Source organism: Xenopus laevis, chromosome 5L, assembly GCF_017654675.1.
Source record: "Xenopus laevis strain J_2021 chromosome 5L, Xenopus_laevis_v10.1, whole genome shotgun sequence".
NCBI lineage: Eukaryota > Metazoa > Chordata > Amphibia > Anura > Pipidae > Xenopus > Xenopus laevis.
In genome coordinates, this window is record NC_054379.1 from 32213936 (window position 1) to 32271938 (window position 58003).

At 40.6% G+C, this 58003-nt stretch overlaps 1 protein-coding gene across 5 annotated transcripts; it reads right to left on the minus strand.

Moving 5' to 3' along the window:
• Positions 1 to 7727: 7727 nt before the first annotated feature.
• On the minus strand, positions 7728 to 57670 carry commd1.L (copper metabolism domain containing 1 L homeolog). 5 transcript variants are annotated; one of them, XM_018262087.2, is made up of 4 exons: positions 57585 to 57670; positions 57043 to 57326; positions 44950 to 45231; positions 7728 to 8012 (listed from the first exon to the last, which is right to left on the minus strand). In XM_018262087.2, the coding sequence occupies exons 2-4, from the start codon at positions 57214 to 57216 to the stop codon at positions 7908 to 7910; spliced, it is 561 nt and encodes a 186-aa protein (XP_018117576.1). In that variant the 5' UTR covers positions 57217 to 57326; positions 57585 to 57670; the 3' UTR covers positions 7728 to 7907.
• Between the last annotated feature and the right edge of the window lie 333 nt (positions 57671 to 58003).

The following is a 58003-nucleotide window of genomic DNA, read 5'->3' on the forward strand; positions in this document are numbered from 1 at the left end:
ACAGCACTATTTGAAGAAGGTCCTCCATACCGCTGCTCAGTGAGAAAGATACGGCTTGATGACATTACTGGGGACCTGTAGAAACTTGAAGTGTGGAAATGGAGATGACTGGAACTGGAGAAGTGATAGAAGACCAGGCCATGGACCTCTTGGGGCTGTAGAGCCAGGAGAAAGTAAGAGAGAGTATATCCTATGATAATATTGGTGGAAGAACTAAGGATAGCCCTGCTAGTGGCATTCTCTGTATTATGGGACTAGTTGCACTTTGGGGTGAGATCAAGTGACCCCCTGTGGTTATATAATGATTACCAGAAGGTGTGACTTCTTTCTTGGGTGTTTTCTTGAGAAGATGTACGATGTAGACCAGGGTCAAGGCAGGTGGGTCCCAGGGATAGTAGCTGAGTAACAATTGACTGGAGAGTAGGTGTGATTTCAACCCCCCTACCACACACATTTGCCCACTCTGCATAGGACTTCAGTACTGGGAGCAAAGCCTGTGGTTTTAGTAAAAATAGTCTATTGGAATATACAAAAGAAATAGCATGGCATTAAGAAGGGCAAAATAATCTGATACATTTCTCAACATCCCCGAGAGGTGCTAAGGATAAAAAAAAAAAAAGATGTGAAAACGATGTGTTGTTAGTGCTTTATAACAAGTATGAGCTATATAGTCTTATTTATTTATTGCTTATGTTGAACACAGATGCGTATAGCACAATAATGAGGTTAAAGTAGCTGACATTTAAGCATTAGCATTCATTTCATATCCCTGTTTGAGAAGAGCCACTGAGCCACGGGTAGTGTTTATTATTCATGCTCATTTCTAACTTGTTACATTTGTTTGCTCTTTCTTATGATGCCTGAGAGGCTGCTCATATATTAAGTGCACAATAATAAGAGATTGTCTGCACTCTATTATCCAGCTATAAATGAGATTCACTCATGGTGTCAGGCAGGGAGGCATTATTCTGCTAATGGAGACAATTACCTTAGCAAAAGCCACAGTTGTCAGTGAAGTGTGTCACTCTCCTGCTGTTTGTATGTAACGGTCATTGATAGGTTGTGTCACACAAAGGGTTTTGTAAAGAGTACAGACACAGGATGCACATGAGTGAAGATATGCTTCTCTTTATACAGGTACAGGATCTGTTATCCAGAATGCTTGGGACCTGGGGTTTGCCGGATAACTGATCTTTCCATAATTTGGAGCTTTATACCTTCTCTACTAGAAAATAATGTAAAAATTAAAGTATTACTGTCATAGGACACACATCAGTTAATAGTGCAGCTCCAGCTGATTTCTGCACTAAAATCCGTTTCTCAAAAGAGCAAACAGATTTTTTATATTTAATTGTGAAATCTGACAAGGGGCTAGATATATTGTCAATTTCCCAGCTGCTCTCAGTCATGTGACTTGTGCTCTGATATACTTCAGACACTCTTTACTGCTGTACTGCAAGCTGTAGTGATATCACCCCCTCCCTACCCCCCAGCAGCCTAACAACAGAACAATGGGAAGGTAACCAGATAGCAGCTCCCTAAGACAAGATAACAACTGCCTGGTAGATCTAAAGCTGGACACAGACGCAAAGATCGGATCGTACGAATCAACGTAAGATCGGACTTTCCCATCTCCCGACCTGCCACTAACCATTCAGATCAAATAAAGGAGAAAAGAACAGATCAGCCGATGTTCTGCCCCTGACAGCAATCGTACGAAAGTTAAGTCCGACCAAAGCTAGTGACTCCCTCTGAAAATCGTACAATCGGTAATACATGCAGAGATGTTACCCGCAGCCGACAGAAATCTTTTAACCTGTCCGATCGACGGGATTCTCCACACACAGTCCGAAAATCGCACGAATCCTCGATTCATACAATCAGATCTTTGCGTCTATGGCCAGCTAAAGAACAACCCTCAATAGTAAAATCCAGGTCCCACTGCGACACATTCAGTTACATTAAGTAGGAGAAACAACAGCCTGCCAGAAAGCAGTTCCATCTTAAAGTGCTGGCTCTTTCTGAAAGCAGGGATTAATTATATCTTAGTTGGGATCAAATACAAGCTGTTTTATTATTATGGAGAATTTGAATTATTTGAATAAAATGGAGTATATGGGAGATAGGCTTTTCTTAATTCAGAGCTTTATGGATAATGGGTTTCCGGATAACAGATCCCATACCTGTACTGTGCTGTGTGACACCTACAAACCATGCTGGAACAAGCTCTAGAAATGGCCCTGTCTGCAGAATTGTAAGTGCCAGAAATTCTAGATACTGCCCTGAATCCTAACAAGATGTATTCAGATTTCACCAGATGCCAATGCACCCAATTTTCTTCTCTATTTATTTTATTAAAGGGATACTGTCATGGGAAAACATGTTTTTTTCAAAACGCATCAGTTAATAGTGCTGCTCCAGCAGAATTCTGCACTGAAATCCATTTCTCAAAAGAGCAAACAGATTTTTTTATATCCAATTTTGAAATCTGACATGGGGCTAGACATATTGGCAGTTTCCCAGCTGCCCCCAGTCATAGCCAGAGTAAAAACCGTTCCTATACAGGGTCAGAATATCAGAAGTCTTCTGGTAGCCCTAGCCTAGAAGAGTTCCTACCAGCCCTTTCTTATTTCCAACATAGGCCTGCGGCACAACCCACTGTGGCCCTATGAGGCCTGAGGCAGGGTAACTACACAGTGCTGAGGGGGTGGGGGATCTTGCAATTTGCACTGGGTTGGGCTTGTAAGTCTTTAGATAAGCCAAAAATAAGTCATGTTCTCATAATTTACTTTTAATAAGGGAATCTGAATGAAAGATATTCTTCTTTGATATCACTTTGTCCTTTAACTGCCTTGTATGTCCCTTGGGTTTGGAGAATTCATTAAAGGGAAGATTAGAGGCTGAAGAAATTAATTAAGACTGAAATGTAGATCTTTTTTGTGGCATATTTCAATCAGGGACCTGCACAGGCTATTGGCATAAATCAATGAGACCTTGAGAATGTTAAGTCTGGAAACAAAGACAAAGAAGAGGCCCCAGTCAGTATGAGAAATGGATTCAAAGACAGATATATCCCTAAAGGTCTATCTGCTGGGGGTGCAAGTGTTTTCCGGTCAAATTCCTGGGACTTGTGGGGCCATGGGCATAAGTAATTAAAGACTGTAGTTTAGAAGGATATACAGGTAGAGATTGTGGAATACAGGGGTAGTCCGGTAGGTATAGTAAGGACAACAAGGTCTATTGCAGGTGAGTAACTTCAGAGGAAGCAGATCATATGGTTGGAGGGGTGCCCAGTAAGTCCCTATTTAATGGGCAATTTCAATATATCTCGAAGTATAGGTCAACTTGCCAATGTTTTGGGGCTCTAAATGAAATAAGCTGTGGGGCCCAGTGACATCTAGTTACTCCACTGGTCTATTGGATTAGTAAATAAGAATATAATAATAATTTCCAAGATGTCATATTGAAACCCTTGAAAACAGACATAGCAATGTGAATAGTCTTTTTAGTCAAATATAAGGCCCTTAAAACTTGTGTTAAGAAAGTGGAACCATTTTGCACATATAAACTGTCCATCGTGCCCCTACTGGGCAGAGCCTGATTATACTCGCTCTAGTATCCTGCCCTATCAGTTGTAAGGATTCCATTACAGCTAGGAAAGCCAAATTCAGCAGCATCATTGTTTATAAAAATATGATGTTTAGAGAAATATGTTTATTCAGAAATACAATTTCATCCATAGACACCAATGAGACTTTGTTCTTCCTTGACCAAACATGGAAATGGTCTGCTTCACTTTACTGAGCAACACATGTTGAGCGGAGAGTCTCCCAGACATGGCTATATACTTGTTTTATTCAGCACGGAAATCTAATAAAACCCATTTCTAAATCTATAATGGATGACTACAAAGCTTGGCATTTATCTGGCTTAGAGAAAATGCACAGACAGAATGATTCATACGAGCTCCGGCCACTTGAGCGGGGCCCTAGTGCTGTAGAAGTGCATTAGTCTGGGTGGAGCTCAAGTGCTTGTTCAAGAGATGGGGCTTTAGGAGGGAATGCTCGCAGAAAGAGTGTGTAATTGTGAGCTGGAAGCACATTCATTCCAGAGATTTGACCATCAACGAGTGGGTCGGTTATCAAGAAAGTGCTCTTAATGCGATCAGAGTGGGTAGCAGGCATTTGCCAAGTGGCAGACAAGAGGGTGGCATGGAATCCAGTAGAGTGCTTGGAATGCTATTGAGAATAAATAACCTGAATGGGGCTGGAAACTCATTTTTGAAGGCAAGGTTGGAAATCAAAATCAAAGCTGGGAAAATCAGATCAGGCAAACAGAATTAATATATCATGTCATCTCCAGCTGTCATTTATCAAAGGGCATTATATAATAAGAATAATCCCATGCACACGACAAGACTCCCAACTGAGACCTTTAACAGAGGGGCTTGGATGATTTCTTAGCAGACATAATATCAAAGGCTATTGTGATACTAAACTCTATAATTAGTATAGATATGGGCATATAGGAATAATTGAAAGTAGGGAGGGGCGTGTGTATGGATGCTGGGTTTTCATTTGGAGGGGTTGAACTTGAACTATGTAACTATGTTTTTCTATGGAGATGCAGATGCTGAAAGGCAGGGGTTCACAAACGCTTTTAGGCCTTGAGGCACATTTAGATGTAAAAAGAGTTGGGGAGCAACACAAGCAGAAAAATGTTCCTGAGACTGTGATTGACTGGTCGCCACTTTGTGGACTGGCAGCCTACAGGAGGTTCTGTTTGGCATACACCTGGGTTTTATGCAACTTAAACTTGCCCCTAAAGCAGAAATTAAAAAATAATTTGCTGCTTTGAGGCTATCAAAAGCAACATCAAAGAGGTTGGTGCACAACCTGTTGCTCACAAGTCACTGGTTGGGGGGTGTAGGCCACAGCTTGGGTTCAGTTAAGGTTGCCCCTTTCCTGGGGTGTGTTACAGGGTAACATGACTTATTGGGGTATATTCTGCAGTTCTCTGGGCACTCATACCCACTGAAGAATCTATACTCCAGAGTATCAAGAGATGTACAGGATAGCCCATGTATGCTAAGTGCTAATGCAAATAATGCACCAGATGGAATAAAGATAGAATACAGGCAAAGCGATTCACTAAAGACATTGTGGTACAACAGGATAATGAAGTACATACACATGTACATCTAATTCCTATGGGTTACAGAAGAATAAGGGAGATATATTTAGCGGTGAACTTTTAATGATGCCCCTTGAGACTTCCAGCAGCTCCTTCTGGCCTCACCTGGTTACAACATCTCTCCTACCAGAGAAAAAGCAATTGGAGGAGACACTGAGTAAGATGAATGTGAGCCACAGAAATACAGCAAGGAGAAGCCGGATTTCAGCAACAATAAAGATTAATATTGTCCATGTTTGCATTTGTGGAAGGTAGAGTGTGAGGTGTGGGAAAAGGAGGTCAAGGAATGATAGAGGTGGGGAAATACTGGCAGTGAATCTTTAATTCTTGCTCAGGACTTTACTTGCACCTCCTATTCACTTTCTGCAGTTTAGAACACTTTAATCCAAAGGAAGAGAATAATAGGAAGATAGCCATGCCATATATTGCCCCTCGTACAGTATCTGCCAGCTTGTCCTACAGTCAGAAACTGACAAATATTGATGGCGACCTTTCAGCGTCTTATTGATGCCTGTTATTTATACATATGTATGTAGAGATGTGGTTAGTAAAGAGGAGGCAGTAACCCATAGCAACCAATCAAACATTTGCTTTCATTGTTCTACCTGCAGCTGGCTGGAAAAAAAAGCTAGTCATCAATTGGTTGTTATGGGTTACTGCCTGGGTGCACATTTTTCCCAGTGTTGATAATGGAGTCCCAGAGTTTAACTGAAGAAAACAGCAGATTTTTAAGGGGGTTATTAATCAAAGGTCGAATTTTAGATCTATGTGAGCTTTTTTAAACCTGGAATTAACTCACAACTCGAATGGTTTCTAATTTAAGAATACATTTTAATGTAAAAAACTGGATTCAGCGAGTTGAAGGTTAACAACCCAAAAACTTAAATTGATCAAGTTTTCAGTGAAAAAAAAACTTGGATCAATCGAGTTTTCTAGCAAAACCCACCGAAAAAAACATCATGGAGGCTATTAACATCTTCAAATGGTTCAAGGAACCTTCTCCATCGACTTCTACACAACCTCGACGGGTTTTAGATGATGTATTTTCAGACTCGAGCTATTTCCAGCTTCGAGGTATAATAATTTTTGAAAAATTTGAGTTGTGGGGGGGAAAAAATTTATTTTTTTGACCAAAAAAAATTTCCTTGAAATTTCTAATTTCATGGTAAACACAACTCAACCTTTTATAAATCTGACTCTTAGGGGGTTATTTATCAAAGGTCAAGCTGATTTTTACCCAAAAATGTTTTCGAGGGTATTTTTAAGTCAAAACTTGTTGAGGTCATGTAGAAGTCAATGGCAGAGGTCCCTTCAACCATTTGAAGATTTGTAGCCTTCATGATTTTTTCGGTGGGTTTCCCCTCAAAAACTCGAAGATCCTCTTCTCTATAGGCGAGTCCCTGCCGGCTGCTGTATCTCTTATGTTGGTTTTTATACAGGTACAACTGCCACAGGCCTAAACAGATATGGCCCACCAATTAGGGGTGTTGCTATATAATTTTGATTATAATTATAAAGGTATGAGACATGTTATCCAGAATGCTGGGTGTGTTCTGGATAATGGATCATTATGTAATTTGGATCCCCATACCTTAAGTCTACTAAAAAGTCATTAAAACATTAAATAAACCCAACAGGATTGTTTTGCCTCCAATAAGGATTAATTATATCTTAGTTTGGATCAAGTACAAGCTACTGTTTTATTATTACAGAGAAAAGGGAAATAATATAGGACAGGGATCCCCAACCTTTTGAACCCGTGAGCAAAATTCAGAAGTAAAAGGAGTTGGGGAGCAACACAAGCATGAAAAATTTTCTTGGTCAAATAAGTGCTGTGATTGGCCATTTGGTAACCCCCTATGTGGATTGTCAACCTACATTAAGACTCTGTTTGACAGTACACCAGGTTTTTATACAACCAAAACTTGCCTCCAAGCCTGGAATTCAAAAATAAGCAACTGCCACTGGCAGCAACATCCAAGGGGTTGGAGAGCAACATGTTACTCACGAGCTACTGGTTGGGGATTACTGCTATAGGAGATGGCCTTCCCATAATTCAGAACTTTTCTGGATAATGGGTTTTTGGATAACGGATCCCATACCCTGCTTTTAAAATGAGTCAGAAAATCTGCCTTTAAAGAAGAAGGAAAGGTAAAGTTGTTAGGAAACAGATTTATTACATCCACTTAACTTTTTGTATACTGTATAACAATGCCCCCGCCCCATGTTTCTGCTCTTATTTTATGACCTCTATTTCTTCCTTCGTATCATTTCAGTACTTCTCCGTGCCTTCTTCACTGCAGTTCTCCCGGACTAACCAGATGCACCCATATCATGTTGGCTTGGAACTGGGAAGGCATAATGGTGGGCTACAGCATGACCACTGGCTACTAGACATTTTCAGGCACTAAAGGGGTTATGTAATAAAAGGCACACACCTTATTGGTTGCTATGGGTTACTATTACTGGGCACACTTAGTGACTTATATTATGTATAGGGGTTTGAGGCAGAATCTTAATATAACAGAAAGAACTGCATGAGAAACAACGTTTTATTGAAAATGGTAGACATTGATCTTAAATATATGAAGATACTCATGGATATGTGTAAAATGCAGGCACTTGGATGGGATGAAGTACATTTATAAAGAAAAATCTGTTAGTCTTATTGCCAGAAATAAAGATATCGGATATTGCCTGAGGCCGAGTCTGGATCAGCTCTGGGTCAATGCGCTTATGGAGTCCTCCACCTCTGCCAGTTGCTTCAGCATCCGGTTTATCTTTGCTTCATTGAATTCCAAATACACAAATTCACTTTCCTGTAACAGAATACAAATGATTGACATATAATAAGGATATCATGTCCTCATTTTTACAGATACTCAGTACTGGTTGAAGTCAAACGTTAAGGACAAGGAGTGGCCTCAGATGCTATTAGGGCAAACGAATCTAGATCTTTTCTCCTCGTTTCTCTTAAAGGAATTGTTCAGTATAAAAATAAAAACTGGGTAAATAAGATAGGCTGTGCAAAATAAAACATGTGTCTAATATAGTTAGGCAAAAATGTAATGTATAAAGGCTGGAGTGACTGGATGTCTAACATAATAGCCAGAACACTACTTCCTGCTTTGAAGCTCTCTAACTCTTAGTTAGTCAGCAACTTGAAGGGGGGTCACATAATTGTTGAGTGAGTTGCAATTGATCCTCAGCATTCAGCTCAGATTCAAAAGCAACAGTTATGACCAGGGTTTGACTGGGCCGGCGGGACACCGGGAGAAAACCCGGTGGGCCCAGCCCTCATAAGCCCTGCCAGCTCACACCTGATCCCCACAGCTCGTGCTTCCAGACCTCCCCCGCCAGTGATCGTATGAAGAAATTATGTGTAGGTTTGCGTTGGGGGGAGGGAAGGGGAAAGAGGGAGATTTGCATCTGGGGCGGGGGGGGGGGGCCCTAATGTGGCAGGCCCGGTGAACCCAGACCACCCCCCCAGTCAGACGCTAGTTATGACCCATGTGCCCCCCTCAAGTCACTGATGTCTTACTGCCTGGTAACCAATCAGTGTAAACCAAGAGTGCTGCAAAGCAGGAAGTAGTGTTCTGGCTATTATGTTACACATCCAGTCACTCCAGTCTTTATATATTACATTTTTGGCTGACTAACTACTAATTTTTTTTCCTCATTTTACATGTTGTTTTGTCGTCCCACCTATATATTATGCATAATACATTTCCCTGATTTTACATTTTCCTGGATTTCACACCATTTTTTTCTGGTCCCCTGAAAAATGTTCTACTGTAAATTATTATTATTTTTGTACTGAACAATTCATTTAAACTACATAAGCTACCCCCACTTCCTCTACTTCTTCAGCCTGATTGAACACAGCCCCTGTTACTCTCTACATCTGCTGTGTCTCAGAACATTTTGAAGGAGACATACCTTCCCTCTAGGGTTTTTCATTCAGTGTCACAATACTTTATTGGTCAATCCCAATCACAAAAGAAAGGAATGAGATTTAAAAAACAGATGGATGAGGCATGAGTAAGGCTAGGGGCACACGGCGCGATTTCGCCGCGATTCTGCGCTGGGCGAGTTGTCGCTGCGTTTTTTAAGCCGAAATAGCTTTGCTAACTTTGGCGCTGGCGTCAATGCAAATCGCGGCGAAATCGCTGCGCTAATTCACACGCGGCGATTCTTTTTCTACTGTCGCCCGGAAACGCCCAGCGAGGCAACTTCGGACGACAATAGAAAACGAATCACCGCGTGTGAATTAGCGCAGCGATTTCGCCGCGATTTGCATTGACGCCAGCGCCAAAGTTAGCAAAGCTATTTCGGCTTAAAAAACGCAGCGACAACTCGCTTAGCGCAGAATCGCGGCGAAATCGCGCCGTGTGCCCCTACCCTAAATGTTTTGAGGCAAAGTGTGTGTGTGACTGTGGGGATGACATACTAACACTGGAGCCCACCAGACAGAGTCCTGCATCGGGTCGGGTACCTGCAAATCTGTCGGGACCCTGACGGAATCTACTTGATATCCGGCGGGTACCCAACCGTTGTGGGGTGGGCATTTAGGGAACAATAAAATAAAATCTACCTTTTTACGCTACATCACTTCTTATTTAATTGTCGTCACTTCCTGTTCAAGCAATGCATAATGCGGAAATTGGTTGGGTAGGTTTCCTTTGGTTTCAAAAAGAGGGTAAGCGGAAGTGTGTCGAGCTTAGGGTAAGCGGGTATGGATTGGGCACAGGTCTGGAAAAACAGACATGTGCAGGACTCACAATCTTTCCTTGAGAACATAAGCCATACAGCAAGGCCTAAGTTTATTTTGCATTTAGGTAGAGGAGAGCTTTTGTGGGTCAGACTCAATTTAGATTAGCCTCTACATTCAGGTGTAACAGCACTTTCCTTGATTTTCAGCTGAACACTGGCTGTGCAATATGGAACTGGCCCCATTTTTCTCCTGTAGCTGAATGAGCCAAGTACATTTTTCTTCTGAACGCTCTTACTTTATATAGCTGCAATACATCATTTGAAAACCCATTTGGGGACAAAGAAGAAGGGAGCAGGTGTTTAGAAAGGCAACTATTAGCCTACTTTTAGTTGTGTTCCTAAATCCTATGTACATGTTCAATATTGCTATGGACTCATTCCCTCCAACAGCCACAACATCTGTTAAAGTCATTACTTGCTGTGATATGCACCTAACTGGGTAAAAGAAAAGCAATATAATGGAATTTACAATTCCATTCTTTTTACTGCTTCTTAAAGGAGAAACAAACCCTTGCTACTAAAATACCCAACACCCCTTCCGTACATAGAGCCCCCCCAGCTAGGGTTGCCACCTGGCCAGTATTTCACCGGCCTGACTGGTAAAAACCATGCCTGACCCCAATTTTATGGGAAAAAAAATCTAAATATACAGGAAGGCCAGTATTTTTATCCCAAAAAAAGGTGGCAACCCTACCCCCAGCCTAGGTGCTACCTTTGCTAAATGCCCCTAACTCTTTACTTACCCCTCGGAGCAGATTCTGTCCAGAGTTCATAGGCGCCATAAACAGCCACTTCGGTAATCTTCGGTCTTCTTCCAGCGCTTCAGCAATTTCAGTGACTTTCAGCAGAAAACTGCTCCAACTGCGCATGCGCCGATACATCACTTACTTTCTGAAGATTACCGAAGAGAAGAAGATGGCTACCGTGAACTCCGATGCCCTGAATCTGCACTGAGGGGTAAGTAAAGAGTCAGGGGCATTTACCAGGGGTAACAGCTAGGTTGGGCAGGAGGTCTATGTAGGGTAGGGCGGTAGGGGATTTTAATAAAAAGGGTTTACGTCTCCTTTAAAACTATACTGACACATTCCTATGCAAATCCATGGGAACAAGTCAGTATTACTAGGAGTGTACGAGTGGAGGCAGCAACATCTTTCTGCCCAGATGTTCTTCTAAAACCCCTAAGCCCAGCGTTATTTACCTCATCAGATACTCCATCATGGCTTAAGATGACAAAAAAAATTGACTCATCAGATATGCAGGCTGAAACAATAGAATTCTACCTCCAATGATTCAGCAGTATCCCTTTGCTGATGTTTGGGAGCCTTCAAAGGCGCCTGATAAAAATTGCCTGATGGGTGAGTCGACCGATCCAAGCCTTTTGCGGATATCTGTTGTCTTGTCTATCACCATACACAGACCAAATATTTTATGAAACAAAGTTTCACCTTTTGGGTGTATTTGCCCTTTATATCCAGAGCACAACTACATGATACCAGGCTGCTTACATTAATCAGGTAATTGTTTTACCCTTGCAGAAAAAGAGCTGACACAATCAAGCGGTCGGAATGAAAGAAAACACACAAATCCTATAACGGGAAACTAATCTGAAGAATAAACCCCCATCCTTTTAAAATAAGAAACGGCCCTTTGTTGTGCTCAGGTAGAGAAAAATACCTGATTAGCGCTATAGTGAAATGAGCCAGGAAAGATTAGCGCTCAGAGCGACTAGTCTTTTCTTTATAGATTAGAAAGAACGTGGAACCTGGCAGGTGAGCAGCTTTATTATTATACTTTATTTCAATACATTATTAACATTAGTCCCTGACCCCTTGGAGCTTGCAGTCTAATCACATTCACATGTCTCACACACACTCGCCTCAATTTAATTAAAAGTCAATTAACTTGTTGGGTTTTGGGGGGGTTTTATCAGGAATCCTAAGCAGATAAGCTCTGTAGAACATAATAGTGTTATATATAACCTGTGCCATATAACCATACCTCCCAACATTTTGGAAGTAAAAAGAGTGACAAAAATTTTTTTTCCCGCACGTAGCGCAGCAATTTTTTTGACCACACCCCTTTCTGTGGCCACCCCCCCTAATTATCATGTTTGTTTTACAAAATTTGGCAGGTTATGAAAGTTGAAAATATTTCTCCTTATCTAAACTGTGTTTTTGTGTCTCAAAATTGTTGCAAAGTATCTTATTTGACCTGTTAGCTGTTCTGGGATCTCTGCTAAAAGCCAATTAAGTGAGAAACTTTGTTTCTTTTTCTGGCTGTTCAGTGCAGAGAAAAGAGGGACTTTCCAGTACAAATGAGGGACTGCGGGTTGAGCTGTCAAAAGAGGGACTGTCCCTCTGAAAAAGGGAGAGTTGGGAGGTATGATATAACCTTTTTTCATTTTCCGCCATTGCTACACAGCAGCTTGTTTATATGAACAATAGTAGTGTTTCTGCCACAAACACATCAGTTTTACCAGTGCAGGGCAACATTAGATGATATTTTCATTACTTTAAAACACTTACATTTTTTGTTGTTACTGTTCCTTTAACTTCCCAAGAGTCCCAAGTGGGGGGAGGGACATTCTGCGCATGCAAATAAAACCATCCCACTAAGAAAGGACATTTCTATATACATCCTACTGACCTTTGTGTCGTTAGGAATAGTGACCGATATTAAAGTGCAGCAATATAATAGAGACATAGTGCATAATGCAGGGTTTCTCTTTAATAATCTAGGTCAGTGGACAGAAGTGTTGTTGGCTTAGTGTGAATCGTGCAGCAAGCCTGGACAAGCTGGATAAAAATATCAGAGCACAAGGATTTTCCCTGTTAATTGAGGGGGGGGGGAGTAGAAAATAAGAACATAGAGTACAGAGAACTGGGAGAGTTGGGATGGGTGCTCACACTTTGCCATTTACCCCCTGCAGAGCTGACATAATTATATAGAGACGGTCACAATAACAGAAAGGTAAAATTCATTATAAATGTGGGTTTATGAAAGGCCGTGTCTACAGTGCAGCTTAAAGGGGTGGTTCACCTTCACGTTAACTTTTAACATGTTATATAATGGCCAATTCTAAGCAACTGTTCAATTGGCCTTCATTATTTATTTTTATAGTTTTTTTTTTTAATATTTGCCTTCTTCTTCTGACTCTTTCCAGCTTTCAAACGGGGGTCACTGACCCCATCTAAAAAACAAATGTTCTTTAAGGCTACAAATGTATTGTTATTGCTACTTTTTTTTAAACTGACAAGTTTTATTGAGTTCAGTTATGCATAAATCAGGCTATCCGTGGCACACGGTATCCTGTTAGTAATTGTCACATTATACAGTGCAGAAAAAAGAAAGGGGGAGAAAGAGAAAAAGAAAGAAGAAAAAAAAAAAGAGGGGGTGGAAGATCAGAGATAAGAGGGGAAGGACATACTGTTAGCATACAATGTAAAAAATAACAGTCGTAAGGCGGTGGGGTATCTATAATGGCACATTTAGGAGGGAGTCTGGACGTGGGAGTTATCGATAGCCAACTAGTATAGTCTGCATCATGAGTGCAGGGCTTGGAAAAGCTGAGAGCCGTTTTCATGAGCTAGCCATGGAAGCCATATTTTGTCAAAGGCCGCCATATCATTCTTCAAAGTGTAAGTAAGCTTCTCATTAGCGGCAATGCAAATTATCTTTGCCTTGAGAGAACCCAGAGGTATTCCTGTTTTTTTCCAATTATCTGCTATGATAAGCCTCGCCGCCATCAAAATATGTTGACTTAATCTGTGGGCCGAATTGGTATAGTTGTGTGGCTTCCTGCCCAATAAAAGTACCATAGGATCCTTTGGGAAAGTAGTATGGAGGACTCTGGATAAGAGGTGAAGAACAGCATCCCAAAATTGTGAAACAGCCTTGCAGGACCACCATATATGTAATAACGTTCCTGGGTCTGGACAGCCCCGAAAGCATTGTGGATTGCATGAAGGATATAGGTCTCGTGGGGACTAGATAGGTCCTATGGAGTAATTTAATAGATGTCTCATTTACGGTCACACAGGTGCTCCCTTTGTGCGCTGTAAGACTGCAATGGGCGTTAGAGGTTTCCCATACCTGGTCAGCGATTGAAGTGTGTAAATTCCCTTGGTGGCCCACCAAGTCATTGCCCGCTTTGATTGCCCTACAGGAAAGTCTTGGTTATTCGCCAAGGGCGTTAAGGGAGATGGGGAAGACATCAGGCCAAATCTCCTCCTTGAAGCCGTCCACAGATGTAGCATTTCTTTAGTTAGCGGAGAGGCATTGGAAATATTATGATACGGTATCTTTGATAACCATATCAATTGTTGCGAGAGATATGGGTACAGTAAATCATCCTCCATCTGAACCCAAAGTGGTGCAAAGGGTGTTATTGCTACTTTTATTTACTAATCTTTATATTCGGGCCTCTCCTATTCATATTCCAGTCTCTTATTCAGCTCAATACATGGGTGCTAGAATAGCACCCTAGCAACCAGACAGCCAAAATTGGAAACTGGAGAGCTGCTGGGGAAAAAAAAGCAAAATAGCGCAAAAACCACAAATGATAAAACATGAAAACCAATTGCAAATTTTCTCAGAATATCACTCTCTACATCACACTAAAATTTAAATTAAAGGTGAACAACCCTCCCATCAATGGTGTCACATATGACAAAAGCATAGTAAATTGGTCCCACTCAATAATAATTTAGTGGCGAAACCCGGGATTGAACAAAGACTCAGCCCAGCAACGACCAAAGGAAAAAGAGAAATATTTAGACACCTGCCTGTGCAAAATCTCATTACCAAGCTCAGGGACAGTTTGCAACATCTACCACAGAGGTTGGACACTGATTATAGGGCTCACACTTGGCTCACAGTCACATAGGTTGAAGTCAGGCCCGGACTGGCAGTCTGTGGGTTGTGGCAAATGCCAGAGGGGCTGCTTTAAGATAGACAGTCACTGTTTAGTGGGCCGATGAAGGGCTGTTTGGGCCTCTCTGTACTTGGAATACAAGGGCCTATTTTGACTCCCATTCCTGACCTGGCTGAGGTCAGCGTTTTGTGCAACCCAGTCAAGTTCTTCCAGTCCCCTTAAAGGAGGAACAAACCCTTAATTAAAACAAACTCTACCCCCTATAGACCCCTTCCCCCCCAGGCAAATGCCCCCAACTCTTTACTTACCCCTCCTGTCCAGCGGAGTTCAAGGGTGCCATCTTCTTCTCTTCAGTAATCTTCAGAATGAGACAGTCGAAGCGGCGCATGCACAGTTGGAGCAACTTTCTGTTACAAGACAACTTCGCATGCACCGAGACTCACGAAAATTGCCGAAGCGCTGGTTTAATTCCGAAGATTACCAAGTGGCTGAAGATGGCGCGTGAACTCCGCTGGACAGAATCTGAGCGGAGGGGTAAATAAGAGACTAAGGGGCATTTGCCCGGGGGGGCAGCTAGGCTGAAGGGTAGGAGGGGGGTCTATGTAGGGTAGAGGGGTAGGTTTTTTTTTTTCAAGGGTTTGTTTCTCCTTTAACAAAGCCATTGTGTAGATACCTTGGTTTCTGCTTAGGAACATTATTGTGCGGAAACAGGAGACTTCCACAAACTAGGAGGCATGGAATAGACAAGAGCGTCATTTTATGACTTAGTGTTTCAATGGAACCATAGCCCCAGCCCAAACAATGAAAGACTTCCCCAGATCTCTATTTCTCTTCCATCCAACTTTAGAGTTGATTCAGGCAAGTAGCGGTTCTCCTGTCATACCCCAAACCCAGAGTAGTCCATGGCCCTAACAGTATGCAGTAAGCAAAGAATCACCAGCTCCCCCACGCCTCTTCTGCTGCTCGTTCATGCTCAGTACAGAGGGCCCACACCCTCCCATTATCCTATACAAGACAAAATAATGGGGTGGTTCACCTTTGAGTTAACTTTTAGTATAATGTAGAGGGTGATATTCTGAGACAATTTGCAATTGGTTTTCATTTTTTTATGATTTAAGATTTATTCAGCAGCTCTCCAGTTTGCACGTCAAGCAATCTGGTAGCTAGGGTCCAAATTACCCTAGCAACCATTCACTGATTTGAATAAGAGACTGGAATTTGAATAGGATGGACGTTACTAGAAAGAAGATGAGAAATAAAAAGTAGCAATAATAATACATTTGTAGCCTTAAAGAGCATTTGCTTTTTAGATGGGGTCAGCGATGCCCATTTGAAAGCTGGAAAGAGTCAAAAGAAGAAGGCAGATAATTAAAAAACTATAAATAAATAAATAATGAAGGCCTATTGAAAAGTTGCTTAGAATTGGCAATTCTACAACATAATAAAGGTTAACTTAAAGGTGAACCACCCCTTTAACTCATACGCCATTCCGGCTGGCATTTGTGATTGTGTATAGTGTTAGGCTTGTGTGTCTGCTCTCTGATCCTCCTAATTCTAATAAATGCTTCTTGTGCTGATAATGCTTCCAAAGATTGATTGGAACTCAGCGAGTGCAACTGAGGAGATATTAGGAGGGTTGTTTGTACACTTTTGGCTACATAAAGTGTCCCAACACTGCAGACTATACAGGTATGGGACCTGTTATCCAGAATGGTCAGGACCTGGGGTTTCCCAGATAACCGGTCTTTCTCCTAATTTGGAAAATCATACCTTAAGGGGCAGATTCGAATTTTGAGCTATTTTTTGTGTACTTCGAATAGTCCAAATTCGATTTCAATTTGATACAATCTTAGAAAATTTGAATATCGAAATTAATCATGTGCTGTCTCTTTAAAAAATGGACTGCAACCATTCGCCATCTAAAACCTGCCGAATTGCTGTTTTAGCCTATGGGAGACCTCCTAGAACCTATTTGAAGTCAATTGGTGGACTTTGAAAAATCTATGGTTTTTTGGGAAAAAACTTTGAATCGAATTCGATCAACCTATTCGATCAAAAATAGACCAATTCAACCAAAAAAAACAAAACTTTGACTTAATTTCGGTTGGTCTTTTTGAATTCGAATTTCGAAGTTTTTTCAATTTGAGATTTGACCCTTGATAAATATGCCCCTAAGTCTACTAAAATCATGTTAACCTTTAAATAAACCCAATAGGCTGGTTTTGCTTCCAATAAGGTTAATTATATCTTAGTTTGATCAAGTATAAGCTACTGTTTTATTATTACAGAAAAAAAGGAAATACATTTTTAAACATTTGGATTATTTGAATAAAATGGAGTCTATGGGAGGCAGCTTTTCTGTAATTCAGAGCTTTCTGGATAATGGATTACCGGATAACGGAACCCATACCTGTATTATATAATTTGGTCAATGTAAACCTATCCGTATTATACGACATGAGTGTATGCTGTCTTGCATCATTAATAAGACAATTATTAATGGAAAGACAATTTATAGTGTATGTATGTATGCCATTGCTCAGGGCCGGAACTAGGGGTAGGCAGAGTAGTCATGTGCCTAGGGCGCAAAGCTGGGGGGGGGGGTGCCAGGCATGTACCTGCTCTGTTGCCTACCCCATTGTCCGGTCCTGTCTCTCCCCGACTGTCATGGACATTTTTGCATAATTGCGCTTCTGCGCATGCGCATGTAGTTTCACGCATGCGCACCTTAGCGCAGTTTCGCGCATGCGCAACAGAGCAAGCACTACCGTGGCCGGCCAGGTTGCCTAGGGCGCCTGGCTGGGTTGGCCCGGTGCAGCCATTGCTACTCATAGGTAGAAGTCACAATAAGTATCAGTAAGTTTAGAGCAAGGGATGAGCTCATTATTATTATTATTATTATTATTATCAATAACAGTCACAGTGAATCTGCTTCCTGAGAACATAGGGTTGAGGAAGGACAAAATAAAAATCCAATAATTTGGTGCATTGCTACACACAAATCTGCATAAATATTCCTTTAGCAAAACATACAAACTCTCCTTATGAAAACTATTAATATGATCTATACCCATGCTGGTGCAAATGAGCACATACGTCTAAACACTACAGTCACTAATAATATCTTGACAAACAATAATTCCCATCAACATCATTCACCGTCTGATTCACCGATACACTGCGGTACAGTCAAGAAGAATTATAATTAGATATGTTATTTTCTTGACTTTCATGATGACTTCTCAGCCACGGTCTACAAATAGAAAACCAACTGAAAATTGTCTCAGAATATCACTCAACCCCTTTATGTTTCTACTAAAAGATCAGCAGCTTAATCACTGACTTTCAAAACTGCTACAAATTTGATAAATTACTTGATATATCAATATTAGCCCTACTGAGCGTGCTCCCAGAGCTTTACTAACGTATGTAAGAAAGCCATTGCTACCATCAATAGGAATTATCCAATGCTGCCAAGAATCACAGAATAAAAGGCCAGAAATATCGCTTACTGAGCTTGTATCCGAGGACAGGGTAAACTTTTATTTTAAAACCTACTATCATGCCAGGGCAATATTGCACTGGCATTCTAAGAGTTAATACTGCAAAAGTTGTTGCTAGTGTTTTTATTGTCAGCAACCATTTAGGTAGAAACAGGCCCGGATTTATAAACCGGAAGAACCACAAATCCGGGCCTGGGTAGAAATTTTAGAATAATACTTTTGAATGAAAAAAATACAGCAGAAACCCCTAGGGTCCAGAAAAAAAATGATATAAAAATCCAGAAAAAATGTAAAAAAAAAAAAAAAAAAAAACTCTGGATCCAACCGTTTCTACCCGTGAAGCACATTCAATTGTAAAAGGAGTTGGGAAAAAAAGTTCTTGGGGTGCTAAATAAGGGCTATGATTGGCTATTTAGTAGCACCTATGTGGACTGTCAGATTACAAAAGAGTCTATTTAACGATACAACTGGTTTTTATACAACCAAAACTTGCCTGGAATTAAAAAATAAGCACCTGCTTTGAGGTCACTGGGAGCAACATCCAAGGGGTTGGGGAACATCATGTTGCTCGCAAACCACTGGTAGGGGATTATGGCACTAAATGGTAATCCAGAAATCTGTTTAAAGGGGTGGTTCACGTTTAAGTCAACTTTTAGTATGTTATATAATGGCCAACTCTAAGCACCTTTTCAAATGGTCTTCATTATTTATTTTGTATAGTATTAAAATGATTTGCCTGTTATCATCGCCCTAATTGATTTTTGCACACAATCCTTTGATTAAGAGCGGTTGATTTGCCTGGAATTATCCTCACTAATTTTAGATTTGATTCCATTGAAACTTTCTGGAGATCAGGAGAGGAAGGGAGTGCGGACGGCTTCATAATAAACACCACGCTCTCTTGTAATATTAGCTCAGCGCTGGAACAAGTTCCATTAGCAAACGCTGGTAAGAGCAAACAAGCCAAGTTTCAAGATGGAAAATGTTACCTAAAATTAAAAGGACGGCAGAGACTTCAGAAAACACGTTGCTTAAAGGAACAGTAATGCCAAAAAATGAAAGCGTTTTAAAGTAATTAACATATAATATACTGTTAGCATGCACTTGTAAAACTGATGTGTTTGTTCATATAAACGAGCTGCTGTGTAGCAATGGCAGAAATTGAAAAAAAAAATACTGTATGGCACAGGTTAAATAGTGGATAACAAATAACACCATTATGTTCTACAGAGCTTATCTGCTATGTAACCGGAGCCTTATCTCTGAATGGCAGCCCCCGTGGCTACACAGCAGCTTGTTTATATAAACTATAGTAGTGTTTCTGAAGCAGTGCATGCTAAAAGTATTTTATATGTTAATTATTTTAAATGCTTTCCTTTTTTTGTCTTACAAACACACACACACACACACACACACAGTATATATTCAGGGAGTGAAAAGCAGCAAATATATAAACCAGCGTAGAAACTGACCCATGTGCAATTAACCTAACCCAGAAATAGTTTTCAAAATATTTTGGACAGCAAATAAACATTCACCTCCAAATTTCAACCAAAGTGGCCTTCATGCTGGACCCCAGTGTGGGACTGACTGTTTCTGACCCTCATAGTGACGCCAACCCCACAGACTGGGAAGCTCTCAGCTAGTGGAGGAGACAACAAATAGAATTATGGTGGAGGCAGCTTCGGCTGGCAGATAGCGCCGGTGAGTTTAACGCTTATTCACGGACACAGTCAACATTGTAGCTAATTAAATTTTTAAATGATTTTCTCCTGGCATAAACATAGCAAGAAGGCGAGCAGTTTTCCTGAGTGATGAATGTGGAAAGTGTTCATCAGTGAAAGGACTCTGGCTCTGTACCTTGTTCTGCTGCCAAGCTCTGCTGAGATTTCCAGGCAGGACATGCACTTCCATCAAGTGAACCCCCTCCCCCCCAATGTAAACGCGGCTCAATCCAACTTTTCTTGTGCTTTTCTCATCCGTCTGTTGACCACACAGCGAAGGCCATTAGAAATATTAAGCCTACAATGCATTATAGAGATGTGAAAGACTTCAGTGCCTGCGTGCACTGTATTTCACTTTTCTACTGTAACTGCTGCTTTTTGTTGGCTCAAAAGAACCTCAGCACTCTCACTAATAATATTATACAGCCCAGAGAGGTGCCAAATGAAGTCCCGAGATGACGGTCTGATTTCCTTTTGAAACCATGGTAAACCCTTTGAAAATGGACCATGGATTGCTAATGAGGAGTCAAACTCATCATTTCCATGTACCCCTAAGGCCAGTGACTTTCCAACACATTGAGTTTAAACCACTACTCTGCGCTTCAGTAATGGACAGCCCACCCCACACCTGATACAAAACTATCAGCATCCAAACTATACATTTACCTCAAAGGAACAGTTCAGTAAATAAATTAAAACTGAGTAAATAGATAGGCTGTGCAAAATAAAAAATGTTTTTAATATAGCTAGTTAGCCAAAAATGTAATGTATAAAGGCTGGAGTGACTGGATGTGTAACATAATGGCCAGAACACTACTTCCTGCTTTTCAGCTCTCTAACTCTGAGTTAGTCAGTGACTTTAAGGGGGGCCACATGGTACATATCTGTTCAGTGAGTTTGCAATTGATCCTCAGCATTCAGCTCAGATTCAAAAGCAACAGATATGACTCATGTGGCCCCCCCTCAAATCTCTGATTGGTTACTGCCTGGTAACCAGTCAGTGTAAACCAAGAAAGCTGAAAAGCAGGAAGTAGTGTTCTGGCTATTATGTTAAACATCCAGTTACTCCAGCCTTTATACATTAAACTTTTGCCTAACTATATTAGAAACATTTTTTATTTTGCACAGCCTATTTATACAGTTTTTATTTTCACACTGAACAATTCCTTTAACGCCTACACACACTGGCCTTCACGATGGGATTCCTACCCAGTTCTTTTGGTCCCCGAGAGATCAGTGACAGTCCTACAATTTGGGAGTTAGTCTATACTTTAGGGCAGGCCCGGACTGGCAATCTGTGGGGCTGCTGTAAGGTCCCTTAGACAGTCACTATTTATTGGGCTGGTGGAGGACTATTTGGGCCTCTGAGTACTTGGAATGCCAGGGCCCATTTTGACTGCCAGTCCAGACCTGCTTTAGGGCAGTGATCCCCAACCAGTGACTCATCATCAACCCCTTGGATGTTGCTCCCAGTGGTCTCAAAGCAGGTGCTTATTTTTGAATTCCTGGTTTGGAGGCAAGTTTTGGTTGCAAACAAACCAGGTGCACTGCCAAATAGAACCTACTCTAGGCTGCCAGTCCACATAGTGGCTACCAAATAGCAAACCACAGCCCTTATTTAGCACCCCCAGAAACGTTTGTGTTGCTCCCCAACTTTTTTTTACATTTGAATGTAGCTCACGGGTAAAAAAAAAAAAAGTTGGGGATAAGTGATGAGTGAAGTTTCGCTGCAAAAATGACACCCACAGACTCCAATGGGCAGAAAAAAATTGTTACATGGCAAAAAAAAAATTTAACCCATAGACCAATGCATTTGACTAATTTTCACCATTACGCGAATTCTCAGCGTAACTGCAATTTTTTCTTCAGATATCAAGTGTTTGGCTTAGATAAGAAGCATATCTCACATACCAGTGTTCACATAGTTTCTTCCAGTGGTTCCCAAGCCGTGGGACTGGCCTCGCTCAGCATGAAGACCAGTTAGGGTGCAGGCACACGCTACATAATGTCACTCATGCTGAATCTATTAAAAACATTTGAATTGCATAAGTGTCTGAAATTGCCTTCTTCATTTTCCAGCGTTTACATGAGTAAACTATTTTACAAACAGTGATTCACCAGGACACTGTCACCAATTATTCTGCAAGTGAAACAACCCAGTTAGTTCTTGAAAAAAACTGAATTTTTAAAAATTCTTCATTTAGTTGGTTACCTTTAGAAATCCATCAGCCCGGGATTCTTTAGGTAACACCATAATAATTAACCAGACTCCAAATGGACATTGGTTTATGGGAAATTCATTACTATCAGTGTGACTACATGATTGGCTGAAACCTGCAGATTTGTCAATACACACCCAAACTATGAAGTAACATTCTACATTGAGCAGGAACCCTAGGACATTACATTAAAGAAGAAGGAAAGGTGAAATCATTGGGGGCGCCAAATGTTGTCATTTACCCGAAACCCTGCCCAGGGTATTTCTGAGCGAGCACCATACTAAAAGTTCTTCTTCCTACTTTTAGTATGTTATAGAATGGCCAATTCTAAGCAACTCTTCAATTGGTCTTCAATATTTATTTTGTATATGTTTTCAATTATTTGCGGCCTTATTCTAACTCTTTCCAGCTTTTAAATGGGGGTCACCGACTATCTAAAAACAAATGCGGTGTAAGGCATTTTATGGTTATTGCTTTTTATTACTCGTCTTTCAATTCAGGCCTCTCCTATTCATATTCCAGTCTCTTATTCAAATCAATGCATGGTTGCTAGGGTAAATTGGACTCTAGCAACTAGATTTCTGAAACTGCAAACTGGAGAGCTGCTAAATAACTCAAAAGTCACAACTAATAAAAAAATGAAAACCAATTGCAAATTGTCTCAGAATATCACTCTCTACATAATACTAAAATTCAACTTTAAGGTGAACAACCTCTTTAATCAAATGCTGACCTTTTCACTATACTGTGCATGTGTTGGCCTGGGGCTATTGAAGAATGAAGGAGGAAGAACACCACTCTGGGGTGCTTCTGAGAAGAACCCTGGGCTGGTGCAATTTTTTCTGCTAGCCTGGGTTACCGACTCTCTTCTTTTCCCACATAAAATGGAAAAAAATGGACACAAAATATACACAGTAACTATCCAGGCTTTGACCACTTACTGTTTCTCTTTATAACTTCTATTTGTCGGAGAGTGTGCTTTCTTGTGCAATTTCCATAGAATAAATGTGCATCTTTAATAATTGTATTTTAACCAGCACAAAGAGCTGGGTGTCTGTATTCCTGGAGAAATACACTGCATTACCCTGTACATTTTCTGTAAAGCTTCATGCTAAATATCAAATGACACCATGCTAAGGCTTATATTGCCTTTTTCAATCATCTGGTTCCCGGAGAGCTTTAACTCCAGACTGATGAAGCGCTTTATCATCAGCAGTCATGTTATCACCCTGTGAATGAGCTGCTTTGGAAGGATTACTGAGCGAGCTGAGAGGAACGAGCCTGACAGGCGCACAAAAGCCCCCATGAAGCAAGATATAAATAACTAAAGAATATGTTTTCAGCATGAACTTCCATCCTGCTTCCTTATCACCAAATTAAAGGTCTGTTCAGATGAAGAAGGCTTGGATTGAATTACACAGAGCTGTACAAAAGTTATACTGCAGCTAAGTAAAGCTGGCCATGCAAACAGAGATCCGCTCGTTTGGCGAGGCCACCATGAGTGGATCTCACCCCTATATGCCCACCTTGAGGTGGGTGAAATCTGGCTGATCTGATCATGAGTCCTAGGATGAGCATACAGGAGATCGGATGGAGGACTGCATCAAAAACTAAATGCAGCCTTCGATCTGTCAAACTATTTAACCCTGACCAATGGACATCTGGCTGACTTTTGGACAGATATTGATCAGTGAAGCCCATCAAAGGGCCCCATACGCTGCCCAATGTTAATCTGTCAAGAGTCAAAGTTTTATTGTCATATGTAGAAAGTACAGTGTATACAGTACAATGAAATTCTTACTTGAATGCCTTCTTCACAGACTAGACAACATAATAAATAAAATAAAGTTACAATAAAGTTCTGTTTACTTTCACTATATACAATAAGGGTGGTGGCACATGTGAATATTCGGGGAGATTAGTTGCCCAGCGGCAAATCTTCTCTTCTTCGGGCGACTAATCTCCCCAAAATGACTTCCCGCCGGCAAGAATGTGAATCGCTGGTGGGATGGCATACGAATTGCTTCAGATTTCCGAAGTCGTCCCAAGTTTCCTCGTGAGGCAATTTTCACAAATGTATGCGATCCCGCTGGCGATACGTATTCTTGTTGGTTGGAAGGCATTTGGGGAGATTAGTCGCCAGAAGTAGGGGAGATTTGTCGCTGGGCGACTAATCTCCCCGTCTGCCACTACCCTAAGGTTCCAAAATGGTCTGCCTTCTTCTAAATGCAGTGGGCAGCTTTGATCTGCCATGTACAATGCTGGTGGTAAAGAGAGGGACACCAACAGCAGCACCCAACCCAAAGAACTGTGACCTGCATCTGAATCTACAGCTTCATTATCTGCAACCTGACCTGTTTACACAGCAATAAACCCAGAAGTCACATCATCATGGAAAAGAAGTGTCACCATTATCATAAAACCAGATGAGATGTCATCTACAGGGTGGCAACGGACTCTAACCTTTAACATTTCTTGGATTAGAAGTAATTATGAAATTATTTCTAAAGCGTCCCGTTTTACATCCCCCCTATTCTGGCATTCAGTCCCTCCTTTACCTCGTTTTATGTATAAATGATGCATACTGGAACTTGATTTCTGCTTTCCAAGAGAAACCACGTGGAGCAGAGGTGGCAGCCTTGGTTGAACACCTCTCTGACCGCCTTTCAGTCTTAGTCATGTGAAATAAACATTAAAATAAAGGGTTGAGGATTCAGTCTAGTGACTGGGGGTGGCCTGCTGGCATCTGGTGAGTGGCTAATGAGAATAAACAGGCAAAATGCAGATAATAGCCATATAAATCACACAGAAAAGCCTAGAGCCCTTGTAACATTCCACTGTAGGGTTTATGACCTTTCAATTTGTTCTGTGCACTTTCTCTTTATCTTTTAATGCAACACCAGACTGATCAGTGTCTGTTCATTCAGTCAAACTAAATATTCCACTTCTGGAATATATATTCACTTTTCATTTCTGACTCCTCATAGACTAACAGGGTGCAAGACTCTGGCCTATTCAGATTAGGGTGCTTAAAGGAGAACTAAAGCCTAACTAAAGAAGTAGCTAGAAATGATGTACATTATCTTTTGGGCTTCTGTACCAGCCAAAGGCAACCACAATCCTTTAGCAGTAAATATCTAGCAGTAAATATCTGTGTCTCCAAATTAGCTCCCTGTCTTCTTTTCTGCTGATTCACTGCACATGCTCTGTGCTGCTGTCACGTACTGAGCTTAGGGACCCAGTAACAATATACAGTATACATAGAATAGAAAGGTCACAACAGTACACAATATAAATGTCAGAATATAAGTCCTGGATCATTACTGCTATTGAGTAGTGAAACTTTAGGCTGGTGCAATAAATTCAGTATATAAAATATGGCATATTTAACCATTTTCATTTTATGGTTCAGTTCTCCTTTAACTGGGTACTGGGGACATTCCAGTATTCAGGTGAATACTGGGTGTTAGGCATGGTGGACGATTCATTTCAGTGTTATGAATCCTCTTCCTTAATCCCTGTAGCATTTAGGATAATTTATACCCACTGTGTGTTTCTACCAGTAACAGTTTTTTAATTACTTATTAAAGACGAAAAATAGATCATAGTTTTTTTATTCTTTTCCATTCCGTGCTCTTAGAACGTTAAAGGGTTTCTCCACCTAAATTCCGTGCATTTGCAAACTGAAAATGTAATTCTAAGGAGCTTTCCAATATTCATTCATTAAGTATTAATGGTTTTAAAATTATTTGTCAATGTAACAGATATCGATAGCATTATCGGCCCGTTCCGTTCTCTGGAAAGAAAAAAAAAAAACTAACAGGAATGAGTTCTTTTTCTGCCAACATTGCTTCAGGAGTCAGAATTTAAACAAACATAGTTCTATACTGACCCTTTATGGTCAGGCTTGATTAGAGTAAAACGTAACAAATAATAATAATAATATATATAGTAAATTAAAAAACTTAATTATTATTTAGTGCATTATAAAAACAGGAAACAATAGTTTCCTTTAAGGGTAAGATTTGCCTACAGTAACCACTTCTGATAAATATATTGTTTTGCTGTGAAATCCACATAAATCAAGTCTGAGATGAGGAACTACTAGCTAAACGACACAAGCAGTAAAAAAGGCCCAAACTATCACTGTTCACATTTATATGAAATAGACAAGTACAACATCTATTATGCAGAATGATTGTGAACTGGGATTTTCTAGATAAGGGATTTGTAAGTTATCTGGATCGCCATACCTTAAAGGAACAGAAACACCAAAAAAGAAAAGAAAGCTACATAAGCAGTTTATTGCCAATAGATGAGCCACACTAGTGCAAACTATAACACTATATTTATTCTGAAGAATGCTTTTTAATACCTGAGTAAACAGATCTAAAAGCTCTGTTTTGTTTGGGATAGCAGCTGCCATAGAAGCTTGGTTTGACATCACTTTCTGTCCGAGTCTCTTCCTGCTCACTCATAGCTCTGGGCTCAGATTACAGCAGGGGGGGGGAAGCAAACGGAGCATGCTCAAGCCCTAGCCCTGAAGGTTTAAGCTGAAAACAGGAAGTCTGATACAGAAGCACATGTGTACACAATAGAAGGAAAGAAATGCAGTGTCTCTTTTGACAGAGGATTCAGAGCAACATTGCTTTAAGGGTTTACTTTTGTATTTATATAGACCTTTCTGATAAAGCTTTACTTAATTAAAGCCTTTCCTTCTCCTTTAAAATAAATAAAATATAATGTACCAATGTGTTTGCTTCAGAAACACAATTGTAGTATAAAGTTTATATAAACAAGCTGCTGTGTAAACATGGGGACAGCCATTCAAAAGTAAAAAGGCTCAGGTTATATAGCAGATAAATTCTACAGACCCTATCTGTTATATGCTATTTAACCTGTGCCATTTAGCCCTAGCTCAATTGCCTCCATCTTGCAGTTTGTTTATATAAACTATAGCAGCGGTTCTGAAGCATATACACCCATTATACCAGCCCAGGGCATCAGTATGTTATATTGTAATTACTTGTTTTGTTTTTTTTTTAAAGTTGACTTTCTGGATAACAGATTTCCGGATAAGGGATCTCATACCTGTATTTATAGATTTGTGGACTCCAAATGCAGAAAGGCAAGCATTATGCAGTTCCAAACAGATAAAAGCAGCAAAGAACAAGTGCATGCATCAATATGGCACATACACTGGGATCTCAGTGCCAAGCTGCTTAATGAAGTGAGAATGTGATGTGTACAACACTTCAGCCACATACTGTGATGATACATTTGCGGGTGTATCATATTTCAATGATGTTGCCATCATTAGGGTTTTAGCCAAATGCTACTGAAAGTTCTGATAACAACTGACAGTGTCAGACTGTTGGAATGTGTGCCACAAATGCACAAAGCTGGCAAACAAGAGGGAAAGTGGTAACTTGGAACTTGCAGCTTTACACAAGGAGATTTAAAGGGGAAGTAGATGCCCCTTTTTCAACATATGTTCAATGAATAGGGCTTGTGATGTGAGATAATGAGCAGAATTATTACAGCAGACTGCTGATTGATTTTGATTACAACTGGGGCCGCGATTGTTATCTGCAATTTTTAGAGCACAGACACATTTCTGCAGCATTTTTACAGAGATTAGCCACCATTCACATCAGCCCCTACCCCAGGGGAGCTTAGAGGCACATTTAACAAAGGTCGAATTTCGAATTCACCCCCTAAACACCCATAAATTTGAAATTCATCCAATCGAAATTTATTAATAAAATCACATTTTTAAAACTTGGATGAATTGAATCGACCCGAAAACTCGAGATGAATTTAAAAAAAACTAAAATGTCAGGAAGGCTGCAAACAACTCCAAATTGATCACTGGACCTCTTCCATTGACTTAAACAGCAATTTGGCAGGTTTTAGGTGGCGAATATTAGAATTTGAGTTCTTAAAGGGCCAGAGTATGATAAATCTCGAAAATCAAATTCGAATTTTTTTAAAAACTCAAGACGAATTTGAATAACTCCCTAGTCAAATTTGAGTTGTGATCATAAAAAAAAAATCTAAAATTCCTATTTTCAATTATAACAAATAAAAAAACAAGCAAATAGAAAAAGTATTGTAGTTTTTTTTTTTTTATTTGTTATTTTTGCTACTGGCTTACACGGTACCACAGTTTTTGTTTTATGCTATTTTCAATTCAAACACTTGATAAATCTTAGAGACTAAAGGTGGCCATAGACGTTGCAAATATGATCTTTCCTGGAAAAGATGTTTCCAAGAAAGATTGCTTGTTTCAATACACGTTCAGAGCTGAATCATCAGATATACAGGTAGAAACAAAAGAATTCTACCTGTATCGAACGATTCAGCACTAACAATGGGCGATGTTCGGCTGACTTCAAAGGTGCCCAATCAAAATTTTCCCTATCGACGAGTCTTCTGCTGATATCAATCAGCTCATCTTCCACCATACACGCACAGAATACCATACGAAAATTAGATATCAGTACATCTATGGCCACCTTAAGGCTAGGGCCAGACAGGGCAGAAATCAGTCTGCTGAAATCCGCAAGGTGATTTCAGCCCCCGATCACTAGTCAAATCTTCTTGTCTGCTTGCGTTCTGGAAGCCTTGTGTTGACTCCAGTGCAAACAGACTCGGTGGATTTTGTTGAAGAAACACAAGACTTTGCACTTCGAGCTGAAATCCACGGAGTCTGTCCTGATGCGAGCAGACAAGAAGATTCGTATAGAGGTCGGGGCCTGAAATCAGCCTGCAGATTTCAGCACTTTCTGGCCCTAGTCTAAAGTCTCTAACACACACTATCACACAATTTTATCAGATGTCCGTTAATCTGCCTGTATGTTTTTGAAGTGTAGGAGGAAACCCACAGAGACACAGTGAGAACATGCAGATAGTTCCCAAGCTGGAAACAAACTCAGGACTCCAGGTTAGTAAACCAGATAGGGAATGTTACAGGCCACACAAATACTTATAACAATAGGAGCCGAGGCTGCTCTTCATTTCCTGTTCCGAAAGTCAGGCAGTCAGCACAAATTAGAGTCCTGCAGCGGGTAACCTGCAAAAGCCTGCGGGTTGCAGAAAGAAGTTTCAGGAGCAGGCATAGACACGGGTCGGCGGTTCTCCGGGTTGCCTCAATAGCGAGGTTTACTCCTTTTTTTTCTGATCACGCCTACTTCCAATTACGTCACTTCCGGTTTACAATGACAGCACTTCCTGTTTTACTCCTTTTCTTCTGATCACGCCAACTTCTAATGATGTCACTTCTGGTTTACAATGACAGCACTTCCTGTTCCTTGATGGTCATCGGGTCCCGGATTGGGTTGCGGATAAGGTACTTGCGGGTCGTGTAGCGGGCCAAGCGGGTATCAGGTCAGGTTTAACAAATTGGTTCCGCGCAGGACTCTAGCACAAATTAAAAAAACAACAGAAAGGTGGCCATATCGTTTATGGTTACTCGCATGGCATAAGTCCAGTCCAGAATCTTCACCTGGATCGCTGAGCTGCCAGACTAAAACACCAGAGGCAGGAACATTAAACTTTAATTTTGGAAAAACGATAAATAAAATGTAAAGTAATTGAAAAAAGTCTTTATTTCTGGTGAACAATCTGAAAACAACCCAACTGAAAAAAATTTAAGTGGGCTACAAGGAGGCTTTGCGTAGGGTGCCCATCCAGTTTGGTCTGGCACTGGAGTGTAGAACTAGGACTATGCTACAGTAGAAACTTTTGTCTGCACTTTTCGCATTGTAAATGTCCAGGCTTAATCAGATTATAGGAGTGTACTGGCAGCTGCAAAAGTGAGTTACAGTGGTGGTTTGGCAGTACGTTTATTCTTACACAATGGGATCTGAAGGGGAAGAAGTTGTAATCGCTAAAGGGGAAGAGGTTCTAATCACATGGGGTGACCAAACAAAGCGCTACTTAGGAAGCCAAACGCCCTGTGCCTACAGGCTCCAGCCCTGCATAAGTCAATTCTTAGTACTTTGTTTTGTAAATAAAAATGTTAACTTATGTGCATGAATAGAGTAGTGTTTTCCTGTTACACGTGTATATGTTTCCTTGCTTATAAACTGAGACGGCTACTGTTTATGAGATAATGCAACATTCCACCCAGCTCTATAACTGCAGCATTCTACACAAAGGTCATGAGAGACTGGAAGATGAATGGGAGAAGGTCTGAACAGAAAGATGAGTAATAAAAAGTATCTAACAATAACACTGGAGCCTCACAGAGAAATCATTTTTTGTCTGCCAGGGTCAGTGAACCCTACTTGAAAGCTGGAAAGAGGCAGAAGAAATAATTCAAGTGACCAGTTGAAAAGATGTTAAAGGGCCAGAATATCCCTTTTTAAAACGGGTTCTATGAACAGGTCTTGTGCTGAACATGAAAAGTTTTTTTTTTTAATTTCTTAGGCTAAAAAGTACGAACAGGGGGACTAAAGCTACTCCGTGTTTGGTCCGATTGAGGCAGATAATTATATTACAAGCATACAGTCCCTCCCTTCACCCTCTGTTGTGATTGTTTTGTTAGCAGGAGTCCAATGTGGTGAGGGATTATCTTTGCACTTGAACTTGAACCCAAGTTGAAAAGGGGGCATTCTAGAACATACATATAGGGGTTTAAAAATATGCACTTTTATAAAAGCTGGACACTTAAGCAATGGGAATATAACTGCACTTAAAAAGCAAGTATATAAAGAAGTAACTGGTCATTTCTTTTAAAATCGTGTGAGTTATTATGGGATGGTAATATCTATGAGATACTCTTACACCAGCTTTTCCCTAAAGGTACAATAGGCATATTTTTATCTCTGGGATCGTTTGCATTACACGGCCCATGTAATATAATCAGGGCATGTACCCTGTGAGGCTGTGATTCTGGCTATGTTATTAAGAAAAAGTTATCAATAGATGGATTATTGGACAATTCCTTTTCTCCAGCTGGTGCAGAGGAATTCCTATTCTCAGAGAATTCTCTTGTGCATTTAATAATTTAATAGGAAAACTACTAAAATTAGAAGAGAACATTTTCCAGAACTTCTGCTCCTTCCAAGAACATCTCTCATTGGCTATTATAAACAAAATCTCGTCCCACGGTTCAGCTTCCTCTCAGGGCAGGGCTGTGCAATACGAAGCAGGGGGCAGAAGCAGCACTCCAAAGGGTTTTCATGGTTCCAGAGAAGATTTCCACTACATGAATAGCTGCGTTATAAACTCATCATTGCAACTGGCGATTCATACCCATACTACCCCCCTCTAGCCACAGGAAAGTTGCAGATTTCCGACCCAATGTGCAGTAATTATTGTGTTCATTAATAACCTAGAGCTGTGGGACATGAGTAGAATAAAGGGGCCCAGACACCCACCACAACTGAAAACCTGAAAAGGAGGGATATACTGGCCCCATCCCTACAATGCATAGAATGTATATCAAAAAGATATGGATATGTGGCGGTCAGTATATATCATGAAACTTTTTAAAATGTGAATAATAAATGATTGATTTTTATTGAAGATAAGCCTTGGGACATATATCTTTTTTATATAAATTTCTGTGGGTTGATTGCCTTTGGAACCGGGGCATGTCCCTTTGGCTTTGCCTTAGGATTTTGGATTTTCCCGATTATAAAACAGCCCATCCCTACAATGTCCTCATTTTTTTATTTGGCGAATGACAGGTGCACTGAAACTGACCTTATTCTGTCTCCTAATTTGTTTTTCGAGATTTATCATACTCTGGCCCTTTAAGAATTCAAATTTGACTAAACCTGCCAAATTACTGTTTAAGTCAATGGGAGAGGTCCAGGGATCAATTTGGAGATGTTTGCAGCCTTCCTGACATCCAAGTTTATTTTGGAGAAAAAACTAGATTAGAGTTTGATCAAATTCTAATTGAATTTGATTCGAGTTTTTGGGTTGTTTAAATTTGCCCGAGTTTTAGTAATTCGATTTTATTAACACATTTTGGCAGGTGGAATTTCAAATTCAATCATATTTAAGGGAGGTAAAAAAAAAAAAAAACTCACATGAAATCGAAATTCAACCCTTGCAGTGATGTGAGGTCAGGATTAAAGCATCCAATTGGTTGCTGCTTAGTACCTTTTATTACATGAGGGTAAGAGTCTTTCCAGCACTGGGAGACAAATGCCTTCATCCAAGCTGCCTTTTTAAAATACAATGGGGGACACTCTACAAAACCCTATGGCTTATATTACACAACATTTTTGCAAGCAGAGAATGTTCATTCTGGGCCAAAGCATACCCTGTGTGGGCACTGACAGGCTTAATGTCATTAAGGAATGGTCTCCATGCCTGGCCTGAAGGGATCAGTTTGCAAAGTCTTCATTACACTTACTCTCAGTATGTTATTTAATAGACTTGGTTAGTAGCTGTAAAAAAAATAAAATGAAAAAAAAAAAAGGAATTTTTGCAAAATAGCAAACTGACCAAGGGCAATAAAGCAGGAAACAGAGATAGAGAAATGAAAGCACAGGATGTTGTCTGTAGTAACACTAAGGGAGTGGGGCAATATCCATCTTCATCTGTTGTAGAAGGGTGTTAGAGACTTTTGGACTTTCTAAATAGAAATACTATTTATAGACATCAAGGATAAAAGCTGTTAACTGGCCTGCTCAGACGGTTTACCCGAATGAGATTATGAAACAACAGAACCAAATTACTTTAGACCTCATATAGTAAAAGAGGAAGGTCACAGTTAAGTTAAACCTTTCATTTATCTCAGTTGTTTAATTACAGTAGAACACCCATTTTAAGTTTTCCAGGGAACCCTGAAAAAAAATGGTGTAAAATAAGACGTTTTTCATAAAAAAATGTTTCTCCAACTATTGATGTGCAGGTAGAGAAAACTTCAACCATCACCCGACCTCCCCCCTCCATTTATAGCATCGCGCCAATCCTGCCCCACCGTTGACATCACAAAAGGGGTGGGGCAGGCGCAAATCTATAAAACAGGAAGCCTGCAGTCTAAGGTCACGGGCTTATAATGCACTGAAGACGACTTCCCTTTGTGACTGTAAAGACAGTCAAGTTAGAAGAGAATTGTCACAGACTCCTTTGTATCCACTCTCTGTCCTCTCACATCCAGAGCTGTAATATGTGTCAGTTTCTATGGTGCTGCGCAACAGACAGAGGTGGCAAATTGTCATACGTGCACGAGCGAGGTTACTGAAATAAATTATCCACCAACAAAAAGTAAGTTATTTGGGGGAAGTCATGGCGATTCAGGTGGCACAATGGATTCCTCTGTGCAGGCATTTTAGGAGTTGTGGTGTAAAATGTAGGAAACTGCCAAGAAAAAAAAAATGGGAAAGCGTCCATAGGAATTGGTGTGAGCATGAAAATGCGGGAAGACAAAATTTTGGGTTTGGCTGTATTTCCCATCTTTTGCTGCCTTTCCCCCCCTAGAGTTTAAATAGTGGGGGAGGCAGCCAAACAACTATTGCTCTGGGAGCAATATTTACATGCAGTCTGTCATTCAAACCACTGGCTGGTTGCTAGGATAAATTGCTTGATTACATTTTATGGCAGAATTCTGGTCATGTGCAGTGATTGGTGGATACCCTTCATGGGAATTGCTACACATGGAGCAGTGTTGGGGCTGGATCAACACTCCACTGCCAGAGAAAACACATTAGTGCAAAACATTTATATCCCATTGATTAAGGTATGAGAATGGAAAGGCAGATACAGATAGGTAGCTCTATAGCAGTGATCCCCAAGCAGTGGCTCGTGAGCAACATGTTGTTCACCAACCCCATGGATGTTGCTCTCAGTGGCCTCAAAGCAGGTGCTTCTTTTTTAATTCCGGGCTTGGAGGCAAGTTTTGGTTGTATAAAAACCAGGTGTACTGCCAAACAGAGTCTCGTGTAGGCTGCCAGTCCACATAGGAGCTACCAAATAATCAATCAAAGGTCATATTTGGCACCCCAGGGATTTTTTTCATGCTTGTGTTGCTCCCCATCTCATTTTACATTTGAATGTGGCTCACGCGTAATAAAAAAAAATGTTGGGGACCACTGCGCTATAGGGCAGCAAGTGGATGAGAGTGAATAATGCACTATAACGGCAGTTTAGAATTAGTGCCATTGCTGTAGAAAAGGCAGATACATAAATCTGCAGCCAGCCAGTATTTCCCCCACAAAGCATCTGTCCTTTGAATATGATAGGTGTGGATAATTTCCTTGCATTCAGGGCAGGAAACAAGCACACGCTATTAAAATTTCCGGCTAAGAATATTTTAGGTCCTTTAGTCGAAAAGCATGTTTATTCTTCTCATGTCACTATGTGTGCTCTGTGACTTCTATGGCCAACTGCAATGAACCGTCACTTTTTGGCTTGGGACGACTCCCTTGGAAAACAAGCAATAGTGAAACTGGTTCCTCGATTCTGTAGGTTCGGGGAGTGAGAAGGGTGTCACTGATGTCACCCATTGGGAGAGACGTCAATCTACACATGCATATAGTTGCCGTGTGACATGGGTGAATCGTTACCTTTCACCTGTGTTTGCTTTGAAACCCGTGTAATTGTTACGGCTGGATTTCTGCTCCAACACATAATCTCAGCTAACTGGGTGTTCCTGTGCTGAAACCCATGATGAAATAGGGAAAAAGGTCAAGTGGTAAACTTGATATCTGTTACTCTATTAATACACATCATTTCAGCAGTTATGATAATGGAAGGAGTGTGTCATCATAATGACTTACCTAAGTTAACTATATATGATACAGAATGTCATTAGAATTCTTAGAATGTTTTCAATTTGTCTCCTTTTTTTTTTATTTTATTTAATTGGTCTTCAAGATTATTTACTTATAAAGCAGTCCTCGATCCAACTGGATTTTTAAACCTGCCCGATCGATATTGATTGAGGTAATCTGTCTGCATCTTATATCTGCTCGTGTATGGGGACCTTAATTATACCTCTTTGCAGCTTCCAATTTAAAACGGTCTGGTTTCTAGCGGGGGGGGGGGGGGAGTTGTGTCTGACTCCAGCAGCAAAAAGCCTATATAGTTTTATAGTTATTGTAACTTAATAATACAGGTATGGGACCTGTTATCCAGAATGCTCAGGACCTGGGGTTTTCTGGATAACGGATCTTTCCGTAATTTGGGTCTTCATGCCTTAAGTCTACTAGAAATTCATTTAAATGTTAAATAAACCCAATAGGCTGGTTTTGCTTTCAATAAGGATTAATTATATCTTAGTTGGGATCAAGTACAAGCTATTGTTTTATTATTACAGAGAAAAAGGAAATCATTTTTAAAAATTTGGATTATTTGGATAAAATGGAGTCTATGGGAGACAGCCATTCCGTAATTCTGAGCTTTCTGGATATCGGGTTTCCGGATAAGGGATCCTATACCTGTACAGGGATAGGATCTGTTATCCAGAATACTCAAGACAAGTTATCCTTTCTATAATTTGGATCGTCATACCTTTGTCTACTAGAAAATAGGAATGCACAATCCAGGATTCGGCCTTTTTCAGCAGGATTCGGATTAATCCTTCTTCCCGGCCAAACCAAATCCGAATCCTAATTTGCACATGCAAAATTAGGGGTGGGCAGGGATATCGGTGACTTTTTGTCACGAAACAACGAAGTAAAAAATGTTTTCCCCTTCCAACCCCTAATTCGTATTTGGCCGAATCATTCACAAAGGATTCAGGGGTTCAGCCAAATGCAAAATAGTCGATTCGGTGCATCCCTTCTAGAAAATCATGTAAACATTAAATAAACCCAATAGGCTGGTTTTGCTTCTAATAAGGATTGATTATATCTTAGTTGGGATCAAGTACAAGCTGCTGTTTTATTATTACAGAGAAAAGGGAAAAAATTTAAAAATCTGAATTATTTGAATAAAATGGGGTCTATGGGAGACAGGCATTCTGTAATTCTGAGCTTTCTGGACAACGGAGCCCATATCTGTACTTCTCTTTCTATTCAAGTTGATAATCTGTTCATTTTCCATTCTGTCCCTCAAACCACTGCCTGTTTAAAATGCACCCTAATGACCAGACAGCTGCTGAAGTTAAATAATTCAAAAACCATACAACATAAAGTAGAATATCATTGTTTACATCACTCTAAGGGGGTTATTTATCAATGGTCGAATTTTAGAGCTTTGTGAGTTTTTTTTTTTTATATCTCGAATGAACTCACAACTCGAATATTTTCTAGTTTAAGAAAAAACCTCAAATCAGTGAATTCGGGGTGAACAACGCAAAAACTCGAATTGATCGAGTTTTCCAAAACAGAAAAATGCGAATCGCTTGAATTGATCGAGTTTTCAAGCGAAACCCACTGAAAAAACTCAAACATCATGAAGGCTATTAACATCTTCTAATGGTTCAAGGGACCTCTGTCATTGCCTCGACATGACCTGGAGTATTTTCGAATTCAAGCTATTTCCAGCTTTGGAGTTTTGACTGAAAACTACCCTCAAAAACTAAAGTTTTTCATGGAAAAAAACTCCTTGACCTTTGATAAATAACCCCTTCAATGTTGGAGAATTTTTTGGCAGTCCAGTCATAAATCTAGACTATGAAAGGAGGAGGAGAATCTACCAAAGGTGGGTAAATTGGATTAATTTATGTTTGAGACATACTATATCATTAAATTCTTATCCTGTAAACAACAATGTATAAGACTGAAGGCACGCACCTTAAATTTTATACATGTTGTTTACGGGATGAGAAATTAATGACATGAATCAAATTAAATGAATCATAAATGAAGAATTAGAAATAAGTTATCCAAGGGTGGATCACATATAAGTCAGCTTATTTTATTGATCTCCTCATATACATTTCTAAATGGACATTGCTAACCAGAGGAATATAAATATACTGCTGATTTTACAGTTCTGGATGAAGCAGTGCAGACCTGGGTGGATCACCATAAGGACTGAAGGAGGAAAACTTGGTCACAACTGTGGAGGGCTTGTTCATTGCTGGTGTAACATGCAGTGTAAAACACTAATCACAAGATACAGTCATATGTTTCCTATTACTGATCTCCCGGAACAGTAGGCATCTTATTTAACCTGAGGAGTTGTGACCCCAGACCTCCCCACCCAGAGTAGCCAGAGTTTGGGGGTGTGTAAGCAGTTACACAGAGGCCAGTGTGTGGCATAAAGCTTACACTCAGTGTACAGTAAATGGCCTCTGACGTATGGACACACAAAGCCTACACAGAACATTAGGGGAATGCCATTAGCCCAGTTAAGGGAATATTTTCTTTTAACTAACAGCATCTGAAATGGTACTAAATAGATAATGAAGGTTTCATTAAACAAGATTTAAAGGAGAACGAAACCCTAAAAAGAATATGTCTAAAAATACCATATTTTATATACTGAACGTATTGCCCCAGCCTAAAGTTTTAGCTTGTCAATAGCAGCAATGATCCAGCACTTAAAACTTGTCACAGGGGGTCACCATCTTGGAAAGTGTCTCACTCACATGCTCAGTGGGCTCTGAGCAGCTAGAGAAGCTAAGCTTACATACAGGTAGTTGCAAATTATCAAGCAGAAAATGAGGTTGGTCTGTAATATAAGCTGATGCTACAGGGCTGATTATTAAATTCTGATGTTAATTGCACTGGTTTCTGATCTGCCATGCAGTAATTACCTGTATTAATTACTAATCAGCCTTATATTGTGACATTTCTATTCTATGTGTACTGTATATTGTGAGTGGGTCCCTAAGCTCAGTAAGTGACAGCAGCAAAGAGCATGTGCAGTGAATCAGCAGAAAAGAAGATGGGGAGCTACTGGGGCATCTTTGGAGACACAGATCTTCACTGCTAAAGAGCTGTGGTTGCTTTGGGCTGGTACAGAATTCCAAAACATAATGTACAACATTTCTAGCTACTTCTTGAGTTAAGCTTTAGTTCTCCTTTAAGAAATGGTTAATTGGATATTAAATGTAATGAAACCATATCTGGTATAGGCAAATCTAAAAACAACTGGACTTGCGAGTAATCAATGAAGACGTTTCACTACTCATCCGAGCAGCTTCTTCAGTTAAACTGACTGGTGTGGGAAATTCTCGGCATATAAACTCTTCCACTAATCCAATCACAGTGGCACATTCTAACTCTTCAAAGAGGTGACATCTGAAGAAATTCACAGAGGTGTTGATTCTGTGTAGTTATACAATGTGTCATGCAACTCCTAGAAACAAGGGTTACTTGTGAGAGTTGTATGAATGGATGTGTGAAGTGTTCTGAAACCGCCAGGGTACAGATGTTAGAACAGCATTGTTTGTAGAAGACAGGTGGTGTCGAAGGCCCCCGCCTGTGTTCAGGGATGGTTTCTCCACCTTGACATGAATCGCTTCTTTCACGCCTCGTTCAAACCACCGGTCTTCTTTATCCAAGATTTGGATCTTGCTATCTTCAAAGGAGTGTCCCTGGTCTTTTAGGTGTAGAAAGACAGCTGAGTTTTGCCCTGTAGAGTTCGCCCTCCTATGCTGAGCCATTCGCTTGGAGAGCAGTTGTTTTGTCTCCCCAATGTATAGATCTGTGCATTCCTCGCTACACTGGACTCCATATACCACATTGCTTTGTTTTTCTTTTGGTGTTGGATCCTTTGGGTGTACCAGTTTTTGTCTCAGTGTGTTGCTAGGTTTGAAAAACACAGGGACGTGGTGTTTGTTGAAAATCCTCATGAGTTTCTCTGACACTCCAGCTACATATGGGATCACTATGTTTCACCTACTATGTGTCTCTGGGCGGTTATTTCTATTGTTGTTCCTGTTGGGCTTGGTTGCTGCTGTTTTGACAAAGGCCCAGTCTGGGTAGCCACACGCTTTCAAAGATCCTCTAAGATGTTTTTTCTCTTTGTCTTTGGACTCTGTATCAGTTGCCACACATTCCGCCCTGTGGTGCAGAGTTCTAATGACACCCAGTTTGTGTTCCAGCGGATGGTGGGAATCAAACAACAGATATTGATCCATATGAGTGGGTTTCCTGTATACTTTTGCATGACACATTGTATAACTACACAGAATCAACACCTCTGTGAATTTCTTCAGATGTCACCTCTTTGAAGAGTTACAATGTGCCATTGTGATTGGATTAGTGGAAGAGTTTACATGCCGAAAACTTCCCACACGTCAGTTGAACTGAAGAAGCTGCTCGGATGAGTAGTGAAACGTCTTCATTGATTATTGAGCAAGTCCAGTTGTTTTTAGATTTACTTTTACTAGATATACCATGACCTGGATGAATGAAAATCTTCATAGTCATATGTAATGAAACCATCTGACATGATGAAACTGTATATAATGTTCCCAAGGCCAAGGACATGTTGCTAATAAGAATTGTTAGTTCCCTTGCTACAACGGAAAGAAAAACAAAACTTGATTGAGCGATAACGGAGATGGGATCCACCAGCCAGCTTGCCTTATTATCCACACTGTCCAAAAGATGAAGACCGTAACCCACAGTTGCATTTCCTTTCCATGCCTACTACAGGTATAAGGTATAAGGCTATAAGGCTGCTCTGATGTTCTTCAGCTTAGGAAAAAAATGAGAAACCTCAGATAGCTTTTCTCACATCTTTCCTAAGCAGAAGAACATCAGAGCAGTCTCTTTCTCTCTCCTGACAACTTCATTGACTACTTTGTGGTCAGACAGGTGGGAAAATGACCAGCAGGTGGAGCTGTTGTAACAAAATGCATTCATATTAACAGAACACATATCCCTTAATATCTTGGAATTAAAAGAAAATAAATAACGAAGGTACTTTGCAAAAGTACTTAGAATAGCACCCTTGTGAGATTCACAAATTTAAAGTAACACCAAAAAATGAGTTTTTAAAGTAATGAAAATTGTATGTAGTGTTGCCCTGCACTGGTAAAACTGATGGGTTTGCTTCAGAAACACTACTATAGTTCATATAAACAAGCTGATGAGTAGCAATGGTGGAAATTGAAAAAAGGCTATATGGCACAGGATAAATAATGGATAACAGATAACATTATGTTCTACAGAGTTTATCTGCTATGTAACAAACCTTTTCTCATTTGAATGGCTGCCCCCACTGCTACACAGCAGCTTATTTATATAAACAATAGTAGTGTTTCTGAAGCAAACACAGCAGTTTTACTAGTGCAGGGCAAAACTGCATTATATTTTTATTACTTTAAAACAATTTCATTTTTTGATGTTACTGGTCCTTTAAGTCTATTTTTATTTGTGACAATAAGAGTTGATCATGTCTTACACATTCACATAATTGTATTTTTACAGGCGTGCAGGAAGATGCATTCGTTCATACAGCTTTGCACGATTTCCTGTAAATTGGGGAACCATAAGTAGTTACAGGAGACCCCTGTCTATTGTGACATATAACGAAAAAGTCAAATTATGAATAGATGTTACAGAACAGCAATAAAAATGATAGTATGCACACCTGCAGGATATGATAGTTGAAACTGTATAAAACTATAGTTGTGGGTTGTTGGCAGGCAGAAATTTTCCCAGGGTTTCCCCCAAACCCTCCAGTGAAACAGCTGCATTATCAAGTCTAGTTGTTCAGATCCTCTAAAATCACTGACATAAACCAAGTTAGGCTTCAGTTATTTTTCTTAAAGCAGAGCTATTGCCAGAATGGAAATTTGATATAAGCTTCCTCTAATGGAAGCCCAAAGGTTAATTGCACACAAGAAGTTTGGAGTCACTACATCCCTGCCAGAGTACACACCCTATCACTCTAAAATACAGCAGTGAAAATTTCCGATAAAGCGCACGCCTGCAGGGACATGCCGATTCCAATGTTCTTCAACAGAAAGGTATTTTTGGGCATTTCATGTCTGTCCAAAAGGAGAAAAAGCGCCCTATGTGCCATAACAATGATTTTGTGCCACCTGGTGTGTCGCCAAATTATTGCTTAGCAGTTGTGTAGTGAAAAGACAATAGAACATAGGAATTATGTAAACTAAAAGAAGAGCATATAATAAAAAAAAAAAAGATTTCCAAAAAATGTCAAAAACAAGGACTTGTTGAATGAAAAAAAGAATGGAATGTGAATTTTGGCACTCTCTCAGCCGGAGGGGAACTCGATTTTCTTGGAAAACACATGGTTTCCATAGCACAAATATATATAGAGAAACCCCACTTGGCCAAGAGGCTTGTCAGAGCATAGCTAGTACAGTACTTTGTTTCTTGTGGCCATAAGGTGACTGTTGTCCTTTTGTAGTGTAAATTCTTCATGGGATCAGTCACCATTTTTTAATACTCAAACTGTAGTGAGAGCAACTGAGGCTAGAATGCTGCATATCTGCTTCACATATAAAAATAGACTGAAAATATATTTGAATTTGTAGACCACAGAATGTTCATTATCAAAGACACACCTGCTACATAGAGCTTCACCATTAGAAAATGTCAAATGTGAACGGTTATAAAAGTGTATGGGAACTGTTAAATACAGGTTACTAATTAACCAAGTTTAAGCCATTCATTGAGTGATCATAGTGTACTGAAGCCTGCCTACAGTTGGGCAGTCACACAGAACACCTCTTTTTTAAAGGACAAGGAAAGTAGTTTCACACTTGAGGGTGCCAAATGTTAGGCACACCAAGTGAATGTTTTTACTTAGCTGAAACCCTGGGCTGGTGCTCCTATCAGCAGGAACTGCACCCGCCTGGGGTTATTCCAGTGAGTACCACGGAGCGCTCCTCTTGCGGCTGCGCATGCGCATTGGAGTGAAAAGCCAAACTTTTTTTTAAAAGTTTTTATTTTTCATTTTTCAAGAACACAAATTTGAGAAAGAGAAGAGAGAAAAAGGAGGAAAGAAAGAAGACAGAGAAGCCGACATTGCAAACCAATAAAATATAAATGCTGTATCAATAAATACATCTAGTTATCACCTTCGTCTACTTGCGTTTTACTTCCGCACTCTTGTGCCAAGGGTGATCACATTACACAGTAGGATCCTATTTAGAGTCCTCCAAGGTCAGCCACTGAGCCCAAACCTTCTCAAATTTTTGGGGGCATCCCCGGGCAATGTACGTCAGTTTTTGGTTGGGGAGGGTGTCATTAACCAGTCTACGCCAAAAGGCTAGTGTTGGGGGAGCCGTGGACTTCCATTGAAGCAAAATGGCTTTCTTTGCATAGTATAGCAATTGTAGATAGCATAGTTTGATTCCCACTTGCAGCCCTAGATCGTCCACAACCCCCAAGAGGCATATCAGTGGGTTTTTAATACATGGGACACCCAATGCATCAGATATGTAATGTAAAACCTCCCCCCAATACCTCTGGATATGCGGGCATGTCCAGAACACATGCAAAAATGTGCCAACCTCTTGTGTACATTTAACACAGTGGTCTGGGGTCGAAGGATAGATCCTAGCAAGTCTGTGGGGGGTAAGATAAACTCTGTTAAGGAATTTGGCCTGGATATATCTGTCTCTAATGGACATTGTAATGTCCGGAATCTGCTTCAGTGCATCCTCCCACATTTCGTCCTCCAGTTCCGGAATATCCCCAACCCATTTCTCTTTTGCCTTAGCTAGGGGGTCTGGGGAGGCTTGGCACAATATTGTATAGAACCATGATGTCGGTTTTTTGGAAAAGCCAAACTTTAACTAAAAAGACTGCTATTTCATTCTACTGTGCATGCGTCTGCCCAGGGAAATTTGAAGAAAGAACAAGCCAGAAGAAGATCGCTCCATGGTGCTTGCTGGAATAGTCCAATACCGGTGCAGTTTTCTGCTGATAGGAGCACTGGCCTGGGGTTTCATATAAGTAAATACATTCACATGGGGGGGGGGCTAACATTTGGAACCCCCAAGTTTCCTTCTCCTTTAAGTTGGAGCATCATCAATGGCTGGATCTTACTTGCCAAAATTGCATCTCCCTGGATAACTAGTTTAACAGCAATTTGGTAAACATGGAAAATCCATGAGACAAAGGCCACAGTGACACCAAATGGATGCCATTCAGTATACCAGTTTTATAGCTCTGGGCAAGGGACAAAATTCTCCCAAGGGGCCTCCATTAAGTTTGAATTGAAAGCGTCAAATTGATGCAGCAAAGTGGTCAGGTTTCAGGCAAAAAGTCCTCAATTCCTTGGCTGTGTCGGTAGTCCACAGGTAACCCGGCTGGGTACCCAACAAAGGTGCGGGCTTGATCCCTCCCACCCACCCTTATGTTTCTTTCAGTTTTTACATTTTTTTTGGGGAAAATTCGGCACTGGAGTGAAGTCACTTCCAATTTCGCGTGTCCGGAAGGTTAGTTGGCATATTGGGGATGGGGTAGGGGGAACATGCAGGTCAAATAGCGGGTTGCGGGTTCAGGTATGGGTTTCAAAAAATGGACCTGCACAGAACTCTTACACTGAGTGCATTGTTTTTGTGAGATAATCACCAGCAAGAAACTATACTGGCCACTTTCAATTTGAGGTAAATGAAGGGTTAATATTGAGCATTTTTGCCTCCTTTCAATGAAGCTACAACACAGTAGGGTAACTAAACTCTCCACATTGCAGAGTGTCCTATTGCCACAAATGTCAATGGATGGACTAGTATATATTGTTAGCCAAATCTGGCCATGCAGCTAGGGTAGCTAGGGTAAAACACCTGCCAAGGCCTCGGCAAGTATGACAAATTCACCGGCAATGTAGTTGCCAGTAAATTTGTAATACCCTTAACAAAAACCCTTAGCCCTCCGCTCCAAACGTACCTTTTCTTCGCCTTCTGGCCATCGTGCGATGTGACTTTGCCCCTTTTTGTGTTGCACCCCACCCTTTTACATCATGACCCACCCCTTTTGTTCCCGCCCTCTCCACTGGCTGGTAATTTTTTTTCTGAAAAGATGGCAACCCTACATGCTGCCCAGGTTCCAGGCCAAAGTGGGTCACCCACTAGGCCAACAACCAGATCCAGGTACAGGGCTATGAATAACTGCTAGCAGAAGAGGTATTAATGGGCAATGCAGTCTTCATCAGAAGAAAGATTCTACTGTCGGTCAGGCAGGCTGTCAGGTGGCCCAGTACACTGGCCCAATAAGTTGCCAACTCAGTCTGGAGAAGCCAAGTTGGCAACTTTAATTACCTTGTATGTCCACCTTTACGCTAGCTTTTAGAAGAGACAAGATATACTGTTGCTGTTTACCTGATGATTGTGGCTCCCAGCAAGTAATTAGTCTTCCCTGATATATTTGGGTCCAGCAGTCTATTTTTTGACTTCTACAGCTATAAATAAAATGAAAGAAATTCTCTATCATAAAGAATCCCTTGTGGTGTCAAAGGATAGACCATTAACACTTGTCTATGGGGGATGAGGCAGAAATATCCCTGAGCTGTATGGCACTAGCTAAATTAGGAAAAAGAATCTTATAACTAATGTGCCGATCGACCGAATAACAACAATAGCAAAGTCCATATAAAAGACCTGAATCTAGGTGTATTTGTATAACAGGATGTGCAGATTATCCGCTTGACAAAATAGTGATATTTGGCAGCCTCAGAGTCTGCTCCATTTATGTTGCTTGGGAAAGTGTAACCAATCCATGCGTGAAAACAGCAAGATGTTCTACACTGTGACGGCTCATAGCAACTAGCAATGGCAAGCTTTCTGGGAAGAACAAGAGATAAGAACAGATGTACCGTACCTTGTCATTCTTTCCGATCTCCATTTCCACTATGGCAACAGGGCTGTTTTCCTGATCCGTGTGCCTGGACTGTGACTTGAGGTCGATTCTCCAATTCATGCTCTTTAGATTGTTTTCCAACCTGCTCTGACTGACCACGCTCTCACGTATTTTCCTCTTGTGGTTTTTCCAGAATTTAGCTATAACCGCAGCCTGTTCTGTTGTGATGCCTCCTTGCTTTTTAGCCTGGGCAGTCAGAAAGGCATCAATCTGGTTTATATCCATATCTGCAGAGACAATAGACTGAAACAGAAATATATAGAATTCAGTCTATAGAACAGCAAGAACATTTGGCGATATGTACAGTGCTTTTAAAAGCAGAATACACATTAAATTTGTAATAATATATGAAGGATGCAAAAGGGCCAAGAGCTGCATGAAAGCACCCACAATAAACTGTTTATTCTGAAAAGTCCATTGTCACCAATGAATATGACAACACAGTACCAAGCAACAACGGGGAAACACATGAAGTTCCTAAACACACAAAGGGGCAAATTCACAATAGGGGGAATTTTCGCCAGCGATTGCTTCACCCCACACTCTGTGCCACTTCGCCAGGCACAAATTAGTTACCACTACGCTAATTCACTAATATGCTAAGTTGTGTCTCAGCAGCCAAACGCTGGCGAAGTTTCGCTAGCGTTGCTTTGGCTGGGCGAGCATATCATAGCAAATTTTCACTAGCCTACACTTTTGCCTAGAGAAACTTCACTAGCACTCTAGCGCTTAGGTTCATTTGAATAGGGCGGGTACCTAAAAGTCGTATGGATGTCTTTATTAGTAATGTTGGTGCAAATGCTTGAAGTGGCCACTTTTTAAAACACATGTCCAATGAGCCATAATAAAGACAACAGATATCCTCTAATGCCCTAGACATGAGCCCATCCTTAAAGGAGAAGGAAAGGTTAAAACTAAGTAAGCTTTATCAGAAAGGTCCATCTAAATATACCAGTAAATCCCCAAAGTAATGTTGCTCTGAGTCCCCTGTCAAAAGAAACACTGCTTTTCTTTCCTTCTATTGTGTACACATGGGCTTCTGTATCAGACTTCCTGTCTTCAGCTTAAACCTCCTTACCCTGGGCAAGAGCATGCTCAGTTTGCTCCTCTTCCCCCCCTCTACTGTAATCTGAGCCCAGAGCAGGGAGAGACTCAGGCAGGAAGTGATGTCACACCACATTAATATTGCAGCTCCTATCCTAAACAAACAGAGAGTTTCTAGAGCTTTTTACTCAGGTATGGTAAAACATTCTACAGAATAAATATAGCATTCTAGCTTGCACTATTGCAGCTAATCTATTGGCAATAAAATGCCTCCATAGCTTTCCTTCTCCTTTAAACAAATGTGGCATGGCCCTCAAATTAGTTTTAAAAAATTCTTCGCACATTAATAGCTTGGACTTTTGAAAGCCATCCCACTTTAAAAAAAAGAAGTCGCCAGTGTTTCTAACAACTTTAATGCATTTCCAGCATACAGGATATGATGTCACTGACATAAGATTCAGGAAGATGTAGCTTCATTTTATCAGTTCGCCTGGTCTGAGGAAGCGAAGTAAACCCTCGCAAAAGAGGAAACGTTCAGTACAATTCACATCTTATTGAATTTGTGGAGTAACGACCGATAGGGTGCAAACTAATGCTAGCAACTGCCTCGTTCAATAGCGAATTGTCTAGCCTGTTAGTGAACTGGCGATGTCCCTGCGGATGAGATTTCTGGTGAATTTTCGCTAGCGTCGGCCACTTCGACCCTTTAGTGAATCTGCCCCAAAGACTGCACAGTTTACGGCAATATCTTTTAACTATCAATTATGCTAAAAACGCTTCTAAACTACTGTTGCAATGGGTAAATCTCATGCACTCTGGGGTTCGTGATCTTTAGTAGTGCAGAAAGTGGGACTAAAACACCCAAAATACCCCTTTGCCTGCAGTCGTATATACCAGAAAGCAATACTGCATTGCCTGCTAAACCCTTGTAGAAACACTTGGACCCAATCACCATAAAAATCAAAGGGGTCAGTTTGGTGCCAAAAATAATGCAAAAATATGCAGCAATCAGAAACCCTAAATCTCTCTATTAAGTATGAGTGATAATTAGGTTTTAAAACTAAGCATAATGTATAAGCCACATCTCCCTAGGGTTGTAATGGCATTTACTATTTTTATTATAATTTGCACACATCAGGTCAACTGTATTAACAATGGGATTAAGTTTAGAACCACTTGTTGCACAGTCATATATTCCCTCTGAGGCCGGCTTTGCGGACGTTTAGCTCAGAGAGATATATATTGATGGTTATAAAATTAAGACCACAATGCAGCTGGCCTTAGATCTTTAGGCACTGCTTTAAGCTGCAACAGCGTAGTGTTTCTGTTGTTGTTTCACACAGTAGATTGAGTATCAATGGAGTATCAACCTTGTAACAAGTGCCAGCCCTAGATGCCCGCAACGGAAATCTAAAGACAAGCCGTGTCTGTGTTCAGAACGCTTTTAATAATGGAGCAGCTTGCCTATTAGATACACTGGAGCGAAAGCCTAGAGCAGAAATCTTTTGCTGGAAACGACTACGGAAATCTACAGAGATTGTTCCTTGCCAAGCCGAACAGGATTATTTGTAGCTAAATACTGCCAGGGAGAATGCCAAGTATTTCTCAAGCAATAGAATCCAATAACTATTAAAGGGACAAAAATAAAAAAGCGGATTTTATCCCCCCCCTTGAGTGAGCGTAGGCAGGCTACATTCCCACTGATACCAATCATTCACTTGCGCATTAATCATAACAATGCTTTGCAGGTCTCCGTATAAATCTCCAACTAGTAAAAATTCTGAACTCGTCAGAGGCACATTTCATAGGCTTGTTCATTTACACACGGAAAGACCTTCAGGCTGCTGAAAGCAGATGGGTTGTACTATTTATTTTCATATGAAGTGAAAGGGAGGCAGAGTTTACAGGATTAGGATTTACAGAGATGAATATAAAATGAGGATTTACCCATATATGTGCTGGAGTACAAGTCAGCTAATAAGCAATTCACTCATTTTGCATCTGTCTTTAGGGTAAGGCCACACGAGGAGATTCAGGGAGTTTTTGTCGCCTGGCGACTAATCGCCTCGTCTTCTGAGCGACTATCTCCCCGAACTGCCTCAGTGTGTTTTTCCATAGGCTATAATGAAAAGTCACCTGCGCTAAAGCACACGCGGCAATGCGTTTTCTATAGTCGCCCGAAGTTGCCTCACTCGTAAGAGTTGCACGTGCTATCCTATAAATGCTGCACTGTTTATAGGAAAACTAAAATTTAACTAAAGAATTAGGGAAGAAGTGTTGTGGGCTTCATAAACCATCACAGTCATTTAGCAAGTAACTATCTCTGCCTCTAAATATGCCCCCAGTAGCTGCCCATCTTTTCTAATATAAATGTGACAATACAAGGCTGATTAGTAATAAATTCAGATTATTAGTAGTACATGACCCATCCCAAACTGTCCCTGTGGGAGTTTATCCCTCTGATGGCTGTCTATCAGCTGTTCCTTTATTTCAATGTAAGCTGTATTTATTCTAAATTAAAATTACTGCGCCAATCTGTGTTTAAGCCTTACAAAGCACTGCATACACTTGTGCTATATAAGTAAATACAATTTACGGACACCTCACAAAGGATTCCCCTGCATTCTGTTATTGCACAAGATTCCTGGGTTTTTCCCCATTGTCAGTCTCTGCTGGGGTTGGGACGATAAAACAAATCATCTGTAAGTTCAGTACATGCATCACTTCATTTCACTACAATTTCCTGACACCTCCTGTCCTAGCCCCACTCTGAATAATGAAACTTACAAGATTTTTTTTTTTTTTTTTTTAAACAAAAATTTTTGGTTGCCAAGTTTATTGATCCTAACAACAGCCAACATTTTCATTTGCAGACAGTAAAGAGGCAGAATTGAAAGGCAAATTATTAAAAAACAGAAAATTAATAAATGCAGGCTAGTTGAAAGTTAGCTAGGATAGAGCCAGCTATAAATTTACTATGGGGTAGATTTATCAAGGGTTGAATTGAAAATTCGAATTAGATTTTTTTTATGGTCAAAACTGTCAAATTCGACTAGGAAGTTATCCAAATTTGAGATTTTTTAAAAAAAAATGTAATTCGATTTTCACGATTTATCATACTCTGGCTCTTTAAGAATTCAAATTTGACTATTTACCACCTAAAACCTGCCGAATTACTGTTTAAGTCAATAGGAGAGGTGCAGGGATCAATTTGGAGTTGTCTGCAGCCTTCCTGAGTTTCCGAGTTTGATCAAATTCGATTCCAATTTTTGTGTCGTTTAAATTCGGCCGCATAGAAAAAAAAATATTATTTTGTTAAATTTCGACTAGTCGAATTTCAAATTTATGAGAGCTTTAAAAAACTCACATGAATTCAAAATTCGATCCTTGATAAATGTGCCTCCCCAAGTAAATTAAAGGTGAACTTCTCCTTTAGGCCTGAGCCTTCTATCTGATTTGCAGTCATTGCATCCTTAACAAAATGTAATTTACAAGAACACAAGCTGTGGAGTGATCTTAACTCTATTAAAAGGCAAAGTCCTGGGCTCCCCAGCTGCATTGTGGGCTCCAATGTAGTGCTGCACAGCAAAATACACTACCCTTAACACCTCCCCACAGCTAGAAAACATACTGGCAGCTTCCACATTGCTGATTTATGAAGGGGAAAGCCTGGGGTTGTTTATTCAAGGTCTCAGTAAGGATAGACTGATGTCAGAGAAATACAGGGCACTCTTGTTAGGTGGAAGTGCCTCCCTCTCTAAATATCTGGATCCTGTATGGGCCAGTGTGTTCATTTAGCAAAGGACATAGGAAGGAGTGTTATAGGAACAGCACAGAAAACAAGGGAAAAGACCGCAGTGTAAGCAAGGTGACAACACAGATAGATCTTCATCTCCCTAAAGCTGGACATAGATGCAAAGTTACCATCGTACTAAACAAAGTTTTGTACGATTTTTGGGCAGTGTGTTGAGTGTCTTGACATTTTTTGTACCATGGCGATCAGTTGTTCAGTCGATCGGACAGGTTAAAAGGTTTATATTGGGTAAGATGTATTGCCTGACGATGTCAGTGGGAGACAGTCACTATTATTTGTTGGACATAACTTTCATATCATTGCTGTCTGTCAGTTAATGGCCTGAGCATCGTGTGATTTGTTCTCTTTACTACTTAATATTCATCTGAGTGGTTAGTAGCAGGTCGAAAGATTGGCACGAATGATCTTTATCTGACAAAGGCTAATAATCTGCATGTCTATGGCCAGCTTTAAGGAGCCCCGTAGAAATGCAACAGCACCCTTATAAGGGCAGTTATTCGCCGGGAACTAGTGGCGGCTGTTGTATTTGTACTAACCAGAGACATCTTTGGCTTAGGCAGACTACAAAACAAGGTGCAATTCTAACTGGAAGGATCATGGACGTAAGCTCTTACACCCAGTAAAACCTGCCTAACGGTGCCTGAACTACTCCTCAATATGTATTTTTCCTTTGAGGACTGTTTCCTATTTTCTATGTTGATTCAAGTAAACTTGGGCTTGGTCCATTTTACACTTTGCAGTGATATCTAGACAGAGAAACATCAGTGATGGAGCAGAAATGCCCTCTATTGAGCAAACAAAAAATTGCAGCAGCTAAAGAGAAAACCACACAGCCACTTGTGCAGCAAGGTCACACACAGGCCCATACCAACAATCTCTGGATTTTGGCAAATGCCAGAGAGGCTGCTTTAAGATGCAGAGTCAGTTTTCAGTGGGCTGCTTGGGCCTTCTGTGTATTTGAAATGCTTGGGCCTATTTTGAATCCCAGTCAGGCCTGTTCACACATGAAGGTAAAGGTTCAACTTATAAGGGTAGTTTCCCATCCTCTTCTGCCTCTTTCTGGCTTTTAAAGGAGAACTAAAGCTTAACTAAAGAAGTAGCTAGAAATGTTGTACATTTTGTTTTGGGCTTCTGTACCAGCTCAAGGCAACCACAGCCCTTTAGCAGGAAAGATCTGTGTCTCCAAAGATGCCCCAGTAGCTCCCCATCTTCTTTTCTGCTGATTCACTGCACATGCTCCGTGCTGCGGTCACTAACTGAGTTTAGGGGCCGACTCACAATATAGAGTACACATAGAATATAAATGTCACAATATAAAGCCGATTGGTAATTAACAGATGGTGACCCCCTGTGACAAGTTCAAAATCCTGGATCATTGCTGATATTGAGAAGTTGAAACTTTAGGCTGGTGCAATAATTCGGTATATAAAATGGCATTTTTAGCCATATTCATTTTTAGGGTTTAGTTATCCCTAGACCTTCCAATAAGAAAAGCCCCATCTGCTACCCTAGATAGTTCCCCTGCATAGTTCATTGCTCCTGAAAGTTTCCCTAACAGCATGCTCACGTATCGGTGCAGAGTAGCACAGCGGAGCTCATTGGCACCATCTTCTTTATCTTTGGTTTTCTTCTGTAAGGAAGCGCCGTATTGGTGCATGCCCAGTTGGAGCAGTCCGGTATTCGTAGCAACTGCACATGCGTCAAAAGTGCCATGAATTGCTGAAGGGAAGGACAAATATCCAAAGAAGACCGAAGTAGTGGGTAGTAGATGGGCTTTTCTTATTGGGGGGGTTTATTTCTTCTTTAAAGGAGAAACAAACCCGTAATAGTATAAACCCTACCCCCCTACCCAGCGTACACCAACACCCCTCCTCACCCACAGCCTAACTGCCCAACCGCGCAAATACCCCTAATTTTTTTTACTTACCCCTCCGTGCATATCTGAATCTGCAGATTTTTTTCGGAAATTGTCGTGACTTTCAGCGCATGCGCAGTCGTTTGTGACCAGAAATTTACTCCAACGGCACATGCACCGAAACTCTGCTCAGATTCAGAAGAAGACCAAAAAAAGATGGCTCCTGTGAACTCCTGAGGCCAGGACTGCATGGAAGGGTAAGTAAAAAATTAGGGGCATTTGCCCAGGGAACAGTTGTGGGGGAGGAGAGACGTTGGTTTACGCATGGTAGGGAGGTAGGGTTTTTATTTAGTAGGGTTTGTTTCTCCTTTAAATGTGGGTCACTGACCCCCGCAGCCAAAAGCCTATTGCTCTGTGAGGCTACAATTTTACAGTTATTGTTACTTTTTATTATTGTTCTATTAAATGGTCACTACTTTGTTTTTTAAATGCTAGGTAATAACAAAGACAGAAAAAATCATTTAGGCCTGTCTGAAAACCTCTACCCATACAGATATAAAAGACAACTAATGGAAATAGATTTTATTGTTGTGATTTGGCTGCCACCTAGTGCTTAAAAAACATAAGTGCACTAATGGAGGCTTTCTAGATCAGCTCTTTACATACATGAAATGGCCTATTTTCAATCAGGCAGGGGAATACCGCATAATATTTTATGCTATTGTTATTAATATATATTGAAAAGTAACAATATATTCAGCAGTGCTGTACAAAAGAAGATGTATACATACAAATGGCATATGTACAAAAACTTTGATACAGGGGCAAAGGGCTTGCACTTTGGGCTTGTTCTACCCTACTGTTTTTAAAGGGGAAGGAAACCTAGTTGGCGCAAAAACCCTCCCCCCCCGTGTGTTGCCCACCCTCCCTCCTCCCCCCTGGCCTACCTGTCCCGCTGGGCAAATGCCCCTAACTTGTTACTTACCCTTCTGCGACATCTTCTTCCACGCAATCTTCTTCCTGCTTTGACCGGCGCATGCGCAGGAGCATTTCGCCGGTACGATCTACTGCGCATGCGCCAAAAGTACTTTGTGACTTTTGGCGCATGCGCAGTAGATCCGTACTGGCGAAATGCTTCTACTGCGCATGCGCCAAAACGCCGTTCAAAGCAGGAAGAAGATCGCGTGGAAGAAGATGTCGTCTGTGAACTCCCTGGACTGGACCTGCGCAGAAGGGTAAGTAACAAGTTAGGGGCATTTGCCCAGCGGGACGGGTAGGCCAGGGGGGAGGAGGGAGGGTGGCCAACACACGGGAGGGGGGGGAGGTTTTTGCACCAACTAGGTTTCCTTCCCCTTTAAACATCAAATGACCATGATGTAACTGCATATTCAATATTGCATATTGAAAGATTTGACATGAATTGCAGTACAGGTATGGGATCTGTTATCTGGAAACCCGCTATACAAAAAGATCAGAATTACGGAAAGGCCATCTCTCATAGACTCCATTAAAATCAAATGATCCAAATTTTTAAAATGTATTTCCCTTTTCTCTGTAATAATAAAACAGTATCTTGTACTTGATCCCAACTAAAATATAATTAATCCTTATTGGAAGCAAAGCCATGTTTACATGATTTTCTAATAGACAAGGTATGAAGATGCAAATTATGGAAAGATCCTTTATCCAGAATACTGCAGGTCCCGAGCATTCTGGATAACAGGTCCCAAACCTATATTTAGAACACCAAGAGGCAAGAGTAGAACTCGGGTATAACAAGGGGGCTTGGTGTGACTTGGTGAGCTTACATCTCATTGTTTTGAATATCAAATACGTCACTTCTAGATGGTGAGCAGCATTTAAAATGTAGGTTAGACAGAGGGCCTAGGTTGCTAGTCCGGCTTGGCCTGCCACTGCCTGTAAATATCCGCTATCAATTCTAGAACGTTGTCTTTGTTCCCAAGTGCAAGTTGGAGATAACTGATAACTGGATAACTGTAACTTTTGCATCATAGACTTTGCTTGGGAATCAGCAAATGAGAACATGATTTGTAATAATTTACACACAAACGTGGGCGTATTTGGAAAGCCAAGGTTATCCTGAAAAGTTGTTCCTTCCAAGGAATACCCATTCATACGTAAGTATATATACACATTAAATATATAGCAGTACACATAAGCAAATTATTACTGTGGCTGCACGAAAATTCCATATAGCAGACTACTAAGGTCCATCGAGAAATAATGGATCTATTTATCTCAAACACTGCTTTTCAAATGTAGAAGTAACAAAACAACTGGTTAACAGTGACCATAATATTGACTTAGTTAACTGTTTTCCTGTCACAAATCTGACAATCTACTGTGACGGCTGCTGATTACCTTCCTGGCAGCACAAAGTTGCTCTTTGACTCAGACTGTGCTGCATGTTTACTGGGCAAAGGCACTAGCCTGGGAAGGAGGGTTAATACAGGTAATTTTAAAAAAAAGACACTAAAGAAAGTTTTAACCATTAGATTAATATTTCAGTGCATAGATTGGGATGATACATTCTTAGATAAAAACACAGAACAAAAGTGCTTTACAATGATATTAAAGGATAATCAACCCCCTCCCCTTCAAAGTAGGAGTCTGACTTTAAAGGGATACTGTTGTTGAAAGCAGTTTTTTAAAAGAGCAAACTGATTTTTTTTTTAATTTTGAAATTCTGCATGGGGCTAGACATGATGTCTATTCCCAGGTGCCCCCAACCATGTGACTTGTGCTATGATAAACTTCAGTCACTCTTTACTGCTACACTGCAACTTGGAGAAATATCACCCCCTCCTTTATACCGCTCCCCCCCCAGTACACAATGGTATCCTCTAAACAGAATAATGGGATGCTAACCAGATAGTGGCTCCCCGACACCTCTGCTGCAGGATTTAAAGTGGACCTGTCACCCAGCCACAAAAATCTGTATAATAAAAGTCCTTTTCAAATTAAACATGAAATCCAATTTCTATTTTTTATTAAAGCATTCATAGCTGTTGTAAGCTCATTTAAAAATCTCAGCTGTCAATCAAATATTGTCTGCCCCTCCTCTATGCCACGGGCATAGAGGCGGGGCAAACAATTACTTTCACTTTCCATTCAGCACTTCCTAGATGTCCCTGCTCTCCACATATTCCCCTATTCTCTTTACCATTTAAATCTGTAGCCAGAGCACGGGGATGGACATTGGGTCCCCCATTCTGGTGCACAAACAAGATTCTGAGATGATACAAGGCTTGCCTTAATAACAGTGTGCACAAAATGGCTGCTGCCTGCTTGCTATAATTTTGAAATCCCAGACTGAAGGAAACAAGATTTTTATAATTTATATAGTGTAATTAAAGTTCATTTTGCTTGGCTAATGTGATAAAATAGGATTTTGAATAATTTTTTTTGGTGACGGGTCCCCTTTAACTGCCTGAATGGATACTGCCTACATGGGCTAACAGCACTGCTGCTGCTACTGTCCTGAATTTTGGCAAGTGGGTGAACAGGTAAAACTGCCAGTACTGCCTCCAAATAATTAAGGGTGGCTTCAGGCATTTCCCTGCCAGCTAAAATACACTATGGAAAAACTGACCCATGTAACGTTAGCCTTAATTAGCCTGCACAGTAAAGGAGATAGATATAGATATAGATATATATACACACACACACACACACACAGTACGCACATGTAAATATTGATACACTAGCTTCTATAAAGAATAACTCCAGATTCTAAATACATTATACAATGAAGGGTAGTGGGAACTTTAGCCCCATATACAATAAATACACCGAGAGCCAATGATTCATGACATCCCAGAGCCCCTTACCATGGCATGGCAAAAAATCAGGTTTCCTGAAGGAATATTTTAGCATTGTAGAGATCAAAATGAAGTCAGAAATCTTTTGCAAAGCTAAGTGCTCCCTAGCCAACCTAGTAGTAGACACGAGATAGCACCCAAGCAGGAACCGCTTTACTATTGCATGACCGGGGTCGTACTGAAGTACAATGAGTAGGAAAAAAAACAGCAGTCCCTTCCTGAAGTGCTGACTACTTCTTGAAGCTCAGAATCAGGCTCAATGCACTGAAATGGCTCCCTCTACACCAATACCACAAATAAAAAATATACATTTCTTGGTTGAAGAATAGAATTTTACATGGTATAGTGACTTATTTGCAATGTAAACAGTGTAATTTACAATAACAGCTAAGGGTCAGTTTCAAAAGAAGACACCTGCAATCTTCTTGGGTCAAATTGATATGTTCAACCCGATAATGAAATCTGCTGATGCATCTTGTAGGTAGGAGCCTGGTACTATAAAAACACAAGTAAAAGGAGCCAAAGCTCAGCCCATATGGTACAATAGTATTTGGCCAACTGCGTGTATGACCAACTATACAGTATCCCTCGGTTTGGCCTGCAGATGGATTGGAAGACAATGCATTGAAAAGTAGCCCAGTGTATGGCCACCTAAACTATTTATGATGTTGGTGAAAAAGTCATAAAGGCCCATAATAAAGGTTGAATTTTAGTGGTATTGCCGCTTTTTAAAACGACAAACTCAATTTCTCTAAAACCATGAAAGCCATTAAAGTTATTAAAAGATTGGAATATAAAAAGAATGATTAAAAAAAAGCGGATCAATGCCCTAAAAAAATACAGAAAAAAGCTGCTACCCAGGGCAAAGGCCCCTAACTTTTTACTTACCCCTCGGTGCAGATTCAGGGATCGAGTTCACGGCAGCCATCTTCTGGGTCTTTGTGTCTTCTTCAGGCGTTTCAGCAATTACCGTCAATGTTGGCACATGCGCAATTGTCGCATGCTGGGAAATTGCTCCAACTGCGCATTCGCAGCCACACCGGTCTCGTTGTCAGATTACCGAAGACCCGGAAGATGGCTGCTGTGAACTCCGATCCCTGAATCTGCACGAGGGGTAAGTAAAAAGTCAGGGGCATTTGCCAGGGGTAGGCTGGGGGGGGGGGGTGTGGCCGGGGGTCTATGTGGGGTAGGGTTTTTTTAATATGGGGTTTGTATCTCTTTTAAGATATTGGTGAAACCCAGTAATTCCAACATGCAATAGCCTTACAACATATTACTGGGCACCACCCAAAGGTCTAATGGTTTAACCCTTTTACCAATATTTACTGAATTTGGTATATAAATGAGGGCCTTGTGGGGCCCCTATACCTCCTGCAAAGTAGATTCTGATAGAATTTAGTATATAACATTGTTACAGAAAAGTGTTATCAATATGGATGATAATGAACATTAATAGCTGGATACTCCCCTCCCCCAGCTCAATGAGAGCAAAGCATTACCTTAAGAAGACCTCTCATTTTCTCCAGCAAGGCCCTGAACTGGTCTGCCGGTAAATTAGGGTACAGCTCACTCTTCAACAACTCCTCGGTGATGTCTGCGTTGCCATAGTAACTACTCTGAGCGATGCCATTCAGCAGTCCTGTCAAACGCTTGGCGCCCTCTGCATCTGCCATGGTCAGCTCCTACCTTTCACGTGACCCAAAAGAAAAATAGTTCTCACGTGACACTACGGACGTCGTGATTGGCTGTTCTGCAAAATTCCGCCGTACATTCCCAATTAGCTCTGAGAAAAAAATAAACCTGACAATAAAATAAAGAATACACACTTTAAAGTAACAGATGATATCTTGACCCTACACAGCCTCTTCTGCTGCTGCTGCTGCTACTACTACTAGTTTACTCACAGTTTTCGTCCCGGTAGAGCCGTATGGGGATTAAATAAACTTGGAGGAAGTTCAAACTTCGCCTACTAATCCAAGTGCCCAACAGTCTCGCTTTAACTAAACAAACACAGCCGCTAGTTTCAGACCTCTACTGTCACCTGAAAGCTTTCTCCTCCTCTCCCACAGAAAATCGCGATACCGTAAACTCTCATCACGCGAGACTGGAGTCAAGACTGCGTTTAAACGCAGGGACTGAGTTGCTTTGTCACAGAGATTCTACCTCTTGCATTTTGTAAGAGAGGGAATAAAAGACATAGATGTGCAGTGAAAAAAAGTAATACAAAATAAATGAATATGTGTGAAAATTCTAATTTTTTCCATGAAGTAAAATGGGACAGATTCATACCTCCCAACTGTCCCTTTTTCGGAGGGACAGTCCCTCTTTTGACAGCTCAACCACGCAGTCCCTCATTTGTCCTGGATTTGTCCCTCTTTTCTCTGCACTGAACAGCCAGAAAAAGAAAAAGTTTCTCACTTAATTGGCTTTTAGCAGAGAGCCCAGAACAGCTAACAGGTG

What these genes read in the sequence shown, in the direction of transcription:
- commd1.L (XM_018262087.2), bottom strand. Translation starts at nt 57,216, where the DNA reads ATGGCAGATGCAGAGGGCGCCAAGCGTTTGACAGGACTGCTGAATGGC. An exon ending in AAATGAGAGGTCTTCTTAAG is followed by an intron (nt 45,232 to 57,042) that starts GTAATGCTTTGC and finishes TTTCTGTTTCAG; the next exon opens with TCTATTGTCTCTGCAGATAT. An exon ending in AGATCGGAAAGAATGACAAG is followed by an intron (nt 8,013 to 44,949) that starts GTACGGTACATC and finishes ATTCTGTTACAG; the next exon opens with GAAAGTGAATTTGTGTATTT.